Consider the following 72,089-nt stretch of genomic DNA (forward strand, 5'->3'; position numbering starts at 1 on the left):
AGGGATCACCTGTGACAAGCGCTACATCACACGCGCCGTAGCAACGCTACCGTTATGCGCCCAGTCGCTGCATCGGTAAGGGATCTGCAAGGGAAGAGATGTGACACGCGCTACATCACAAGCGCCATACCGTCGCTTCCATTATGAGACGCGCCTCTGCTTAATTAAGGTATAAACTCTGCATCAGTAAGGGATCGGCAGGGAAGAGATGAGACAGGCCTAACATTTCAGGGAATCCTTGGCTTATGACCTTCACACAGTCCTTTCACATGTAGGTAATGGCACACAAGTTAATTGCACACAGGGGCACCTGCTGCTGCACTCACGCAGTGCTATTTACTCTGGCTCAGTACAATATGAATAACACATTCCTAGGGTTTGGTTAGACATGCATCGTCGTTATGGGGCGCATTAAACAGAATACAATATACTTGGATCAATATACTTGGGTCATTGGATGTGCCTGTCACTGGTAAGAAATAATATGCTAGAAAGCCACAGTATTCGCCCACTTGTGAGTTTTTCTGTGGACCTGTATTCATAGTGCACCATGTAAAGGGAGAAGGAGGAATGAGCAAGAGTGGATCTTCTTGCAGGGAACTGATTAGTGAGGTTTTTATACACAACATATCAAGCAAATTTTAAAGGAATACTGTCATGATTTTTATGGTATACTTTTAGTTCTAAATTACACTGTTTACATAGCAAATAATTTAAAATTGTGTTCTTGAACCAACAAATGTATTTTTTTGGTTGTAATATAGGTGTGTAGGCAGCCATCTCAGTGCATTGCTACACATTAGAACTGCTTTGAGGTAACCTATTGTTACCTCAAAGCAGGACTTGGATTTCTTACTATTGTGTGCTATTCTGATATATACTGGGAGCTGCTATCTTGATGCTTTCACATTGTTCTGCTAATTGGCTGCTGGGGGGGGCGATATCACTTCAACTTTCAGTAGTGGCTGCACCCTAGGCTTATACTCGAGTCAATAAGTTTTCCAGTTTTCTTAGGTAAAATTAGGTACCTCGGCTTATATTCGGATCGGCTTATACTCGATTATATACGGTACATCATTTGTATAATGTGTGCATAATCTTATGCTCCCCATCACAGCAGTGTCCTTGAGTCAGTCCTTGCTAAGTTAGGACTTTTTTTTTTTTTTATTTTATTTTAGACTGAGCCACATTTGTGTATATGTATGTTTTAATCATCTATATATTGATTTAGATATACTGGAGATATGAATATATTGCTTTTAATCTTTAGTAAATATTTTCTCTTTATATTAGGGGCCATTTACAAAGAGCAGAGGGCAAAAAGTAATGCAAAAATGAACAATAGAACAAACTAATGTTTTTTGCATGTTTGTACTCTGAATCTCATTTCAAATCATGGGTAGAGGTCTTTCACTCTAGAATGAATAAGGAATTACCAATAAGGGGTTCAATCTTGACCCCTACAGTGCTCTAGCACTTGAGAGCAGACCTTTTTAAATGAGCCTTGACGACTTGGCTTTATCTATAATTTCTGTTTTGGAGCAATACCTGCATAATTTGCAACCACAATAAATACTAAATCTCATTCACATAAACGCCTTTTTTAGAAGCTAAGGGGCAAACTTGCTAAACAATTTTAAGATAAAGTCGGATTTTTTCTTTTTTTCTATTCAAAGCTTTTTATTGAATAATGACATCATAGAAAGGTACATTGAACATATTATTCAGTCACCGTAAATATATACTTTCTATTGATTGAATTGAACTTCGTTTTAACCAACACTTTGACGTTTTATACATAACAACAATAACCTATAGATTCGGTAGGTGTGCATGAATATTTTGGTTTTTCATATTGCGCTGTATACTTTGTTTTCTTAGGTAGTTGCATCCTTTGCAGATTTATTGCCACTTTTCTTTATTTTGCCTTTTCCTTTGGTGGTGTTTGTTTGCCTATATATTCTCTCCATGGATACCAGACTGCTAGGTAGTCATGGTATTTGTCTCTTATTGATGCTGTTAATTCCTCCTCGTTGATTACTTTAAACCATTGTTCTCTTGTAGGAGTTTTAGTGGAGCGCTAGTGTACAGGTATGGTAGATTTGGCTGCCATGATTAATTGCAATATTAACTCTTTTTTAGTCCAGTCTGCAGGTTTGTATCGGTGAAACAGGAGTATCGCTGGGACATTTATGTCTATCTGGGTTCCTGTAATTTCCTTGCAGATATCCTTCACTTGCTTCCAGAAAAAGGTAAGTTTCGGGTATGTTAACCATAGGTGTTCTAGAGTCCCTGAGTATTGGTTGCATCTCCAGCATGTGTCAATTTGGCATTAATCCAATTTTGTGGAGCACTACTGGGGTTCTATACCACCATGATATTAGTTTATAGTAGGATTCCTGGAATCTACTGCTCACTGAGCATTTAGCAATGATCTTAAAGATTCTTTCCCATTCTCCTTCCATTAGGGTTATAGTTAGGTCTCTTTCCCACGCCTTGGTATATGTGGAGAGAGCTTTGTATTTTCCCTCTAATAGAATTATATGTCGGATTTTTTCTTAATTCTAGATAGTTTATCGAAAACAACTCCCATCATTTGTGATTTATTAATGTTTAGTTAACTTTTTTTTGTAAACAAAAATTTGACAGGTTTGATCTGTCACGTACCATTGAGTCCTATGGAGGCTTAGAATAGTAGAGGAATTGAATAGTCAGTGACAGTCTGTCCTTGACACACTTTGAATGACAAGTTAATCTCCTCATTGTTTTCAGTTTCAGCCAGCTTCAAGGGGAACTTAATACCCTCATTGTTTTCTATTTCACATGTTTTCAAGTGAAAGTTAATTCCATCATTGTTTTCAGTTTCACCCAGTTTCAAGTGAAATTTAAACACATTATTGTTTTCTAAGAGTGCCAATGCTCCTAAAATATCTGCTGTAGCAATTACTGTTTGGGAAAAATAAAGAGGATTGATGGAAACGACGCGGAAACACTTTCAACTTGAAAAATTCGGGATTTTCAAATATAAACTCAAAATTTTGTACAAATGATTCAAGTCATCCCATTATAATTATGTCATTATCGTGACATTTGATGAATACAGCAATGATCGAGTATAATACAAATTTATACATTTTTGTAAAAGTGCCCCTTAATATTTATTCTTTAACAGTTTATCCAAAACATATTGTAATAGCAATTATCTAAAATAATCCTAACACTGGGATTTAGATTTAATCTCCTGACAATTTATGGCAGATCAGCTGGTAACTTATTTGGAAGGACCAGAACATAAATGTTTTTTTTTTTTTTCATTTCCATTTTTATTCCACAACCCATTTACTGCACGTTTTCTTTAGTGAAGATTAAGAAGGGAATCGAAGAACAGTTATTATTATTTCTTAGTGGTTTTTAAAAGGAAACATTATAGCCACAGTAGTGTTTTAGTGATAAGTTTTTTTATAGTTTTGTATAGAATATCACAGATAACTTTTCCCACTACAATAGGTAAATGCTCCCTGCATAATTAAATCCTGTAGGTAAATGGGACTTAATGCTGCCCATTATTCTTTGGTAAATTCATGGAGAGTTAATTATTCTAAATTATCGCCTGTTCTTGTAGTATTTAACAGAGTCATTTCATCTGTATAGTCCAAATCGCTTCTCGAGAACATCGTGCTTGTTCAGCTATTAAAATAAAATAAAAAGCATATTTAATTTTAAGCTCTGTTGGTGTGTTCATCTTTTGAGGGCTTTCTTATACCTTTCATTTCTTGCTAAAAAAAAAAAAGTACTTTATTTAATTAGAGAGGAAAATTTAAAAAAAAACGCAAATTGCTGTCAGAAAGTTTGACTAATCTAATACATTTTCTACCTGAAAGAGAAACTAAAAACATTAAAAAAATGATTGTGAATAGTGATGAGCGAATCTGTCCCGTGAAAAATTTGCAAATCTTTTAAAAGTAATGGCACAACAATTCTTTTGATAAGAAAGGCAATTCTTTTTGATGCGAGAGACAATTCTTTTGATAAAAGAGGCAATTCTTTTTGGCCCAAGCCAATTCTTTTGATGAGAAAGGCTATTCTTTTTGGCCCAGGACAATTCTTTTGATAAGAGAGGCAATTTTTTTTGTCCCAAGACAATTCTTTTGACATGCACGACAATTCTTTTGATAAGAGAGGCAATTGTTTTTGGCCCAAGACAATCCTTTTGATAAGAGAGGCAATTATTTTTGGCCCAAGACAATTCTTTTGACATGCATGACAATTCTTTTGATAAGAGAGGCAATTCTTTTTGGTCCAAGACAATTCTTTTGATAAGAGAGGCAATTCTATTTGGCCCAAGACAATTCTTTTGACATGCATGACAATTCTTTTGACATGCATGACAATTCTTTTGACATGCATGACAATTCTTTTGACATGCATGACAATTCTTTTGACATGCATGACAATTCTTTTGATAAGAGAGGCAATTCTTTTTGGCCCAAGACAATTCTTTTGACACAAGAGACAATTCTTTTGATGAGAGAGGCAATTCTTTTTGGCAGAGACAATTCTTTTGACGCGAGAGACAATTCTTTTTGGCAGAGACAATTCTTTTGACACGAGAGGCAATTCTTTTGATAAGAGAGGCAATTCTTTTTGGCCCGAGACAATTCTTTTGACTCGAGAAACAATTCTTTTTTGATGCGCGACAATTCTTTTGATGCCCACAACAATTTTTGGATACGTGGCAAATTTTTCCACAGCAAATTTTGTCACACGTTTCATGAAAAAATCTGCCAATGGCGAAACGCAGAAATTCAAAAATTATACTTGCTGATTGGTTAATAGGGGCTACTGTTCCTTGGCAAACAAAGTGCCTTGTATTACATAAAACCCTTATAACCAGTCAGTAGTGCTGAGCAAATCCCATTTCGCCTTAGCAGAAAATTTGCGAATCCTTTAAAAGATTCGTGAAATGGCGAAGAATTCTCGAAACTGCCACACAGCAAAAGAAATTGTCAAGCACGTAAAAAAATGACGTGCGCAACAATTTTTTGACACGTGCAACCATTTTTTTTTACGTACAACATTTTTGCTGTTTTTTGAAATGTGGCACAATTTATTTTTTGATGTGTGACATTTTCGCTGTTTCGCAAATTTTTTGCTGTTTTGCAAATCTTGGGGGAAAAAAGACACGCGCCACAATTTATTTGTTTTGTGGATTTTTGCCCATTTTAACGAATCTTTTCCAAGCTTTGCTAATTTTTCGCCCAAGCGAAACAGGACAGATTCACTCATCACTATTAATTTCAACTTTGCATGGTTTTGTATCTCCAGATTAGAAGGGAGAGTAGGTGATGATAGAGAAAAGTGGATAAAGTAGAGTTAATGATATTTACAAAATATTTTGATTTCTGTTTGTGTATATTTAAATGAACTAGCCTGATGAATATTTGAATAATTATTATTTGCATGTTTTCATCATTTAAATGTTTCCTTCACATAGAAGTGGTTTTTGCCAATTATAATCGCTTATAGTTGAAGTGTGATTTATTCACACTGATTATCATCCCTTATTATCACCTATACATTAACGGTCTTTTTAACATAAGCTGAGATTGCTTTTAGTTACTGTAAATTTGTATTTAACACATTGGGTGTATTAAAATGTAAAAATGTGTATTATCTCTCTGTGTATGAGGATATTTCTGATTCAGAGTAATAACATTATCAGTGGAGACCATGTTACAGGAAAAAAATGATGGGCTTATTCTCAGAAATCATATAACCTGAAACAAGACAGCATTTTGGAAAGCGTGAAAGCTTAAAAATCATTACCTTGTAGAGAGTCTTGTGCAGAGAAAATATAAGCTGTTGGAATGGCAATGACTTTATCTTTCACAAAGTTAAGTGGTCATTCCAGTGACTGATTAGTATCAAAGCTACTGCAAAATGGAAGGATACAACAGTAATATAAAAATGCAGTTGCTTTATGGAGTATAACTGGTCATTTCAAACTGCTTCAACATGGTGTGACCATTGTCTAAACATAAAATGCCATGATATTTCATTATATAATATACAAGAATGAACACTTTAGGCAGGAAGCCAGGGATAAAAATACCCTTTCTTATAAAGAGCGGGGAAAATCTCGCCAAATAATGAATGCAATGTTTATGCTAAAAAAAGATTTAATACTGATCAAAGATTTACAGGTGTGATAATTTAATGCCACTTGTTTACATTAAATTACCCAATGGGTTTTTTTTTGTATTCCAACAAGTCTTTATTGAATTACTCACAATTTAGTTACAGCATTGTTATCTCATAAGATTTAAGTAAGTATTTGTAACCAGATACTCTTAGATATAGATACTGAACTAGAAAAGAAAAGGGTGAGGGGGAAACCGGAGAAGAGGGGAAGAAAGAAGAACAATCAACCATAATGGAAGCGATGCTCAGAAGGATCCAAAGGGAGGAGAGAGGGAGGGAAGAAGGAGAGAGGCAGAACCAAAACTACTTCAAGGTAAGTAACAGTATGATAATATTGCATTAACTCGGTATGGCATGGCAATAAGTACTTTAATGGTCATAGGCTATTATGAGGGTTTAGATAAGAGAGCCAAGGCTGCCAACACAAAACAAACTCCTGTTGTTTCTCATGTATGGAGGAGGTAATTTCTTCCATTGTGCATATCTCGTTCATGACTTCAATCCATTCCTCTACGGTAGGAGGGTTTTCATCTCTCCAGTGCCTGGATTACCCAATGGTTTAACCTTAGTACATACTATATAGCTATTGGTACATTAGGGCCAGATTTAATATTGCTTCTGGCTTGAGCATTTAGATACTAAAACTACCTAAGAGTTCCCAAACACTTGCATGGTTTTTTCATACAAATCAGGGTTTTTATTTTCCCCAACAAAAAAATTAAAGCTCGGCACCTAAAACTTGACAAGCATTCTTAAATCTGCCCCTAATTATTGGCTGTCACACAACATAATGATTACATTTCAACACTGAAGATTTGCAGAGCGTCACTTTGCAGTAGCAGTTGCGCATGTTTTTACACATCAGTCGCAATTGCCTCAGGTGGATCACCACCTTGTGCTGCAATTACACTGAAATTGGGCTTTACACTAAGTGGTTGTAAATGACCCCTTTTGTGTACTGGTTTTCCTTTTTTCATCCTTACAACTCCATGTGCATGTTCTTTGTTGGAATCACCTTGGGTAAATGTTCTAGATCTAGGGATTGTAGTATCCTCTTGCAATGCAATGCAATACAAATATTGCTTTGGGATGTACCTGATATAATAATATAGTATAAAGATGGGGCAGTCTTTAATTGTTCAAAAAAGTATAACAAGTCACACTAGACATATCATTCAGTACAAATGAGGACAGACCAGGAATGCCTATGGTTATTATGTTTTATAGTTTTTGGATAGGCTGCTATTGTGAAAGAATGATTGCCTTATAATAGCTCAGGGTATAATTTTCCTTCCATATTTCAATCATTTGGCTTTAACAGCCTGGAACTTCAAACCCTAAAATGGCACATTAAGGACATTCATGTAGTGGTTATTCCTACCATCATTAGAATGAAGACATTTATGACCTGGGTTCCAAACTTTGGTGTCTTGGCCTTACAAGAACAAGTTTTTAAAATAACTTTCTATTAGATTTATATAATTTTACATAGGGACAGGGTAATCTTTTAGTTACTTTCAATATACTTACCAAAGGGGTGTCAGAGTCAAGAATTTAGTAGTTCCCACATTTTATACAGACTCTCAACACCCTTTGGCATGGCTCTCCACAAACATGTAATTAGCTCCCAAGTCTTGTGTTGAGACTACAAAAGGGGTTTATATAGTATATTTTTGTCACCTGCATTGTCCAAAGAAGCAGTTCTGGCCAAGTGGATATTTTTGTCCATCCTTACAGCCAATTGGCAGTCTCTCCCATTCAGGGTTCAAGCTCACTCCATTCATCCCTTGGCATTTCCTATAATGGGATCATGGCATCAGCCAAAACAGTGATCCCTAACCAGTGGCTCGTGAGCACCATGTTGCTCCCATTGGGCTCAAAGCAGGTGCTTATTTTTGAATTTCTGGTTAGGAGGCAAGTTTTGGTTGCATAAAACCAGTGTAATTGCCAAATTGAGTTTTCTGTAGGCTGTCAGTCAATATAGGGGCTATCAAATAGCCAATTAGAGATGTGGTAATGGCAGATTCTGTTAATGCCTTTAAGAGGGGCCTGGATGAGTTCTTGAACAAGCATAGTATCCAAGGCTATTGTGATACTAATATCTACAGTTAGTATTACTGGTTGTATATATAGTTTATGTATGTGAGTGTATAGATTAGTATGTATAGGTTGTGTGTGCTGGGTTTACTTGGATGGGTTGAACTCTGGTCTTTTTTTAACCCTATGTAACTATGTAACTATGTAATTATAGCTCTCATTGGCACCTACAGGAACATTTTTCATGCTTAGTTGCTCTTCAAAACCTTTTCCATTTAAATGTGGCTTACAGGTATAAAAGGTTGGGGACCCCTGAGCTGAAGCTAACTTCAGAAAGAAATGTGCTTCAAATGACCTTCGTTTAGCTGTTAAGTGGATTATTAACACTCCACTTAAAACATATTTTAAGACTTTCCATTAATTCCTTTCCTCCTATGTTGGCTGACACACATCTCTGCTTTGGCATTTAGGGTGTTTTCTTTCTTTGGTTCCTGATACTGACGCCAAATGTGATTGGGGTAGATGTTGAGAGCTGATGCTGTGTATGTTCATAGCAGTGAATATGACAAAAAGTAAGAATTACAAAATGTCCTTGTGTCTCGTATACATTTATATGAGATACCCTTGTGTTTTAGTATGGAAACTCCCCAATCATATTTTGATAATGGGCAACTGTACTGTAGCTATGGGCAACCCAAATTTTCTGAAGAGGAACACATTTCTGACCCATTGCTGTGAGTTTAATGATGATTGAAAAACTGAGAGTGCGGTCATTTTAAGATAGTCATACATAGCTGCTATTTGGAAATCATTTCCTTGAGATTTTATGACAACAGTTCCTCCCTTCTAGAGATGTAGCGAACTGTTCGCCGGCGGTGTTCGCAAGTCCGCAAATTCGCGAACTTTTCGTGATGTTCGCAATTTGGGTTCGCCGGCACCGAAAAAAATCGCAAAACTTACGATAACGTTACGAATGCTCCGAAAAAGTCGCAAAACTTACGATAACGTTACGAATGCTCCGAAAAAGGCGCAAAACTTACGATAACGTTACGAATGCTCTGAAAAAGTCGCAAAACTTACGCTAACGTTACGAATGCTCCGAAAAAGTCGCAAAACTTACGATAACGTTACGAATGCTCCGAAAAAGTCGCAAAACTTACGATAACGGTACGACTGCTCCGAAAAAGTCGCAAAACTTACGATAACGTTACGAATGCTCCGAAAAAGTCGCAAAACTTACGATAACGTTACGAATGCTCCGAAAAAGTCGCAAAACTTACGATAACTTTACGAAAGCGCCGGAAATTACGAAAAAAGTCGCAAAATTACCGATCATTTCGAAAAACGGCGTGTGTCAATTTTTCAGAGAAGTTTTTGCCCTTGATCCCCCTCCTGCATGTCACTGTCCAGGTCGTGGCACCCTTTAAACAACTTTAAAATCAGTTTTCTGGCCAGAAATGGCTTTTCTAGGTTTTAAAGTTCGCCTTCCCATTGAAGTCTATGGGGTTCGCAAAGTTCGCGAATATTCGCAATTTTCGGCGGAAGTTCGCGAACAGGTTCGCGAACTTTTTTTTTGAGGTTCGCTACATCCCTACTCCCTTCTGGTTAACATTCAAGCATGTATTGAAATATGTACCTCATGTAGTGTAAGGCATAGCATTCCCAAGCAAGCAAGCTGGGCTTAGGTGCACAGAAGAAGGAAACAGAAAAAAAACCTATTCCCCCCCCCCCCCCTGCCCTAAATGTGCCCTATGAACATGTTTGGCAAGAAGCTCTATTTGGGGCAAGTAAACAACTTATAACAGATAATATGATTTTTCATTTTCATTTACCACATATTATATATATATTAAATGTGTTTTTAATAAATATACTGCCAGTGTAGGAAAGCAATTACAAGATCAGCCAGTTTCCAAATAGTATCATTTCAGTAGGTTTCAATACCCAGATAGCCATTAAAGCGAAAACTGCAACAATCTCTCTATGTACATCAATTAGCCTGAAACACTACACAACTTGCACACTGAATTCTGGAATTACCTTGGCCGTGTGTAGGATCCCTGTCAACTGCGCTACAGAAAGTCCGGAGCCCCAAAAGGGCTTCTGTGAATACTGGGGTTGGCAGGGCTCTCCTGCTACACTTAAATAGGTTACTCCTGGCAGTTTATGGGCTCCTCTACATTACGGTCTGTAGCTTTTTTTTTTCAATATTATTTATTTTCAAACACTTAAAATGGGGGCTACAGAAGGCAAGAAGGGGAGGCGGAATCATTAAATTGACATTTACAGTAGGCATTTACAATTAGGTCAAGTCCTGACAACAAGTGTATATCTGGCACAAACATTGATCTTGTCTTGGGTTCTTAGTTTTCCTATTCTTTCTGCTAAGTTTGGTACCTTTCCCATTCAACTCTGGGAGGGTGGTTTTAGTTTACCAAAGGTAAGCCAGGGGTCCCAAATTTTCCAATACAGCTCTCTAGTTTTATGTAGGATATGTGTGATTTCTTCTATTTACAGTCTGTAGCTTTTAATATCGACATGTAGATGTGGTTTAAACATAACAACAACATTCCCTGGCTGCCAATATGTTTATTTACAGCTATGGGGCAGAGCTCTTTTTTTAATTCAGTGACAGGTCCAAAATCAAGGGTCCATTTTAAAGTGCATTAAAATGGTGTTATTTTTGGATAAACACTGGCAAACACTAGAAAGTATTCTTCTGAATCAGAAATACTGTATATTAAAAAGCCTTGTGGATTTTGGGTGATAACTGCAGTTTTTTCACAAAGTAAATATAAACAACTCTTTAAATGTTAATGGAAAAAATTGCAGGTTAGCACAAAATGGTAGATGTTTATTTAGCTGTTCAGTGGGGTGTTATAAAATGTTATGCATGAAAGAGTGTCATTCCGGATGAAGCTTTTTAGGAAACGATTTGGCATTTAAATAGGATAAAGCTTTTTTGGGGGGTTTTTTCTGCAGCTCGAAGTGAATTTTCTTTTCTAATGAAAGTGTTTTGTAGAAATAAAAATGACTCAGACCTGTGTGTGGAGCTGAACGTTTGGCATATGGCTAAATGATGTACACTTATGCGCACTTATATACAATTATTGACAGTAAGTAGTAAGGGCTTTTTACAGTAAGAGCTGCAAAGATGTAGAATTCTCAAGTAAGGGTATTAACAGACACTTTTTCAAAAGGGTTGGTGAGATGATTATTTTTTGCAAGGGAGAGATTAGTATTTTATCAATAAATATACAGTAGAACCCCGAATTTACATCCCCGGATTATACGTTTTCCCGCCATTTCCACCATTTTTTTGTGGTCCCACCAATTTCTATTCATTCTTATGGGCTCTCTTCCCGGGTTTTACGTTTTTATTTCCCGCATTTTGCGCTGTTTTTTAGATTCCTCTGCCTAGCAAACCGCTTATTTGATTGCTAAAAAGTGCACTTACTTTATAAACTAAAGATTCCCCCATCACTAGCGATCGCGGGCGCCATCTTGTGAAGGTCAGCGTCATGACTTGAGGCTGGAAATGCATACTGCGCATGCGCGCCTATTGGGAGCTTACAAAATCTTGCGCGAGTTGCACAGGGGGAATTTCTGTGACTGCGCCACAAGAACGCCAGGCTCCTTCTGAGAGGTTACAAGTAAGGTGGGCATTTAAGAATTCTCTTAAAAATGCTAAAGGTTTTTGTTTTAAAAGCAAGTCAAAGCCTTTGTGTCAGTGGTGAACGCTCTTGGGGTGGAGGGAGGGGGAAGGGGTCCTCTGTGTCCTGTGGCAATGGGGTGTCAGTAGTGAACGCTCTTGGGGTGGAGGGGGGGGAAGGGGTCCTCTGTGTCCTGTGGCAATGGGGTGGCAATGGGGTGTCAGTGGTGAATGTTCTTGGGGTGGGGGGGGGAAGGATTCCTCTGTGTCAGTGTCCTGTGGCAATGGGGTGTCAGTGGTGAAGTACTTTGCAATACTGTACTACTATACAATGTACTGTATGTTTAAACTTGAAATAAATCAGTAAAGTAACTATGTTGCAAATAAAAAATGGTTCCTGTACTTATTTCATTACATTACATTACATTAACATTTATTTATAAAGCGCCAACATATTCCGCAGCGCTGTACAATAAGTGGGTTTCATACATTGGACATACAGAGTAACATATAAAGCAATCAATAACCGATACAAGAGGTGAAGAGGGCCCTGCCCAAAAGAGCTTACAATCTACAAGAGAGCTTATTTCCTTTAAATAGCTTACATTTATGTGTCTTTACCACATTTCCCTGATTTTACATTTTCCCTGATTTTACATCTTTTTTCCATGGTCCCTTGAAAAACGTAAAATGGGGGTTCTACTGTAAATTATATTTTATACAGGTATAAAATAGTTATTAATAATGATTTTAGAGACATTAAACTAAGGACTAGTCAAATTGCTGTTTTGTAGCTATGAGTGAATCTGTCCCGTTTCGCTTCACCAAAAAATTTGTGAATCTTTGAAAAGATTCAAGAAACGGTGTAAAAACTGTGAAACAATGAAAATGTTCTGTGTTCAACAAAATGCCTAGCGAATTATTTCGCCCATCACTAGTTTTGGAGTTAAGGAAATATTTTTCACCCATTTCTGAAACACAATGGGGACTGCTTCATCAGTTAGCACAATAATAATAGTGATGAACGAAACAGAGAAACGAATGTAATCACAACATTTTTGCAAATGAACGTTTTTTCTCAATGAAAATGTTTTTTTCAAATGAAAGTATTTTCTGACTTCAAATGCATTGGAATGAATAGGCATTGTTTCTACTGGCATTTTCCAACATGAAGAAACATAATTTTTTTCCATTGTTAAATAAAATGCATGGTAAAAAAGTCCAAAACAAAATTTATCCACTCAAGAAACCATAAGTTTCTCCAAAAATATGTAAAAAATATGTAAAAAAAAGTTCACCCCTACACATAATAAAATATTGAAAATGACAAAAATTGAATGGCAAATACCAGCTGTTCCTACCATGTCACCAGTTACCTTCAACAAAACAGCAATAGGGCAAGAACCAATGCATGATAACCTGCTTTCAGACAGATGTAGGTAGAAAAATGAAATAAAACATTTGATTGGCTGCCATGGGTTACTGCCCAGATGTAAATGTGGCTAGTGCTGACAAATGATAATCTTGCTAGAAAAGGGTAGTGTTTATTTATAATCCAAATTCCCCTACCTCTCCCCATGGAGCACTCACCCAGCACCTGATCTGGGAACTGGCACTTATATTGTAGTGTCACCCACTGTGACCTACAGCACTTATATTTGCCTATTTGTGTCTGTTAGTTACCCCTCCCATATAGATTGTAAGCTCTACGGGGCAGGGACCTCCTTCCTCTTGTGTCCTCGACTCTTAACTTATTGCTGCTGTATTTATCTGTATTTATTGCTATACTTTGTATTTATCTATTATCTTATTAACCCCCTGTTTGTATTAATGTATTCTACTGTACAGCGCTGCGTACATAAGTAGCGCTTTATAAATAAAGATATACACACATACATACATTAACCAGTAAATTAAGATCTGAAAACTGGGTTTGTGAAGGTGAATGTTACATTTTTAGAGTAAACCATTAACTCCCTTTCCCATATTAAATATTCTTTAATGTTCATTTACCAAATGATGGCCATTTGCAGTTCATACCTTTCCTTCCACTATTGTTCATTTCATTAGGTCAATTCATTGGCATTACCAACACAAGACATTTGAGTGGGGAATTAGGGATTCAGGAATGCATATCTAAGGGGAAGTTAGTATGGCTAGAGACATTTACTGCAGTCTCAAAATCAGCCTTTCACATTGCTGATCTTTCATTCCCATTTTTCTTGCACTTTTATTTGCTTGTGTCACCATTAAATATGTGCTTGTGTGTCCGCATTTGTTTTCCCTAGTTATTCCATTATTGTACAAAATAATGGAATATGCAGTTTCTATATTTACTTTATTGCTTAACTTCTTTTTCTTTAGTTAAGGGGTAAGTAACATGCATTCTATCCTATTATACATGTAACTGGCACTGTATTTATCATACCATACATTCTAAGGTATTATACATGGAATTGATACTCTATTGATCATGTTTTAGGACAGAGGTGGGCAAACTTTTTGGCTCAGGGGCCAACAGACGGGCCGGGCCAGCGTTACGCCGTCTCTGCTCATCAGTCCAAGTCTCGCAGAAGGGTCAACAGACCGGCCAACAGACGGGCCGGGCCAGCGTTACGCCGTCTCCACTCATTAGTCCAAGTCTCGCAGAAGGGTCAACAGACCGGCCAACAGACGGGCCGGGCCATCGTTACGCCGTCTCCACTCATTAGTCCAAGTCTCGCAGAAGGGTCAACAGACGGGCCAACAGACAGACCGGGCCAGCGTTACGCCATCTCCACTCGTCAGTCCAAGTCTCGCAGAAGGGTCAACAGACGGGCCAACAGACGGACCGGGCCAGCGTTACGCCATCTCCACTCGTCAGTCCAAGTCTCGCAGAAGGGTCAACAGACGGGCCAACAGACGGGCCGGGCCAGCGTTACGCCGTCTCCACTCGTCAGTCCAAGTCTTGCAGAAGGGTCAACAGACGGGCCAACAGACGGACCGGGCCAGCGTTACGCCATCTCCACTCGTCAGTCCAAGTCTCACAGAAGGGTCAACAGACGGGCCAACAGACAGGCCGGGCCAGCGTTACGCCGACTCCACTCATCAGTCCAAGTCTCGCAGAAGGGTCAACAGACGGGCCAACAGACGGACCGGGCCAGCGTTACGCCATCTCCACTCGTCAGTCCAAGTCTCGCAGAAGGGTCAACAGACGGGCCAACAGACGGGCCGGGCCAGCGTTACGCCGTCTCCGCTCATCAGTCCAAGTCTTGCAGAAGGGTCAACAGACGGGCCAACAGACGGGCCGTGCCAGCGTTACGCCGTCTCCGCTCTTCAGTCCAAGTCTTGCGTGATGAGACTTGCGGAGTCGGTGGGCAAGATTAAAAAGCCGAACAGGCCGGACGTGGCCCACGGGCCGTAGTTTGCCCGCCCCCTAAGCAGCTTAGACTGGGGTAGTTATAAATCTTAGTGCTTATATTACTTGCTTGTCTCCCCATTTAATATATGATTGTGTGGTCACATTTGTTAGCTGTTCCATTCTACAATTTTCAAGGGGCCTTAGGAAAGATCTTTAACTAATTAACATGACACTGTTTTCTCCTTTATTGCAGTAAAAGTTATTCCCGCTTGTTATATAATTGTAAGGAAATGAATTCCTCTATGCAAGTATAACATAGTAGCTTTGGTTGAAAAAGACACACACCCATTGAGTTCAACCTTTTGCAGTCTGCTAAGCCCCTCCAATATGCCTCCAATGGGTTCAAATCCTTCCTGACTCCAGTCACTTAAGTACCCACAGTGCCAGTATATCAAGATCCTGCTGCAAGGATGCCACATCCTAGTTATAAATAATTGGCCTACATAGTTTTGTACCATCTTAAACCACAAATACAGTGCTTACAATGTGAATGTGATTATTCTTCTTTCTTTCAGACAACAGACACCAGAGTCCTAAGACTGAAATGTACTGTACTGGTGTACTGGTGCTTGAAAAAATCTCTGGTCAGTCTAGAGATAAATGATTTAAATTAAATTTGGGGGTTAAATAATACAAGATAGAAAGTTTACTAAAGGTCTAGTCATCTATTCCCAGGTAACAGTTACTGCTGAAATAAAATAGCAAACAATATTGTTGTGTAAAATTAACTGTAATAAAGTAGGAAAGCAGGTTCATTTTGTATTTGTGCCTGGGAGCAATGTGTAATGTTTATTAAAGTAGCTTTATTAAAAACAGATTCACTTAGGGGACCCGGCCTGGATGGTAACGGATACACATGCATAAACATTTAGTGCAGGTGACATTAAATATAACAACCGTCTCATAGGACTAAATGAAGTTTAGAAAAGAAATTGCATCGGGAAATTTAGTTACAATGGAAGAACAAAGAAAAACTCCAAAAGTGCTCCATGAAGCGCTAAGGATGGAGCCTGTAGGGGATACAGTTTCCTACATAAAGTGACCCCCTAACTGCTTTGACGTCTCACCGTTCAAAATGACAGCAAATTTTATATATAAGAAAAACGCCATTAACAACCCTCCATGAAATGACATTATTGGTAATTGTCAACAATAGGGCATGGCATATAGCTAATTAACACCACAGCTGGGATATTTCTCAAACCATTCACTGACATAAAGTTATGATTCACACAGTATGCAGCTATTTTTATTTCATCACATAACGCCAATATTAAAAGTATGTTAAAAGTGACACTTTAGTTTGCTAATAAGTTTACATGGTTAGTGTTCTTTATGGGATCTATACACTGAAACCAGGACACTAAAATTCTCACCTTTGCCCCCATATGTAATAAAAAGGCACTATGTTTTCCCAGTAGCAGTAACCCATAGCAACCAATAAGATGTTTGCTTTTAAACAGGGACCAATAAATACTACCAGCTGATTGGTCGTTATGGGTTACTGCTCCTGGGTAGAGATGTAGCGAACTGTTCGCCGGCGAACAAATTCACGCGAACATCGGGTGTTCGCGAACGCGTATGTTCGCGAACTTTCCGCGTATGTTCGCAGTTTGGGTTCGTGCGGCGTTTTCCGCGGTTTTTTTATCGGCGCAAAAAATATCGCACAAATCACACATGGCGTTTTTCCGCAAATCCCGTTTTCATGGTGTTTAGCGCGAAAGAAAATAAGCCGCGTATTTTCGCTAGAATATCTTGCGTTTTTTTTTGCGCAACGCTGTGCCAACAAAGTATTTTTTAGAGAAGTTTTTGCCCTTGATCCCCCTCCTGCATGCCCCTGTCCAGGTCATGGCACCCTTAAAACAAATTTAAAAACAGTTTTCTGGCCAGAAATGGCTTTTCTAGTTTTTAAAGTTCGCCTTCCCATTGAAGTCTATAGGGTTCGCAAAGTCCGCGAATATTCGCGAGTTTTGGCGTAAGTTCGCGAACGGGTCCGCAAATTTTTTTTCCAGGTTCGCTACATCCCTACTCCTGGGCAAATTTAGTGCCTTTTATTACATAACCCCAAGTTTTTAGTGCACAATTGTCCCTGCTGCATCCAAACATGGGCAATTTGTTGTGATTGTTGTGAGTTGTGATTGAGTAGTTTCTGCTGCTTGGTGAACCCTTTTATTAATTATAAGCTGACTTGGGTAGCTATAAGTGGATTAATACAGGCCTAACAAAATAAATCTTGTACAAAAAAGCCAATTTTACTGTTCTTTCAGCAATTAGGGAAGCCAATTGTGTTTATACAAGGCCCATTTCAATATCTCCAGATAAGGTATATCATACAATCAATCAAGTAAAACCCACTATTCAGAAATGTACAAATTGCTACATTTACCCCCCATAGCTTTTCTGTTTTGTTGGAAGAAATGTGGACAAGTAGATAACATATGGTTATGAGAGCCCTTATCTGGAAACACGTTATCCAGAAAGATCTAAATTATGGGAAGTCCATCTCCCATAGAGTAATTTAGAAACGAATAATTCTAATCTTTAAAAATAATTTCCTTTTTCTGTGTAATAATAAAACAGTACCTTGTACTTGATCCCAACTAAGATATAATTACCCCTTATTGGGGGCAGAACAGCCCTATTGGGTTTATTTAATGGTTAAATGATTCTCTTTTCTCTGTAATAATAAAACAGTACCTGTACTTGATCCCAACTAAGATATAATTACCCCTTATTGGGGGCAGAACAGTCCTATTGGGTTTATTTAATGGTTAAATGATTCCCTTTTCTCTGTAATAATAAAACAGTACCTGTACTTGATCCCAACTAAGATATAATTACCCCTTATTGGGGGCAGAACAGCCCTATTGGGTTTATTTAATGGTTAAATGCTTTACAATAGACTTAAGTTATGGAGATCCAAATTACAGAAAACCCCAGGTCCCAAGCATTCTGGATAATAAATCTCATACCAGTATAGCATATGTGGTGGCAATGCTAAGTTATCAAGCAATATTTGATTGTATATACATCACATTGAATATTATCCATATGAGGTTACCGGTTAGGAGATTTTTAGCGCGTCTAATTTTTCGTGACTTAATGCACAATTCACTAAAAGCATACTTGCATTAATTTATGCGTGATACTGCATGCGTTATTTTAGTTGCAAAGACTATTTTCGTGCGGTATTTGACGGTACATGCTCTAATCAATGCCCGCGTATAAATAGTCACTGCATATAAATGGTCGCCGCATATAAATAGTAGCCGCATATAAATAGTCGTGCGAGTAAACGCACGCCATGTTAGCCATACATGCCAATACTTGCAGAAAACTACTGTACTGAAAATGACCATTTCCCTGCAAACTGGCGGCTACATCACTCTAGGGCCAACACAGACTTGAATAAATCCCACTGCAAAGTCCATATTGTGTTGCCAAAAGCTCATTAACTGTATTTTTCTATAATTACTGCCTTCCCCAAGTAGGGGTTAATTTTCGCATAGACTAATGCGATATTTAGCGCGTCTAAGTGTTTGTGAATCATGCGCTAGTGTTATTTCGGCGTGCATATTAATGCATGCAATGTGCGCCTTAACGCACGCGGTAATACTGTAGTGAATCGCGCGTTAGTTTTCGCATCTATTTTAACGCAAAAAAGCTTGCGATAGGATACCATGTTTTAAAAAAGGCTAAATGAAACAGTAGGGTGGAATGGGCCTTGGTGTATTGCAGCGTTGGGTCTTGCCCTTGCCAGTGACCTTGTGGAGTTAGCCATTGTGAGCAAATGATTCTGAAATGATTCTGAGCATCAGAGATGGTAAGCTTACCAGGCTGTCCAGATCTTTAAATATTGTGCAGTTTTATTTTGGAGGAGGGAAATATTGTATTCAAATGATTTATTACTTTCTATTTTGTGGCTTATTTGAACCCTAGTGGGAATAGCGTTAAACTTCCATTTTGATGCAATGAAGATTCGACCTAAGGTCAAAATCTGGATTTATTTTTTGTGTTTGCCTGGATACCCCTTCAAAAGGTTAGAGGGCAACACCAAAACAGGTGTAAGGCATGCTGCTCGCTCACTAGCATATCTGAAGGGTGGTAGGGAAAAGTTTATGTAGTCTGGAGGGGAAAAAATACCAGAATATTAATATATTATATACATTCTATTTTTGTTTTGTACAGGTGGTCCCGTGCTTAGGGTTGTCCCATATGCAAACCCAATCCTTTAATGGTAGGTCCTGTTCTAGGACAGTCTCCCATTTTAGCATGCATGAATGTTTATAACCTGATGCAAAGAGGAGATTGTTAAGAATTTTATAAGCTTTTTAGATCAGACCATTTTAGGGTAAGCCCTGGAGTGCTAATGCTTTAAACGATGCGAGTGGCTGTTCCCGAAGACATTTGATAAATGAGTCTAAGGAGTGCCGCATCGGGAAATACTGAATATACCAGGGAAGCTGAAAGGTTGGGGCCTTGAAGTCAGGTCTATCATACCATGAACCTTGAATAAAGAAGTTTGTTCACCTGGTTGGCATAGTGGGGTTGTTATGGGAGGCTGAAGGAGGGGGTTGCCTATTATTGCTGTTATTGGAGATTGAGGCACAGTAAGGCCAGTTTGTATTTGACAGTCATCTTCCTCCAGATATCAGTAGTGAGTGTAGTAGTTTGAAGTATGCCAATTTTATATGTGGGTGAGTCCAAAACCAAGAATTTGGATGATATTAAGTAAACTGTATGTTTTTGTGTTTCTGTGCCCATGCCTTGTTAGGAGACCAATGTGATCAAGCCAGAATCTGGCAAACCTGAGCTGCTCTGAAATATTTTTGGAGTGGCAGGATCCCTTAACTTTCTTGGGAGGAAGAGGCAATTATTTATTTTATTTTTATTAATTCTATGTTTCTTTTTTCCCCAAAAAAAGGCAAATATTGCTGACTGTATATCTCTAAAAAAAAAAAATTATGGGGATTGCCATGGGCAGTGTCTCAAAGAGATACAAGAACTTTGGTAGAACATTTATTTTAACAGCCGCAATCCTCTCAAGAGGAGCGAGCTCCCCACTTGGTGAACTTGGCTTTTACTTTTCAAGGCAATTGGGGCAAAGTTTTAGGCATAAAGATTTTCAAAGTGGGGGGTAATTTCAATAGGTAATGTAATCTGATTTTCAATGATATTTTTAACTATATTGCAAAACAGCTGTTGTTTGGTATAGAGATTGTTTATATTGTACCCCGACAGAGTGCTATACAGGTCATGTAGGTGGGTTAGGGAGGTTTGAAGTGTTAATGGATGTTGGGTTGTTCCCACCTTGATCCCATTTATATTAGGATTATTTCTTTTTTTTTTTTTGTATTCAAATCTTTATTGGTGAACAAAAAAAAAGAATCGCTTTATACAGATTGTCCTTAATGATTTGGCACATTTGAGTTATACATTCCTTCATTTAGATCTATTCTGCAAGATTTGTATACATTGGAACATTCAAGTATCAAAGGGTAAGTAACTTTCATGCTATGAAGTAATTCTATGTAAGTACTATCTTCCATTAATTTTAATCTGTCTTGTTCGGTAAATGCATATTTTACAGTTTGTTATGCAAGTTTAGGTATGAGATCCATGGTTGCCAGGTAGCGATGAATTTTTGTGGTGTGGGCGATAGGGAGGATGTAATTTCCTCCATGAGGTAAATTTCGTTTACGTTTGTTAACCATTCCTCTATAGTAGGGGGGGTTTCGGTTAGGATTATTTCTTATGTTCACTGCCAGAGGTTCTATGCTAAGAACATAAAGCAGCAGGGATAGGGGACATCCCTGTCTCATCCCGTAATGGTTATTGGCTGTTGTGTTTGTCCACGGAGTTTCAGATAGCTGCTGGCTGTATAGACCTCGTATGGACTGTTGAGATTAAGGTGATGACACATATGGTGGTCCTGTTCTATCATCCAATCCTTCTGGATTTTCTGTGATAAAGAAATATATTTTACAAGATTTTGTTTTATCTCCAGAACTGGTGTTATTAAACATTTCTGACAAAATTCCTAACAAAGGAGGTCCCAAACATTTCCCAGATTATGAAGCTCACATCTTTTTTTGTCGCCCGTGCCAACTTTTTTGGTGGCAAATTTTCTTGGAAGCTTCGCGAAACAATTCGCCAATGAAGAAATGCAGAAATTCACTGAGAATCTATGCCTGGTAAAAAAAATTTGCTCTTTACTAACTATCAGCTGAAGTGTAGTATCCTGTGCTTAGTGCTTAGAAAATAATCTATGATAATTATAATTGAACTGGGAGGGCAGTATATTAAAAAAAAAGTAACAAGTTTTGGAAAAGTTATATTTCTGTTTTGTTTGCCTCCTGAAACAATAAGAGAGGACCAATTCCATGGCACTATATCTTACAGGTATGGGACCTGTTATCCAGAATGCTCAGGACCTGGGGATTTTTCTGTAATTTGGATCTCCATAACTTAAGTCTGCTAAAAATGATTTAAATATTGAATAAACCCAATAGGATTGTTTTGCCTTCAATAAGGGATAATTATATCTTAGTTGGGATCAAGTATTATTATTATAAAGAAAAAGGAAATCAATTTTAAAAATTAGAATTATTTGCTTATAATGGAAGTCTATGGGAGAAGACCTTCCGTAATTGGAAGTTTCTGAATAACGGATCCCATACCTGTACTAGTAATTTGTGTAATTTTGAAAGCTTATACAGGTATAGGACCCGTTATCCAGAATGCTTGGGACCAAGGGTGTTCCGGATAAGGGGTCTTTCCGTAATTTGGATCTCCATACCTTAAGTTTACTAAAAAATCAATAAAACATTAATTAAACCCAATAGGATTGTTTTGCAGCCAATAAGGATTATTTATATCTTAGTTGGGATCAAGTACAGGTACTGTTTTATTTCTACAGAGAAAAGGGAATCATTTAACCATTAAATAAACCCAATAGGGCTGTTCTGCCCCCAATAAGGGGTAATTATATCTTAGTTGGGATCAAGTACAGGTACTGTTTTATTATTACAGAGAAAAGGGAATCATTTAACCATTAAATAAACCCAATAGGGCTGTTCTGCCCCCAATAAGGGGTAATTATATCTTAGTTGGGATCAAGTACAGGTACGGTTTTATTTCTACAGAGAAAAGGGAATCATTTAACCATTAAATAAACCCAATAGGGCTGTTCTGCCCCAATAAGGGGTAATTATATCTTAGTTGGGATCAAGTACAGGTACTGTTTTATTATTACAGAGAAAAGGAAATCATTTAATCATTAAATAAACCCAATAGGGCTGTTCTGCCCCCAATAAGGGGTAATTACATCTTAGTTGGGATCAAGTACAGGTACTGTTTTATTATTACAGAGAAAAGGGAATCATTTAACCATTAAATAAACCCAATAGGGCTGTTCTGCCCCCAATAAGGGGTAATTATATCTTAGTTGGGATCAAGTACAGGTACGGTTTTATTTCTACAGAGAAAAGGGAATCATTTAACCATTAAATAAACCCAATAGGGCTGTTCTGCCCCAATAAGGGGTAATTATATCTTAGTTGGGATCAAGTACAGGTACTGTTTTATTATTACAGAGAAAAGGAAATCATTTAATCATTAAATAAACCCAATAGGGCTGTTCTGCCCCCAATAAGGGGCAATTACATCTTAGTTGGGATCAAGTACAGGTACTGTTTCATTATTACAGAGAAAAGGGAATCATTTAACCATTAAATAAACCCAATAGGGCTGTTCTGCCCCCAATAAGGGGTAATTATATCTTAGTTGGGATCAAGTACAGGTACGGTTTTATTTCTACAGAGAAAAGGGAAATTAGTTTTAAAATTCTGAATTATTTGATTAAAATGGAGTCTATGGGAGACAGGCTTTCCTTAATTCCGTTTTTTTGGATAACGGGTTTCCAGATAAGGGATCCTATACCTGTACATATTCACAAATAGGGGGTTTATTTACAACTTTATGATCATAAAGCTGCTAATCCACTACACAATGTCTAGGTAAACCCGTGCTTTGTCTTTATAATAAATGTTTATCTTTATAACTAGTGATCTAGAGAATCTGTCTTAAGCGAATCTATTTCATTATAATTTGCTGTGCATAGTGAAAATACATAAATACACAGGGATGCAAGGGCTCGCCACGGCAGGAATATTTCACCGTTACAAGCTTAACAAGTGAGTTATATTGACAGTTCACTTGTAAATAGTATTGAATCAATCAGTGATTTTCCATTTTAAGTGTACTCTGCGTACACATTATAGCTCTGTGCTCCTTGCCAAAGTGAATCTTTTAAAATAAATAAAGCAAGTCTTCAAGCATGAAATAAAATACACCTTCCTAGTGCTCAGTAGAAGAATATAAAGTGTGAGATTTATTACTCAGAATGCTTGGGAACTGGGCTCTTTGGCAAAAGGATCTTCGTATAATGTGACTCACCATGACTTAAGGCTACTTCAAACATTAAAGAAAAACATTTGGATTGTTTTACCATGTATAAGGATTAATGCTTGCCTAGTTATCATCACATTCAAGATACTGTGTTATTGTTACAGGATAAAAGCAAATAAAAAATGATTTTTTTATTTGTTGTTGATATAGGACACTAGGGAAATGGCATTATATTCTGCAGCTTTAGGTTAACAGGTTCTTTGATAAAAGATTCCACAAATAGATAATGTCCTTCATTTACTGATCGGCTAAATAATACAGTGATTGAACTTTTACATCTCACTAATTATTTTTAAGAGCAGGATCATGAGTTGCCAGGCAAACTAAGCAGTAAATACAAGAAACATAAAACGGTACAATGCTGGCACCCTGAAGTCTACTGAAAAATCATTTAAACATGAATTAAACCTAATAGGATTCATTATATCCTAGTTAGGACCAAGGACAAGCTACTATTTTATTATTACAGGTATGGGACCTGTTATCCAGAATGCTTGGGATCTGGGATTTTTCCAGATAAGGTATCATTCCGTAATTTGGATCTCCATAACTTAATCCCCAATAAGGATTAATTGTATCTTAGTTGGGATCAAGTACAAGGTACTGTTTTATTATTACAGAGAAAAGGGAATCATTTAACCATTAAATAAACCCAATAGGGCTGTTCTGCCCCCAATAAGGGGTAATTATATCTTAGCTGGGATCAAGTACAGGTACTGTTTTATTATTACAGAGAAAAGGGAATCATTTAACCATTAAATAAACCCAATAGGGCTGTTCTGCCCCCAATAAGGGGTAATTATATCTTAGTTGGGATCAAGTACAGGTACTGTTTTATTATTACAGAGAAAAGGGAATCATTTAACCATTAAATAAACCCAATAGGGCTGTTCTGCCCCAATAAGGGGTAATTATATCTTAGTTGGGATCAAGTACAGGTACTGTTTTATTATTACAGAGAAAAGGGAATCATTTAAACATGAATTAAACCCAATAGGGCTGTTCTGCCCCCAATAAGGGGTAATTATATATTAGTTGGGATCAAGTACAAGGTTCTATTTTATTATTAAAGAGAAAAAGGAAATCATTTTTAAAAATTACAATTATTTGCTTATAATGGAGTCTATGGGAGATGGCCTTTCCGTAATTCGGAACTTTCTGGATAATGGGTTTCTAGATAATGGATCTCATACATATATAATATGTGGTTGAAGAGATAAGCAATGTTAATTATTTGCTTTTAACGTGCCGTGTATGCAATCATGACTGCTCTGTGCACTTTTAGTCTTGTATTTGTTATAGTTACAGATTAAAATATGAGGACAAATCCTGTTAAAAGATGCAGTATGGCAATTTACGGTAATTTTTTATAGTGGTTCTGTTTTCCTTCGCGAGAGTGCATTTGTGCATGTTTGTATTCATTACCTTGGAACGGAATAGCTGTAAAACAGTTAAAAATCAATCTATCTCAATCACTCAGCAACACAGCTAATTAAATCTTATCTGGGTACAGAAGTGAGCATTAATTGAGTAACACTTTATTTGGAGCGCTTCAAGTATCCACAACAAAACCGTTATCGCTGTATGCATAATTCATCAAGAATAAAGGGATAGTGATGGGTTTAATGACTCCGTCGCTGTAGACAAGGTCAGTAAAACACAGGCTTTCATTAAACATATTTGTAAAACTGTGTTTATTTCTGTTTTGACAGCTCTGGGGAGATGGTGTAAAAATAACAATATTGGGCATATAAAGTGTGTAATTTTTTTTTTGCATAATGAAATATTTGTTTGTGGAAAGGGTTCTGATAATGCTGGAAGCTGCTGGCTTAGGGGGTGGGGCAGGGAGGTACTATGGCCCGGAAGCAGTTTGCTCAAAGAGGTCAAGAGGAAGTGGAAGTGCCTGCTGCGGGGGGGGGGGGGGGGGAGGAAACTCCTGAAAATTAAGCTTTTTAGAAAGGTTGGATTTTTTTGAGTTTCTCTGCTTCCATTTCTTTGGCGGAAATAAATGTTTTCAAATGTGTATTTTCAGTTTCTAAATAAAATAATTGTCGTAAATGTCAGGAGTACCCCAGTTAGGAGTGCTGTGCTTCGAGTGGTGACGCGTGGTGCTGGCGTGCTTCCTGGTGACGTGCCACCATGTGACATCTGAATACACTTAGGGGTGTATTTATTATGCTGTGTAAAACTAATTCGCTGAAAAAAACGGAGTAAAAAGCTGTGTAAAATAAATGGAAAAGATTGCAATCTGAAAGCCGGATATTACGCCGTTATTTTCCATAGGTTCCGGTGGAAGAAAAAATGCATTAAAAAATTACTGCGATTTTACGCAGTTTTTACACGGCGAAGCCTGGAGATGTGTGGCAAATTTTCTCGCCGTTATTTACGCAGCATAATAAATATGCCCCTAAGACCTAGGTTTAAAGCCTGATTGTAGGCCTTTTTTCAGGAAGTTCCTGTTCTGTTTGCTCTTCCAGTTGATTGATCTTCCGGTTTCTTGACTTTTCTTACTTGTTTTTGATTTGCTGCCTGCCTCGATCTCTTGTGTGAATATGACTTTGAGCTTTCTTAAACCCTTGGCACATTGGACTTTCTGAACTCAGCTTCCTCCTCGGCCCTGACTTCAACCCCAGTGAAGGCCGCTGAGCTTTGACAGTAACAAGCTTCTTACAACACTGTCACTAATAAGCCGTAGAGACCTCCAAAATGACAATAAAATATTTTATTTTGAGTTAATATATTAAATATTAAAGGAAAGCAAATGCTAAGATCACCTAAATGCATGTTTCACAACTGTGTATATACCCTTCACAAATAAACTTCTCTTTTTTGTTTGAACAGCTACTTTACTTGCCAAATTGCTTCAGCAGGGGTTGAAAACCAGAACTGTTCTCTGCTTCCTTGCTTGCTGCTTTCAAGGGCACGTACCCAGAATCTTTTACTTCTGCACAACAAAAACAAGTTAACTGGTCTCAGTTATTTTAGTGGGTCTTTAGCCATAGAAAGGTAGTCCAGTGCCACACATAAAATTAATATTTGACCCATTCCTTTTTCTTCTTAATATTTAATTTACTTTGTAACATAGAGGCATTGCCAATGTATTAATATATTTTAATGTCAATGTATATACAGGTATCGGACCCCTTATCCGGAAACCCATTATCCAGAAAGTTCCGAATTACGTAAAGCCCATCTCCCATAGACTCCATTTTAAGCAAATAATTCAGATTTTAAAAATGATTACCTGTACTTGATACCAACTAAGATATAATTACCCCTTATTGGGGCAGAACAGCCCGATTGGGTTTATTTAATGGTTAAATGATTCCCTTTTCTCTGTAATAATAAAACAGTACCTGTACTTGATCCCAACTAAGATATAATTACCCCTTATTGGGGGCAGAACAGCCCTATTGGGTTTATTTAATGGTTAAATGATTCCCTTTTCTCTGTAATAATAAAACAGTACCTGTACTTGATCCCAACTAAGATATAATTACCCCTTATTGGGGGCAGAACAGCCCTATTGGGTTTATTTAATGGTTAAATGATTCCCTTTTCTCTGTAATAATAAAACAGTACCTGTACTTGATCCCAACTAAGATATAATTACCCCTTATTGGGGGCAGAACAGCCCTATTGGGTTTATTTAATGGTTAAATGATTCCCTTTTCTCTGTAATAATAAAACAGTACCTTGTACTTGATCCCAACTAATATATAATTCATCCTTTCTGGAGGCAAAACAATCCTATTGGGTTTAATTACTTTTCAAATAATGTTATTAGCAGAATTAAGGTAGGAGATCCGAATTACGGAAAGACCCCTTATCTGGAAAACCCCAGGTCCCGAGCATTCTGGATAATGGGTCCCATACCTGTATATATATTGAGAAAGGCTGAGGTTCAGCCGAAACGTCAGTTTACCAGTTGAATAAATAAGAATTTTTGCTGTACATAAGTCCTGTGAGAGGGGCTTCTTTTTTATCGATGTCTGTTCCTGTTTGGATGGCTGCACCCAGTCATTCTATGAGCTTTACACGTGAGTGCCAGTGATCTTTCAATTCTGATATAAGTAAAGAATGTCGGCACTCACAGGATTTCCATGATAATACTCACTGACAATGAGTCATGTTAAGATGCAATCAGGTGAGGTTTATTGGTCCAACGTTTCAGTTCCCTACTGGAACCTTCGTCAGGGAAAAGATTGTATTTTGTATATATATATATATATATATATATATATATATATATATATATATATATATATATATATATATATATATATACATATACACAGTATATATATATATATATATATATATATATATATATATATATACATATACACAGTATATATATATCTTTTCATAGATACAATTATTCAATAAAATGAATGAATTTACTACATCAACTGACTGACTGAAAATACAGAAGGAGTATTTTTCTATTCCCCAGGAGCAAGAACATTAAGGGGAGATGGTTTCCCCTCAAAACCTGTTTTTTCAGAGATGTAATTATTCAATAAAATAAATGAATTAGCAACACAGCATTTGAGCAACTCAAAACATACAGTAGAAGGAGTCATTTTCTATAACCCAGGAGCAAGTGCTAGAGCACTAAGGGGCACAAGAACATGTACGTAATGCACACTTAATAAGCACTTTTATACTGGGGAAATTTGGTGCAAGAAGCAGAGGGCAGCATTAGGAAGTGCAGGCAAATAAAATCCCTACCACCTACCATATGTTAGTCAGTAAGGACAGGGACTTGTTGTAGTCTGCATTTCCTATCTCCTGACAAGTTAGATAGCGGAGGGGGACACCTATGTACCTCCCCTTACCCACCCTCTTGGTAGAGCACTGTCCAACACAGGTATCACTCTACTCAAGGGGCTGTCCAGCTAGCCACAGGTCTCTATGCTCCAAAGTGTAGTCCAGAAGCCTGTGGCAATTTGGCAAAGGCAGTACGCACTGTGCAAAAAAGATTGTGGCCCCTATAGAGAAGCATATGTATAATTTCTAAATCCATGATTAGCTATCTGAAAGTTTTGAATAATCAAATAGCCACTGAACATAACAATCCAATGTTCGTAAATCAGGCATTAGCATCATAGCACATTGCAGGTATTATCTTTATTAACAAATTGCTGTTATTTGCTATTTTGATTAGTGATTAGGGATGTAATGATTACAGCTAAACATATTAAGTACATTATAAACAAATTAGAGTAATAGTTTAAGGCTAATGAATCAATTGTTCATGTTTAATTATATAATCCATACATTAGTTAATTAAAGTGTATTAGCCAGTTTTTCATGTTATTGTTAAATTAATTAAATGAAAGTACTACATTAGAATAAAAATGCTTTTTTGATAAGGAAATCACGCATAATCACCTTTCAGTAGAAATAGTACAAACATGGGTCGTTTAGCGACAAAGCTTTCCAGATAATTCTATGCCAAAACTAACTGTGGATTTCTTCCTGGTAATCTTCTGTAATGCCTTATTAGATTATTGTCAATGCTCTCCATCCATGCACGGCCCCTTCAAACACTAAATCCCTGAGCTGAGCAAGTCAGATGAGTCTTAACTGTGATAGAGAAATCAAAGAGCAAAAACAGAAGAAAAAACAAAACACATTGTCTGTGTTACTCGAACTTGTATCGATATCCAGATGGGGAACTGAGGAAAATCATGGCATCTGTAACTCTCCTTGGTTGACTGAGCAAAGCGACTCTTTTTTGTTTTGTCTTGGAAACTTTCAGTTGCAGTGGTATCATGGCATCTTTTATTATGTGGATATACATATTCCTATGGTGAGTACAACTGTAGATACTTAGGAAATGTTGTCTGTTATGAAAAGACTAATATTATATGTTTCTATAGTACAGGAAAAGCACTAGGAAACAATATCACTGCTGCAAATCTGCATTCTGAAAATATAACCCGGATACTTGATAGGCTGCTGGACGGTTATGACAACAGACTCCGACCTAGCTTTGGAGGTAACATTATGCAATGATATCATTGACGTTAGTATTAATCGATTTCATATGATCAAAACACTTGACTTATATACATACTGAAACACTGTACAATGAAACATATATTTGTTCTGATTTTGTATTTTCATTTAGTTTTCCTTGTTGTTATATCTTAATATATATATGTAAACATATCTATATCTATATATATATATATATGTATAAAAACACATGTAACAGGTTTCATTTCATAGTACTGTTCAATTCTGAATTATTATTAGAGCCTGCTATATTTTTGATGCTTCTTACAAAGATGTTAACAGTAAATATAGTAGCCCTATTGAAATGGTTTGCATTGTAATTGTGCTAAAATATTGCTAGATTAGGATTATAATTCCTAAAACTAGATATATTGTTCACTATCTGATCTTTAAATACATTGTGCTTAAATCTTCTAGAATCGAGGGGCAGTTTATTATCTTTATAATCAGATTCTTCCCTTACATTTTTCACAGGTCCCGTGACTGAAGTCAAAACAGACATATATGTGACCAGTTTTGGCCCTGTATCAGATGTCGATATGGTAAGAATTATTTATAGTCATATATCTAAATCAATAAGGTTGCTAAAAAAGAATAAAGCAAACTTACTCGTAGCCCGTTCCTTTATTAAGATGCATTTATCTTGCACAGTATTTAAGCAAACTGATTAGTACAGATTACTTAGCTTAATCTTCTTGTCATTGTCAACCTACAGAAAGGAGTGCCCTATTTAGTACATTTTTTGGCATATTCTTTGTTTCATTTTATAAAAAAAAGAGTCAATTTTATTACATTTCAACACAAATTTTATCTTGTTTGATAGTAATTTATGACCCCAAAGTATGTAAGGAACTATAGTCTGAATTCCCGAGCTGTTTAAAGCTGTATTGCTGTTTACCAAAGCTGATTAACAATGATGTCACGCAACACGCTGTGTAGTCAACAACATGATTTGTAATGTAGAATTAGCACGTTGCTTTATAAGTGACTATTTGCCCACAGCATTGAAGCAATTTAGTAAATGGCTTTGAAAGCCTTGTTATGTAGTAGCATAAAATATGAATTATTGCTTTTAAAGCCTTTTGCGCTGCCTGTGTTACTATAGAAGGGTTGTATTCGTTTTCCATTTTATAAATATAATGAAAGATTAAAATAACATGGTTAAGGGAGACACTTTAATTATAAATATCAAAATAGAAATCACACTTTGAAACAGCAACGTCCACGGGATCTATAAGAAAACATTAAAATATAAATGATGCTATAAATTAATATGGTCATTTAAAGTTATTTCTATGTAGAAGAATGTCACAGATGAAGATCCTTTACAGGCTAAATGGCAAGGTTCGGGGTTGTTTTATTTTTTTATTTTTATCACGGACTATAATAAGGTAATTTAAGACATTAGTTAGGGGAGCATATTATAAGTGACAGGTCACCCAAGTACTGCAGCTGCCACCATTTGAGATGACCCAGGGGATAACAGGAAGTGATGAAAAAGTTGCGGTTGCATCAAAAAAAGTTTTGGTTGTGTCAAAAAAAGTTCTGGTTGCATCAAAAAAGTTCCAATTGCTTTAAATACTTTGCAGTTGTGTAAAAAAAAGTTGCAGCCGAGCACATCAAAAACGTCTACAGTAGCCGCGTTTTGTAAATTTTTAGCTATTTTGCAAATTTTGGGGTGAACCGAAACAGGACAGATTCGCTTATTACTATGCCACACACAACTGATATATTATCAAGTAAGCAGATGCAAACTTAACCTAAATTTCACCTTTTTGCAAAATAAAAGTAGCAATTCAGTACAACAGGGGGTACTCTAGTATATACTATAAAGGAAGGGTTTGCTTGTCATTTAAACTGGCTGATATCCCCGACAGCCAAAAAACTTTTAGTGGGTGTTAGTAATTGCTATTTAATGGCACTCTAGTGCTACTGTTGTAGCAATACTATTCTTTATAGAAAGCATCCCATGTCCAACATCCAGTTGTTAAATGACAACTCTACTGGGAGTTTTGATTCAGAAATATATAAAAGCTACAGATTATCTGACCATATTAAAGCAACTATTGCAAAAAGTACTGGGGAAAAGTCCTAGGGGTGCAAGAACCTCTGCCATCTTCTTTCTTTTCTCTGCACCTTTGCTCCGGCCCCCTGTTGTGAACATATGTAGTACAGTAAAAGACTGACTATTTTTCTGTTAAGTTCCAATTTCTCTCTACTGTGCATGTGTATACTCCAGTATCCAGTGGAAGTGATCCATAGCACCATAGCGAGGAAGCTGTGGCACCAGTGAGCAGGTGTGGGTGGAGATTGGATGCAACCGACGGGTCCAGTGGAAGTAATCGATTGACTGACCCTGGATGAGAGGGATTGTGAATGGTGGGGGGAGGTGAATGCGATCAACAGATCTAGGGAGGCAAAACCTTGATTTTTGGCCCTGGATGCTGCACAAATTAGAATAGTACTTTGAGCCAGTATTTTATTTAATGAAGAGTAGTGATTGTCCAGGATTTAAAATAAGTTATTATATTTAGGGGCGGGGGCTAATAAATTGACATCCCCAGTGATTCAGTGTTTCCTTCTTCTTTAATACATGATTTGACCTGGTGTTGGGTATAATTCTTTGAGTTGCACACATAGGTGCGTGAAGTTGCTCCAGTTACATTACAAGCAATTGAAGAACTTGTAATTACATTTCCAATTCCCACCCATATGCTGCCCATTATGTCACAGGAGCAAGCCTAAAGCAGATAGATTTTTAAAAGATCTTTTCATTATCGTAGGACCAAGCTTATCTTGAAAGGATTGTTAAAAAGTACGATTTGCACATCAATAGTGATGTTGCATGTGTAATTTTTTTCCGTGGCCGATTTCACGAAAAATGCCGAAATGCAGAAAATTGCCGCAAATCTATGTCTGGCAAAAAATTTTGACCATCACTACACATCAACGAAAAATGAAAATTTCAAGTCATATCGTCTAGTTGAAGATAAGAAAACTACCTACTTGGTCCTGCCAACAGTTGAACAATGGCTAAATTTAATTGCTTACTATGAAAAGTTATAAACTCTCCAAATGATTTTCTGACTGATGTTGGATGAAATGTGCAAATGTTTGGTGCCCACTAATCTTACAATAATTTGACAAACTTGTCAGATTGCATTGCAATTGGTCATTAGGGAGAGAAAAATCTTCACCTTTGCCGATTCTGTGCATTTAGTAAAATCTTTGCATATCTTGCATATGGTGCAAAGTTTTGCTCCAGTTTACATTAAGTAGAATTATTCTGGTGTAGACATTGGTGTTTAAGATGTATGCTAAAAACACCTATATTAATTCTTATAAACGAATAAAGATTATTGAATGGGGGCATTTGTAGGAACATTTTAGAACCGAAAGTCTTGAAAATCTTTGCACAGAACAAGGAATACATCTGGTGTCCCCTTGTCATTATTTTTACTAGTGAAAGGCTAAGAAAATTAAAAATAGTCTCAGAAACACAGATACCATTCTGAACCCTGTCCAGTCAGATTTTGACATGATAAGTTTTTACCAGACATACTTTTTTAGGCTATTGTTAGTCACAAGGATAATGGTTGTACGCCATGGGATTAGACCCATGGGGGGAAAATTGCCATAATATCATATTGTGTTAGAAAACATCCCCTAGCATGTGCTTTCACAATGCATTAAGTATTTAATACTCTGCAGTGTAATACTCTGTATTCATTTCTACCTCAAATAAAGTAGTGATGAGCGAATTTTTTCACCAATTATGGATTCACAGCAAATTTCCGAATTTTGCCATTGGCAAATTATTTTGCAAAACTTCAGCGAAAATCCACCACAAACAAATTTGCCTCAAAATGTCAAAATAGGTGCACGTCAAAAATAGGTGCAATTGCACCAAAATGGGTGCAGTTGTGTCATTTCACAAATTTTCTTAGCGGTTTGCAAATTTTTCGCTCATCACTGATGCTAAGTGAATCTGATCCTAGTTAGGCCCAGGCTCAGTTTGAGTAAGCTATGTATTCAAATGCAAAAGTTGCTCATTGTGAGCACAGTGGGAATCATAACCCTAGTAGGAGAAAAATATATGAACCCAACTCTGAAAAAGAATTAAGCATTGTGCCAACTTTGCACTTGTTTAGTAAATGAGTATATGTCATGAAACATTATTTTATGAGTGGGAGAAGGGAAGGTGAGTCCTTCAGGCAGGGGCTGTTACAGGATGGAGGAGGCGTGGACAGGACGTAGGGGGTGTAGAGAAGATGGGACAGGACAGGATAGAACAGGACGGAGGGGCGTAGACCAAGCACGACTAGACAGAACAGGACGGAGCGGGCATAGACCAGACAGGTCAGGACGGAGCGGGCGTAGACCAGATGGGACCAGACAGGACAGGACGGAGTGGGCGTAGACCAGACAGGACAGGACGGAGCAGGCGTAGACCAGATGGGACCAGACAGGACGGAGCGGGCGAAGACCAGGTGGGACAGAGCAGACAAAGGCAAGATCAGGCAGGACCAAGACTGAGGACTGAGGAGAGAGGAGTGAGGAGCAAGGAGCGAAAACAGGAACAAGACAAAGGGGCAAGGAAGCAAGGCTAAGGAGCAGAGAAGAGAATAAACAAGACAAGAAGCCAGAACAGGAAACAAAAGCTAGGGGCAGGCCACAGTGCTTAATGAAACCAAATGTTCAGGCACTGAGTGTGAGGAGGGCTGGGCTTATATAGGGTGACTCCACCTAGCCAATAAGGGTGCTGGGGTGATGTCACCAAACCCAGGACACAGGTGAAAGGCAACATACAGAAATCACCGCTTGACGGCTGCTCTCCTAGCTCAATGGTTAGGGCGAGCAACAACAACCAGGAGGTCCCGGGTTCAAACCCCAGCAGACCCTTACAGCATAATCTTCATAATTTTCTAAAGTGTATTACTACAGTTATATGCCACTGTATGACTTTTATCATTTTGACTTTTTCAATAATGAGTGGAGTATTTCAACTTATTAAAACTCGCCAAATTGCAGTCTATCACAAAGTTCAGAAAGAAAAGTCTAATTCAATTTATTTTGCATTTTTAATCCCAAATTATGCATTTGCATCTAATTAATGCACACATTTCTTTGCCTAATTTGCTTTTGAATAGTCAAACCATTTTGTACTGCTTGATTAACTTTTTGTTTAGTGAATCGTTATGCAAACCACTCCATTCCCTTCCCCCTCAGATAGGGTTTTTTTTAGTCAACTTCTTAATGTAATAGGATTAGAATCATTAAGTGCTGACAGAAGTCTGGATAACATCCTACAGTAGTTAAGTTGATGATTACATTTTTGTTGTTTTGAGCTGAAAACTGAACACATTTCAATTTCCTGTAGGAATATACAATGGACATATTTTTTCGCCAGACATGGGTTGATGAACGACTCAAATTTGATGGACCAACAGAAATACTTAGGTTGAACAACTTAATGGTCAGTAAAATCTGGACTCCAGACACTTTTTTCAGGAATGGCAAAAAGTCTATTGCTCACAATATGACAACCCCCAATAAACTCTTTCGGATCATGCAGAATGGAACAGTGCTCTACACAATGAGGTGAGAAGGAAAAATCATGAGAGAATGTTTACTTGACAAAGACTTTTATCAGGTTTTCGTACAACCAATATGTTTAATAAGTTCCCAAAAATGTGTCAATTAAAAAATAAATAAATGATACAATGAATAAGTGAATGGATAGGGGTCTATAGGGATCTTTTTGAAATAGTTTCTCAATCTTTATTAATTCTGAAAGATTTTAACATGTTGTATACAGTAAATGCAGTATATATAGTACTTTCCTTCTTTTGCATTTCATTGTGTGCTTTTGCAATTTTTACTGCATAAATTCTTCAGGGTAGATGACTTTGTCCTTTTCAACCCATGATACAACAAGGAGAAAGTTTTATTAACTTGTGAACTTGAGTTTTCTTGACACTCTATTTTTGGGGGAAAAAAAATTAATTCAACTTGATCAATACATAGTTGCATATCCCACTGACATCTAGAGAATTGTTTTCATTCTAATGTACACGATTGATACATGTTTAAAAACCTCAAGCTAATAAACTCAAAAACATTCAAGGTAGCACAAAAGGGGCAGATTTATCAAAATGTGAGATCAGAGCGCACCACAGAAAAATTCAGTCACTTAAAGTTCCTTACTTTATTAGGATTTCTATAATTTTATTTATCAAATAGTGAACTTTTACTTTCACCTATTGATAAATACGATTCTAAAAATTCCATAGGAATGAATAGAAAATCAGTGAATTTTTCTGTGGTGCTCTCTAATCTCCCATTTTAATCATTCTGTCCCAATCTGAATCATGTGAAAAGCATGTTCTCACATTTTATTAAATTTACTCTATATTGAATTTGTAACATTTCTGGAAGGAATATATATGAAGAGACCAATGGCTTTTTTTGCATAGTTATAGAGGAGGAGTTGAGAAAAAACTGAGGAAATTTTATATAAATAAATAAAAATTTGCCAAATTGTTTGTAAAAATTCCTATTCTAAAATGCAATATTTTACATAGAAAATATTTGTTGTCCTAGATTTTGTATATCTTTAAACTTGTTATACATAAGGGGACCCTGAAAAAAATCAGGGACCTCAATGGGGGCTGTATCGTGTTCTGTAATCATACCACTAGCAGTACTCATAATTAGCCAATAATAGTGATGAGCGAATTTTTTCACCAGGCATGGATTCGCAGCGAATTTACGGATTTCGCCATTGGCGAATTGTTTTGTGAAGCTTCTACGAAACTTCTACAAAAATTAGACGTCGAAAAATTTGCCAAACATCAAAAAAAAGTTGCAACAGTGTCAAAATGGGTAAAAAAAAAAGTTGCACAAAATGGTCACGCAACACCCATGTTTTGCAAATTTTTCAGTAGTTTTGTAAATTTGTCATTAAAGTGAAATGGGACAGATTCACTCATCACTAACCAATAATAGGGGAACTACCCTAGGGTACTGTTTAGCTAAAGACCCCACCACAATTTCTAACAATAGTTAATGTGCAAATGCATCGTTCAACTGCCAGATTGATTTGCACGTGTACAACTGGCTCTGCAGGTTAGGCTCTATATAAATAATATAGCTTATATTATATTCTGATAAATACAAAGTACTTTATATAGTTACATTTACTGAATATACTTTAAGGAAGCTCAGGTTAGGTCTTACAGTATATCAGCATTCATGTGCATCAGTTGCATCAACAGGAAACCAAAGTCTATACAAGAGAAGACAAAAACATAACAATACTGAAGGCCCTATTGTGCAAGTATATGTTAGTTCTCAATAATAAGCAAGTATTTTCATTATACAGAAATTTCATACATTTCTCATTATTAATTTGTTTTTATGTCAGATAAAACACAAAATGTTATATCTTTTGAATTCATTTTTTTATTCTTGTTCCTTCTGTGACCCATATTGAAAAACACTTTTGAAAATGGATTTAGAATATATTACATTATTCCTGTTTTTATTTTAGGTTGACAATAAAAGCTGAGTGCCCAATGAGACTAATGAATTTCCCAATGGATGGACATGCCTGCCCTCTAAAGTTTGGGAGCTGTATGTTTGTAATACAGTGATTTTATTGTACTTCTCTTTAATATATCCCTCTGTAGAACCCATACTAAGAAGACTTGACTGTTTTGACAATACAACAACAATCATTTTGGGGCAGATTTATCAAAATGTGAGATTAGAGGTTAATACATAATGCTCACCCATGTTATATTCATTACTGTGGGATTTTTAGAAGGGCATTTATCAATAGGTGAAAGTTAGAACTCCCCATTTGATAAATATGCTTCAAAAAATCCCATAGGAATGAATAGAATGTGGGTGAGTTTTTATGTATTAAGCTTCAATCTCACATTTTGATAAATCTGCCCCTAACAGTTTTAAAACACAGAATTCAAGTTTGTCCACTTGAATCCCAACAATGTATACTTTATCGAATGTCTATAACATTATTTATAACCTAAGCATATTCAAGAGACCCACTCTTGCTATTAAAAGCTCCACCTGTGTTTTTGCAAATATCTAGAAAAATGTTTTAAAATATTGCCATCGGCAGAGTCTAGAAAAATTTAAACTTCATGACACACAGACAGTTTAACAATGTTGGGGCCCATTCATTAAACCACAATTTTTGTGTGTTTAAAATCACAATTGGAAGAAATTCAGAGTAACCACGATAATTTCTGATGTTTGAAAATGTCAAGAAAATTCTTTTCTCAGTCGTACCAAAATATCATGGTTGCAATCCAAAAATCATTAAATTTTTGGATCTGAACGATTGTAAACGGCATGAAAACCTTTCTGGCTTTGAAACCTTCAATGTATGATTTTGGAAGCCTTCCATAGGACTCAATGGCACTCTACAAATAGAATCGGTTAACATGTGCTTACACAGTGAAAATAGCTTCTTGCAGCCCCAGGTGCACGCTGTACCCACTGCCCGGGCAGATAAATTCAAGAATGAAGAAAACAGCAGCACTCCGGTTGTTTTGAAAAATGTGAATCTTTGGCACTTAGTAAAGATTCACATTTTTCAAAACAACCGGAGTGCTGCTGTTTTCTTCATTCAATGGCACTCTACAGATACAACCTGGCCAAAAGATAGTCATGATGCCAAAGCTTGGATGAATTTCCGAAATGTTTGTAGTCGTTGCAAAAATTACAACTTTTTCGTGGAAGTTAACGAAAACCATGAAAAAGTAATGGAATTTTAACAAAAATATTGGACATAACAAAAAGTTCTATAAATTAGAAAATATATGATTTTTTTCTCAAAAAAAAATGTGTGGTTTAATGAATGGACCATGATGTGTCTCTCAGGGATAATCAGAGAAATCAAAACACCAACCCCCAGGAAAAGACTCTTTGACTTTTGTCCTATTGCTTCTTTATGTAAAGAGAGAGAGAGACACCTTAAAACCAGTGGTTTCCTGGGCATATTTATTATAGATCAAATTTGGGAATTAAGAAAAATTCCTATTTCCAGTCCGATATATTTATCAATGTAACACTACATTCTTGACTGTCAGGAAAAATAAGGGCCTAATTTATCATTGCTCAAGCCTTCGGGCCCAGTCTCTTGGGTACAGTGCTTATTCTATTAACAAAATTAGGTCATCTAAAAAATGAAAGCTCACTTAAAGGAGAAGGAAAGGTAAAAACTAAGTAAGCTTTATCAGAAAGGTCTATGTAAATACAGCCATAAGCACTCACAGAAACAATGCAATGAGTCCTCCACATAAAGAAACAGGATTTCTTGTCTCCTTTTTTGTTAACATGTTCTTCAGGTATCTGACTTCCTCTCTCAGAAAAATCCTTCTTCCTGGGGCAGTTCTCTCCTCTCTCTCCCCTTTCCTGCTCGCCCTCCCATAAGAATTCATAAAACTCACTCCCCCCACCCTTAGGAATGTATGATCTGAGCTATAACGGCTAGAGCTACAGCAGGAAGCTATGAAGACCAAGCTAAAATGGCAGCTGCAATCTTAAACAAACAGAGAAAGCTAGAGCTGTAACTCTGTTATGATAAAGTTTTCTGCAGAATAAATATAGCGGTCTAGGTGGCTCTAATTGGAAGTAAAATGCCAAAATGACTTTCCTTCTCCTTTAAACTGGGTCATTGTCTGAAATAATGTTTGTTTAGATTTTGTCTGTATGAGGCAATCTCCTCAAACCTATTTATTTGTTTTTAGATCAGTTAGTAATGAACTTGAACTAGCCCTAGACTAATATGATAAAAAAAAAAGTTCAATAGACTACAAAATCAGCCAGGCTAAATAGACATTTACATCTGCATGCCATTATGCCATTGTCACATGTGCTGTTTTGAGATAGTAGCTGATATCGGTGAAAAGCACCATAGGCTTTCAGACCCTTGATTATTAACGGAAATCCCAAAACAATTTGTGCGGTTTCTAGCAATAATTAGTTAGCGGATAATGATATATAGACCTAATTATTATACAGAATAGCAGCAATGCTTTGCAATCTTCACAAATTTTTTTTTTTTTTTCAAAAACTGTTTTCCTGTTTGGTATATCCCTTATCCTGTCTTTTTTTTTTACCTTTTACAAAGATGCCTATCCAAAAAGCGAAATAGTCTACACTTGGAAAAAAGGACCATTGTATTCTGTTGAGGTACCAGAGGAATCTTCAAGTCTCCTCCAGTATGATCTAGTTGGACAAAAAGTTTCAAGTGAGACACTGTTATCAAATACAGGTAAAACACTTCTATGTATTTAGATAAAAAAAATGTTAGCCCTTTGTGTCTTTGCAGTCCCCAATGTCCTTGTGGATCCAACAACAACAAAAAAATAGTTCTGACCAATTTGACATGTGGATTTTTAATTCCATTCAACAATATTTGGACATTGTCCTTGAATGAAATGATGTTTAAGTCTTTGTAAGATGTGAAAGGCTCAATCTGTAGTGCTTCTCTTAGAAATTCAATAATGATTTTCATTTGTGCTAAGAAGATAACGTTTTGTACTAAATTTCAGTCTGTCCTTGAGCCTACAAGGGTTTTTTTGGATTATTATACAGTATTATTACATTGTAAAACATATCTTGTTGTGTTGGCATTAGTGATTGAATTGATCATGTCTGCATTTTGTTTTTGGCATCTACCGTATATACTCGAGTATAAGCCGATCCAAATATAAGCCGAGGTACCTAATTTTACCTAAAAAAACTGGAAAAACTTATTGACTCGAGCCTAGGGGAAATGCAGCAGCTACTGCTAAGTTTTTTTTTTGTAACTGTCAGGCAAGTTTGGGAAGGCTAAGGAAGCTGCCATACTAAGTAATGATAGTAATGATAAGATGGAAATCCAAGCAACTGGCAAGCTTTGGTAAATATCATATATACCATATATACAGAGTAAGTGAAGCACGCTGTGTTCTGCATGTGAGCCACACTGAGTGGCAGCATTATGTGCTAGAAAATATTGGCCTCTGTTCTCATAACATAGCCATAACAGTTAACTTACTCCTTGTCCTTCAGGGTGCTGTAAAGATTTTCCATATGAGATCCTCAGAGGCAGCCACGTTGTGTGCGCTCCCATAATACACGCTGTGTGCTCGTCCTTTGCATGAGATCCTCAGGGGCACCCACGCTGTGTACGCTCCCATAATATTTGCGAGCTGTAAGCCCTTCCTGTGCATCAAGCCGGCGAGCACAAATCTGTGAGATCCTCAGGGGCACCCATGCTGTGTATGCTCCCATAGTTATTGGTGAGCTGTAAGTCCTTCCTGCACATTCGCGCTCGCCCTCAGGGACACCCACGCTGAGTATGTTCCCCTAGTTATTGGTGAGGTGTAAAGCCGTCATGCATTTGAAACCGGCGAGCGCGAATGTGCCTGAACATACCTGAACATAAAATGAGCTGGTGAGCTCTAAGCCCTTCCTGCACAATTCGCGCTCGCCCTCAGGGACACCCACGCTGTGTATGCTCCCTAGTTATCGGTGGGATGTAAAGCTGTCATACATTTGAAACCGGCGAGCGCGAATGTGTGCGTGTCCGTCAGTTATTCCACGGGGGTGCGAGCGCAGGGAATGACATCTTCAAATCTATATACTCGAGTATAAGCCAAGGTTGACTTTTTCAGCACATTTTTGGTGCTGAAAAACTCGGCTTATACTCGAGTATATACGGTAATTAACCAATGCCCCAAATTACAGGCCAAAAAAGTTGGTCTTATTTATTGATTGAATATTTTCTTTCACTCATAAGAGAAGGTTAATGTCTTTATACAGCCTGACTAACGCTGCATCTGTTTTACACCATGTATTATAAATCATGAACTCTTCTATGAAACGCAAACCTGACTTATACATATTTTAATCCCCATATGTATTAACCTGCATTTATCAATATCAGTATTGAACTCTGTCTTATATTAGCCCCAATATAGCTTTTTGTCAGTGCTAACAAATAACTGAAAGGTGACACACAAATTATCAGTAGGGAAAGGGAGCAATCCTCCAAACGGGCATGTAAAAAAGTTCAAGAAGCCTATGGCTAAGTGTTAATAGAACACAAAATGCATAAGGCTGCTCTTTATGTGTGCAAAATAACATTCTTGAACTTCTTTTACATGTTCAGAAAAGAGAGGATTCAGAGAAGGGCAACTAAGCAGGTAAAGGGTATGGAAAGTCTCATTTATGAAGAAAGACTGGCCAAGTTGGGGTTGTTTACACTGGAGATGAGATGCTTAAGGGGGGATGTATAAATATATCAGGGGGTCCTATAATAATCTCCCTGATGCTTTATTTACCAGTAGATCCTTCCACCGGACACAAGGGCAACCATTCTGATTACAAGAAAGGAGGTTTCTTCTGAATGATCAGAAAGGCGTTTTTACAGAGAGCTGTGAAGTTCAGGAATTCTCTCCCTGAATCAGTTGTACTGGCTGATACATTAGAAAGCTTCAAGAAGGGGTTGGATGGCTTTTTAGAAAGCGAGAGTTTTTTTGCCTTCCTCTGCATCAACTAGCAGTTAGGCAGCTTATATATAGCCATTAAGGTTGAACTTGATGGACGTGTCTTTTTTCAACCTAACTTACTATGTTAATATGTAAGAAACATCCAAACCACTTATAAGACCCTAAAGAAATCTGACCTCACAACATCATCAGGCAGGGCATTTTACAGCCTCACCCTCTCACCGCCATGATTGTGAAGTACCATTTGGTTGGTTTCAAAAGAAAAGTGTGACAGAGTAGCCTCCTGTTATTTTGTTCTTATCTGTGAGGAAAAAAATATATTTGAAACTTGTCTTGAATATGCTTTAAAGTATTTGTAATGACATTATGTCCCACACCTTTTCCCCTGATAAATCCAACTTAGTCTTTCCTCATTGTTTAATTCTTGCAGTTTAGTTGCACATCTTAGCAGCACTCTTTCCAACTTATTAATATCCTTCCGACAACCTGCAGGCCAAAAAGGCACTATATACTCAAGGTGAGAACTTCCCAGCGTTGTATAAAGAGGCTAAATTAGGCTTTCATACAGCAGGTCAGAGAAAGAGACTGATTTATTATTTTAGCAGACACTGACTGACTTTGCCTAGAGTTGCAAGGTCTGTTATCCACAAGAACCATTCTCAGGCCTCCAGTTTAGTGCCAAACAGAATGATTCAAATTCCCTGAACTGCACGTGTAATAATAATTGGGGTTACAGACTTGAATAACAATTATACAGAGATACAAGATACTTGTCTTAGACATATGGCATGCATATTTTGAGTGCCGGGGCCTTCCTGCAGAGAATAGTGGTCATCAAAAATGCGCTCAAGTGGCACTGACTTGTGGCAAAAATACCTTCTGCTTCCATTAAGACCTGCTTATCTACTAGAGATGTAGCGAACCTCACAAAAAAAGTTCGCGAACTTCCGCCAAAAAGTGCGAACTTTTGCGAACTTTGCGAACCCCATAGACTTCAATGGGAAGGCGAACTTTAAAACCTAGAAAAGCCATTTCTGGCCAGAAAACTGATTTTAAAGTTGTTTAAAGGGTGCCACGACCTGGACAGTGGCATGCAGGAGGGGGATCAAGGGCAAAAATTTCTCTGAAAAATACGTTGTTAACACGGCGTTGCGTTTTGTGCTGTAAAGGGCAGAAATCACACTACATTCCTAAACTTGTGTAATAAACTGCTTTAAAACGTCCGGCGTCTACATGCCAATCAAGTTGTGTAAAGGTTACAGCCGGTTCACACGCAAAGACAAAACGCCGCAGTAGTGGATACGGAATATATTATTGCTGGTGGAAAAACATCGCTCAGGTGATTTTATTGCAATGTCACTACTATGTGTAACGTGTTTGGGGCACTACTATGAATAACAGCAAACAGCACTGGACACGTTAAAGAACAGTAACTTAAATTAAAAAAAAAAAAATTAATAATAAAAAAAAAGTGATCTCTTGTTGGCGCTGGGGGTGAACTACTAGGAGCAGCACACCAGTCCCCAACACAGCTAGACTAATAGCACTCGGCTCTATAAATTACAGTAGCAAAGTAAAAAAACACAAATAAAAAAAAATGATGTGAATGTGTGGTTGGTGCTTAGTGCACTACTATGAGCAGCACACCTGTCTCCAACACACACAGACGGAGCTGCAGTACACAATGAAAAGAAGACTAGAGTAACAGTAATCAGAAAATAAAAGCAGTCCTTACAAGGACTATTGGGTTACAGCAGATGAGATCAGCAGGACAGCTGCCCACAGCAGCTACATACAGAGCAGTAGAAAGTAGATTACTAGTCAGCAAAGCTACCTAAACTGTCCCTCAACCCCCTGCACAGCTCTCTCCCTATGCTAACTCATTAAGCACACACAGGCAGAATGTAAAATGGCTGCTGGGCTTCGGTTTATATATAGAAGGGAGTGGTCCGGGGGTGGTCCAGGAGGGAGAGCTGCCTGATTGGCTGCCATGTATCTGCTGGCTCTGGGGTGAGAGGTCAAAATTTGGCTCCAGCTAAGGCGAACCCAAAATTGCGAACTTCGCTAAAAGTTCGCGAACTTGCGAACTTGCGAACACCCGATTTTCGTGCGAATTAGTTCTCCGGCGAACAGTTCGCTACATCTCTATTATCTACCCCATCAGCGAAATAAGTGAGTAGGATGATATGTCAAGTATCTAATCCACCTCTTTGTGTGGTCAAGTTTTGGGGCCAAAATTGCCCCACCTTCCAGTATTTCGTACTAAGATTGAGAAAAAGAATGATAAAGTGGCATTGCCTAAAATAAAACTAAGTTAGACAAGGTGCTGCATATGTTAATATATTTATGTTCTCACACTGTTCTCTGTATATTATAGTCAAAGCAGAGCAAGAGAACTGAATAATCTAACTTCTATATTTCTACAGGGGAATATATTATAATGACAGTGCATTTCTACTTGCAAAGGAAAATGGGCTATTTCGTGATACAGACTTATATTCCCTGCATAATGACAGTCGTTCTCTCTCAGGTTTCATTTTGGATCAACAAGGAGTCAGTTCCTGCCAGAACTGTTTTTGGTATGGCCTTCGCCAAATCTTTGCCATACTGTGTGTTCCACCAACCTCCAGGCACTGCTTCATGAATTCATTTCATCTTCCATTATTTAATGTATGCTTCTGTGTGCTTGTGTGTTTGTAGGTGAATATTCACTACAAGTAGTCATGTTTTTCCTTCAGAGGAAAATAGGATACTATATCATTCATACATACATCCCATGCAGCATGACTGTTGTTCTGTCTCAAGTTGTCTTTTGGATCAACAAAGAATCAGTTCCAGCCCGGACTGTTGCTGGTATGACATTTTATGTTTGCTGATTGCTGATAGCTATTTCACCCTATCATTATTCTCCTCTAGAGTACTTTCAATAATTTTTTAAGACTTTCCAATGAATGCTTCTATATCTTCTTATCTTAGTTTTCACTACATTCCTTTCCTGGTTACAATTTCCAGAATCTATGTTTTACTGTATTTGTAAATTATGGAGACCATTTACTAAATGTGGGATTTATTTTTTCCAATTCAGACTTTTAGTGCTAAAAGTTGCAGAAAAAAAAAAGTCCCAACTTTTCCAAGATTTACTATGCGACAAAATGGCAAAAAAACTGAATTTAACAATTCACCAGCTAATAATTGGCAAAACTATGTAGAAGTCAATGGCAGATGTCCCTTCCCTGGAGGATTGTTCTTTCGCTTTAAAACTTCAAAAGTTTCGCATTTTTTATTTTTTTTGCGTGACAATTCAAAAAAGTAGAGGTTCGGTGCAACTTTTTCCTGCACTGACTTTTTCAGTTCAGACTTCTAAGTAAATGTCAGACATTTATGGGAATGAGTTTATTCGATTTTTAAAAAAAAAAAAAAAGATGAGAAATGTTATAGTTTTAGTAAGTAGACAGTTTTGTAAGGTGTATTTAAAAATGACGGGGCACAAAAACACTATGATGTTACAAACATAATACATTTTTATGGAAGCCATGTAAGGCTACAAACCAAGGGCTAATTTATCAACATTAGTGATAGGCAAAATAATTCGGCAGGCATGGATTCAAAGTGAATTTCCATGTTTTGGCATTGGCGGATTTTTTTGCAAAATGGGGGTCAAAATTTGCAGTGCGAGAAATAATTGTTGCATCAAAAAATTGTGACTTAAAAAAAAGTTGCGTGCGTCGCAACAAACCCAATTTTTTTTAGCCTCACAACATTTTTGCCGTTTCATGAATTTTGCACCATTTCGCAAATCTTTTGAAAGATTTGCAAACTTTTTTCCGAAGCAAAAAGGGACAGATTCACTAATAAACATTCAATTTTGAATTCTTATCAAAACAAATTTTTTTTTGTTTTAAAATGCATGAATTTAAATTAAGGCTTCCAAAACTGAAATGTTCAAATTTCAATAGAAAACTTCGGCATCTAAAAGTTTGCAAGTTGATGTAAAAGTCAATGGAAATGATCCTAAACAAAATTTAGTTTTTTTTTCTCAGTTTCTCAATTTTTCAATTTTTTTTAAAAGTTTGTAGACATATTAAAAATAATGAATAGAATACAAATTCAATACATCTGGGATTTTTTTCACGATGTAATCTGTCAAGTTTTTTTTATATTTACATTTTTTCATTAAAAAGTTGGTAGAATTTAGAGCTTATTTGAATTGGAAAAAAAACTCTACAATTAACAAATTCAAAATTTGACAAATATGCCTTTTTTATATATAAAATTCAATACATCTGGGTTTTTTTCACGGTGTAATTTGAAATTTTTTTATATTTACATTTTTTGATTAAAAAGTTGGTAGAATTTAGAGCTTATTTGAATTGGAAAAAAAACTCTACAATTAACAAATTCAAAATTTGACAAATATGCCTTTTTTATATATAAAATTCAATACATCTGGGTTTTTTTCACGGTGTAATTTGAAGTTTTTTTATATTTACATTTTTTCATTAAAAAGTTGGTAGAATTTAGAGCTTATTTGAATTGGAAAAAAACTCTAAAATTTACAAATTCAAAATTTGACCAATATGCCTTTTTTATATATTGTATATTATATATTCTTCTCTTTGACAGGTATCACAACTGTTCTAACAATGACCACATTGAGTATAAGCGCCCGTCATTCCTTCCCGAAAGTCTCATATGCAACGGCAATGGACTGGTTCATAGCAGTGTGCTTTGCCTTTGTATTTTCCGCATTAATTGAGTTTGCTGCTGTGAACTATTTTACTAATCTCCAGATTCAGAAAACAATGATGAAGGCTGCCAAGAAAGCAGCTCTAGCAGCGGCAACTGCAAGGGCAGAAAATGAGTTTGTTACGGTAATAGATTTGTATTTCTTTCACAAGTCCAATAGTAAGAGAGTCAGGCAGAAATGGGAATGCAAAATAAAAGATAAATATTATAGTAATTATTAAGAGGATCCCAAAAAACCCAAAGCAGACTTGTTGATACATATAAGCTTATTACAGATATGTATTATTGTAATTTAATATGACAAAAAAAATCTGTTTTTTATAGCAAATACCAATATTAAATACCAATAGTATAGAATAGAATGTCACTTTCAAATAAATGAGCTCACAGCAATCTTCCCAGATAGTTGTAAGAATTTTTGCTTATTGTGTAGTATTGGATTGACAGGCACCTATAAATGTCTTGTTTATCCTATCTACAGTGTATACTATATCAGAATCACACAAGGGATGGTGTAAAAGGACAGGAGCAACAGCCCATGCCCCAGCAGCATTGCTGGTACACTCAAAAACCTGTACAGGTATCGGACCCCTTATCCGGAAACCCATTATCCAGAAAGTTCCACATTACGGAAAGGCCATCTCCCATAGACTCCATTTTAATCAAATAATTCACATTTTTATTAATGATTTCCTTTTTCTCTGTAATAATAAAACAGTACCTTGTACTTGATTCCAACCAAGATATAATCAATCTATATTGGAGCCAAAACAATCCTATTGGGCTTAATTACTGTTTATATAATTTTTTTAGCAGACTTAGGGGGGCATTTATTAATCCACGAACGTCCGAAAAGAGTCCGATTGCTTTTTTTTCATTATGATCTGTATTTTTGCGATTTTTTCGTCACCGACGCAAAAAAGTCGCAATCCGTTTTTTTCCCATTCAGGATTCGGATTTGTGGATTAGTAAATCTCCCCCTTAAGGTAGGAGATCCGAATTATGGAAAGACCCCTTATCCAAAAAACCCCAGGTCTCGAGCATTCTGGATAAGGGGTCCCATACCTGTACGCACTGAAGATTTACATCAACAAATAATGCTCTGCTATACATTTGTTTCTCTCATTTGTGTCTCTGGCATTTATAAAATGGCAAATCAGCTGCATTGTACATTTCAATGAACTTAAATAGGAACAGAGCCTTCATAACTGCCAGGCTCGGAACATTCCCCAATATATTTTGGAAGATTAAAATAACAATCACTTTTATATTGTTGAAATAAAGCATAGGTTGCAGGTTATTTTAAACAAGCATGCTATTTGTACCAGGTTTGTAAGTATGTAGTGCCAATTCCTTGTTTCTTAGTTGTCAAAACATAATACTTCATAATACAACATCATAATTCCGTACTTAGACGGAACGAATATGTAAATTACTGCTGAAAAACCATTACAGCTACATTAAAGGAGAACTAAATCTTTCTTAACTAAAGAAGTAGGGCAGAAATGTTGTACATTATGTTTTTGGCTTCAGTACCAGCCCAAGGCAACCCCAGCCCTTTAGCAGGGAAGATCTGTGCCCCCAAAGATGCCCCAGTAGCCCCCCATCTTCCTTTCTGCTGATTCACTGCCCATGCTCTGTGCTGCTGGCACTTACCTGAGCTTAGGGACTGACTCACAATATACTGTATATATAGAATATAATTCACAATACAATGCTAATTAGTAATTAATCCAGATTCTCATTGCTTGGCAGCATTTTATATATATATATATATATATATATATATATATATAGGTGCTTGAGAGAGGGTCAGCACTCACAGGACTTATACAAACAAATTATTTTATTAAAGAGGAGACTAACGTTTCGGCTAGCACTCTAGCCTTTTTCACTTTGAAAAAGGCTAGAGTGCTAGCCGAAACGTTAGTCTCCTCTAATAATTTGTTTGTATAAGTCCTGTGAGTGCTGACCCTCTCTCAAGCACCTTCAACATTATTTGGACCTGCACCCAGGCAACAGCAACTTATCTATACGTGAGTGCCGGCATTTACTTGGAAGTTTATATATATATATATATATATACATATATATATATATATATATACTGTATCTACTGAATCTACTTTTAGAAGTAAGTTCAGCATATATCATAAGGCATTTTTACCCATATTTGTTTTTAGGTTTCAGTTCTCTCTTAAGTCTTATTTTCACGGCCAATATGTTTATATAAATCTGAAAATGAATTATCAAAATGTAGTCCTACATTAAATAGTATGTCTTTATGGTTTCACAGCTTTCCGACTCAAACTGCAATTTAAAAAAAAGAATCAATTCAGTGGCCTCTCAAGGGAACCAGTCAACTGAAGGCGACTTGCCACTCTATGAAGATTCCCCATATAATGAACAAACCGATATCCCCACCAGAGATCATATGCTATCGGATACCACCTCCAGTCAGCACACAGGAACCAGTAAAATAGACAAGTATGCTAGAATTCTGTTTCCACTGTCGTTTGCTGGATTCAACTTGGTTTATTGGGTTGTTTATTTATCAAAAGACACAATGGACATTATACGCAGTGACTGAACCCAAAAGTTACAAAAGGTAAGTGTATTGCTGCAGTATCTGGAGTCAAATATACTGGATTTATTGAAAATAAAGATTTTATCTAATGCCTTTTGATTTAATTCATAGAGTTGGGAAACACTATAATTTAGAACATACTGTAAACTTAAGGCAGCACTTATCAGTTAAGAATAAAACAATGTTGCTGCTTAGGTTACAGATTTCCAGATTGCAGGGATGATCATTGGGGCAATGGCGCATGGAATAATATGCCAAATATGATTTTTACTATCAATAAACAAATGTTTACATTGACCCTCTAGCTCACTCCCACTAATAGAAAAAACGTGGTTTTTGTCTGGTGTCTTGGCAGACAAATTGTGATACCGACCCTTTGGGGGCTCCGATAGTTGAAAGCGGACTCAGTTACAGTTAGCAGTATACATACAGTACAGTACATATAGCAAAATTAAGTCTGCTTATCCTCCCCATCTATGACTGTAATCTTCTTAGAAGTGAACTGATTCTGGGAATGGGCCAGTCTGTTGGCAACATTTTGTTCAATGTTTGGATGGATTCCTTGGCTGGCCCACTTGATCCAGTCCTCAAAGCCTCTGTCAGCATAATGTACTGTATAGTATTGTCTAAAGAAATGTCTACATATCCACTATTGGATGCCAGAAAAAAATATATATTGCTCATTTTTTTTTTCTTGTTTTTTGTCTTTTTAGAATTGTAATGAGTATGAAGAGTATGGCATTAAAGAAAATCCAGCAAGATCCCTGCCTTAAAAGAGACAATGTCAATAACAGTCATGTAAATAAGGAATATTGTTTGTAGTTAAATGGACAACATAATATTATATTATTATACCATTATGAAAAATAAATGTTAATAAATGATTTTCTGAATAAAGTGTACAAATGATCCAGTTATTACAAATAAAAAATACTGCATTTTTGACGAAAATAAATCCATTATTCAGAATGCTTGGGACTTGATCCCAACTAAGATATAATTACCCCTTATTGGGGGCAGAACAGCCCTATTGGGTTTATTTAATGGTTAAATGATTCCCCTTTCTCTGTAATAATAAAACAGTACCTGTACTTGATCCCAACTAAGATATAATTAATCCTTATTGGGGGCAGAACAGCCCTATTGGGTTTATTTAATGGTTAAATGATTCCCTTTTCTCTGTAATAATAAAACAGTACCTGTACTTGATCCCAACTAAGATATAATTACCCCTTATTGGGGGCAGAACAGCCCTATTGGGTTTATTTAATGGTTAAATGATTCCCTTTTCTCTGTAATAATAAAACAGTACCTGTACTTGATCCCAACTAATATATAATTACCCCTTATTGGGGCAGAACAGCCCTATTGGGTTTATTTAATGGTTAAATGATTCCCTTTTCTCTGTAATAATAAAACAGTACCTGTACTTGATCCCAACTAATATATAATTACCCCTTATTGGGGCAGAACAGCCCTATTGGGTTTATTTAATGGTTAAATGATTCCCTTTTCTCTGTAATAATAAAACAGTACCTGTACTTGATCCCAACTAAGATATCATTAATCCTTATTGGAGGTAAAACAAGCATACAATATTTTAAATGATTTTTAGTAGACTTAAGGTATGGAGATCCAAATTACAGTAAGATCCCTTATCCGGAAAACTCCAGGTCCCAAGCATTCTGGATAACAGGTCCCATACCTGTAATTCCCTATACAAGTAAGGCAGTGTGCATACAGCCAAAAAGGGTGCATTGTCAGGCCCGGATTTGTGGAGAGGCCACAAAGGCCCGGGCCTAGGGCGGCAGAAGTTTAGGGGCGGCATGCCGCCCCGCCGCAAAAAAAAATTTAAATTTGGCTCCCATACGGAGCAGTCGGGACCTCTCCCCACTGCTCCGTATGGGCATTTTAAGGAACGCATGCGCACTGATGGGGTCACTTTCGCGCATGCGCACGGGGGGGCCCGCGCTTTCGCGCATGCGCACTGGGGGCGCTTTCGCGCATGCGCATGGGTGGGGAGGGGGCGACCGACAGGGGCGGCCTCGGGGCGCCCAAAACAGAAATCCGGCCCTGTGCATTGTGCCCATGTTTTGCATTTTGTACATTGTCTTCCTTATAGCGAATGACCCCTAATATTATTTAAAAACCAAACATGTTTTTTGACTATTATAAATGTACCAGTATCCCTGCATTTGACTGACTTCAAATTTAATTTGATTTCACCCCTACTGGTCTTCTTCTACCACTATGTGTAAATCACATGGGTCAATTTACATTCAGTAGTATTGGCAATAGTATTAGGAAGTGGCAAAACATCTCTTGTGCTATTGGCCTTAAAGCAGCAGCTTTGCCCTGCATGTATGGTTTCTGTACAGCTTGAATAACAAAGTGCTTCTTACATTGTTGGAATGAAATGTTATTGTTAAACCACTGTCTAATGTAGATCATTTATATCATGGCTTTGCAGCCGATATGAACATACTTGCTGGGCCTGAATGCTTTAACACATAGGGGCTGATCCATTAAATATTAAACTGGGCAGACCTAAAGGATTCCCAACAGGTCCATTTTTTAATGCATTGGGTTCAATAATCAAAGTCATGGATAGTGGGTATTATTTACATCATAATAGAGAGTATAGACATCAGTTATGACATTTTAGCTGATAAAGCATGTATTAGGTGTTTGAATTCTAAATAGATACGTTAGCACATCGTACTAGTCAAGACAAATATCAGTTCTCCTGCTATGCCTGGCTGGACCGCACATTATGGTACCATAAGAATGAGTGCAATAGTAGAAGACATGGCTAGATGATGTATAATATCATAAATGTTACATTTTTGTATGAGAATGCTTGGCAGTTGTGACATTATTAGTAGACCATAAACTGGGCATTGTGCCATGCATGTAATTAATTAGATGTAAGATGACATTTAAAAAAAAAAAAAAAAAAAAAAGGCACATTTTTAAAAAAGTGAAGCATGATAATAGGACAGTTGGGGGCTGCTTTACACCCCAACGCAATTATCTCAGCAGCATAGCAGAAAACAATTCACTTTAGAACTACATTTGATGGGGAGAAGTTTACGGCAACAGACTAAAGTCAAACAACAAGACACTAACCATAAAAACACAATGTTGAAATTCAATATCATATCAAATGCAGGTATTACTGGCCCTTTAAAGAAAATCTGTGATGATTATTTATTTTATTTCTGTATTTGAGCAAACATCTACTTAAAATGCCATGGGAAATAAATATTTTATTAATACTATGTATTTCTTTTTTACATAATTGATTTTTCATGATATACAATGCTTTATACTCTGGTTACGCAAGCTTGTGTGTTGCAACCACTGAATTCACAGCATGTTGCGCACTTTTGATGGGAACAACTAGGCTTGTACATTCAACCTGAACAATTTTCTAGGGACTCAGTTGCTTCTGTCCATTGCTTCTGTTTTTCTGGGGGGTTTTTATGCTGTTTGCAACAAATATGAACATTAGCATAACCCAAATATATATAAAAATGTTATTGGAATCCTCTATTCCTTGCTGATTCAATGTCAAGTGTAATAACTGCCTTACTGAACTGGCAGGCAGCACAAGGTAACTAAGACTGCTCAATAGAGATGTAGCGAACTGTTCGCCGGAGAACTAATTCGCACGAAAATCGGGTGTTTGCAAGTTCGCGAACTTTTAGCGATGTTCGCAATTTTGGGTTCGCCTTAGCTGGAGCCAAATTTTGACCTCTCACCCCAGAGCCAGCAGATACATGGCAGCCAATCAGGCAGCTCTCCCTCCTGGACCACCCCCGGACCAATCCCTTCCATATATAAACCGAAGCCCAGCAGCCATTTTACATTCTGCCTGTGTGTGCTTGATGAGTTAGCATAGGGAGAGAGCTGTGCAGGGGTTTGAGGGACAGTTTAGGTAGCTTTGCTGACTAGTAATCTACTTTCTACTGCTCTGTATGTAGCTGCTGTGGGCAGCTGTCCTGCTGATCTCATCTGCTGTAACCCAATAGTCCTTGTAAGGACTGCTTTTATTTTCTGATTACTGTTACTCTTCTTTTCATTGTGTACTGCAGCTCTGTCTGTGTGTGTTGGAGACAGGTGTGCTGGTCATAGTAGTGCACTAAGCACCAACCACACATTCACATCATTTTTTTTATTTGTGTTTTTTTACTTTGCTACTGTAATTTATAGAGCCGAGTCTTATTAGTCTAGCTGTGGGGGACTGGTGTGCTGCTCCTAGTAGTTCACCCCCAGCACCAACCAGAGATCACTTTTTTTTTATTATTAATTTTTTTTTTTTTTTTATTTAACTTACTGTTCTTTAACATGTCCAGCCTGTTTGCTGTTATTCATAGTAGTGCACCAAACACGTTACACATAGTAGTGACATTGCATTGCAATAAAATCACCTGAGCGATATTTTTCCACCAGCAATAATATATTCCGTATCCACTACTGCGGCGTTTTGTCTTTGCGTGTGAACCGGCTGTAACCTTTACACGACTTGATTGGCATGTAGACGCCGGACGTTTTAAAGCAGTTTATTACACAAGTTTAGAAATGTAATGTGATTTCTGCCCTTTACAGCACAAAACGCAACGCTGTGTCAACAATGTATTTTTCAGAGAAATTTTTGCCCTTGATCCCCCTCCAGCATGCCACTGTCCAGGTTGTGGCACCCTTTAAACAACTTTAAAATCAGTTTTCTGGCCAGAAATGGCTTTTCTAGTTTTTAAAGTTCGCCTTCTCATTGAAGTCTATGGGGTTCGCAAAGTTCGCAAAAGTTCGCACTTTTTGGCGGAAGTTCGCGACGGGTTCGCAAACTTTTTTTGTGAGGTTCGCTACATCTATACTGCTCAAGTCTGGTCATAAACTGGCCACTTAAACTGCTTATTTACTGGTTAACAACCACAGGGTTTCACAGAAACCTTCATTTTTATCACAGAAATGATTAAATTAATATACAGCAAGATCCAAAGTGCTGTAATCTCCATCTCCTTGTGTAGCCAACAATAAGAAGCTCCACCTTTGGTATTCCATCCCCTTGGTACTCCATCCCCTTGGTGTTCCATTCTATTGTATGTCCAGTGATTAACCCATTTGCAAACATCCTTTCTTACCAACCACTGGGTCATTTCCCCATAAATATAGCTAGCGAGTTGACTGGACCCTTAGATTTGAGGAATCTATACTACAGTGCCTTGTTAAAGTAATGAGACCCTCTGTATAAAAGCAATAATGGGGGGCTTTAACCCCTGGGGTATGTAAATGAACTGCCTGTCTTAGTGTCTTAGCTGCTGAGTAGTGATGAGCGAATATTTTTGCTAGGCATGAATTCGCGGCTAATTTCCGCATTTCGCCATTGGCAAAAATTTGCAGCGTAAAAAATTGTTGTGCATAAAAATAGGCGCAGCACGTCAAATTGTGCACAGTTGCGGAAAAAAAGATGTGTGTGACAAAAAAGACGCAGTGACAAAAAAGTCACATGACAAATGTGTTTCGCAGATTTTTTGCCGTTTCGAAACAGGACAGATTCGCTCATCACTACTGCTGACTTTGCTCTAAAACAGGCATCCTCAAACTACGACCCACTGGCTGGATACGGCCCTCCAATGGCCCTCCATTGGCGCCCACTATGGTCTGACGCGAGGACGCAGTGGGAAGCCTGAGGAAGTAGGGGAGAGCGGGTGGAAACACAGAGAAGATGCAGCGATGGAGCAGGGAACAGGAGGAAGCAATGGGGAGCAGGCCATAGTATGAGGACACGGGGGGAGGACTTTAGTCCGGCCCCCCAACAGTCTGAGGGACCATGAACTGGCCCCCTGCTTAAAAAGTTTGAGGACCCCTGCTCTAAATCATCTAATATTGGGTTTTTTCACAGGTTCTTGACTAACTGCCTGTTCCTGGCCATCTTGTTTCCTGCCAGCTCTGACCGTCACCTGAATACTGACTACAAGACTGATCAAACTTGTAGATAACACACTATTGGTCTGTTCTTGACTGTGCATCGTCAATTATGTCGGCTTTTTCTTTTAACCTGAAGGGGTTCCCAAACTACCTCTGCCAACCCCCCCCCCCCCCCCCCCACAGGCCACAGCTTTATTAACAAATTACTGTTAAGATTTTACAATAAGAATCAACGTTGTATCAACATTATATTAACATTATATCCCCACCCAGAATGCTTGCCCACCGGAAGACCACCCCCAACTGGGCTACCTGCCATGTCGGCCGCCTGTCACAGGAGCAACAGGTGGGCAAGTGGGAGCAGGTAACCATAAAACCACCATCCTGGGACCCTTGTCTGAGGAAACCATATCCATAAAACTGGGGCATAAGCCCCCACCCCTGGCAAGCATTCCTCTGCAGCTGTGACAATAAGGCATCCATATCCAATTACAATGCCCCCACCTGTAAACTTACCACAAAAAACCAGGGCGGGAGGGTGGGATGTTGCTTGTCCTCTGCTCCAACCGGAAAAGGTAGGAACTTCCTTTTCCTGCGTTCCCTATATCCCATTGTCTCCTCCTTCTGCCTGTTAACTTCCTATTCCGCCCATCCAGCAGTTAACCCTATACTGCCCTTCTCCTTCTCTATCCCTTGCACATGCCTGACCTTCCTCACCCAGTCAAGGCCCTTCCTTTTAATAAGTCTGAGCCCCAACCTGTGAAACACCTGCTTTATTTTTGCCTGACACATCCTTAACTGTAATGTCTACTATTTGGTGGCTATTAGGTGACTAAAATGAACATTTCAGTGCACTGCACTGATAAAAAGGGTCCAAATGGTAAATTACAAGAACATTTCTCAAAAGTACTCTCTGTACATCATTTATTATTATTTGTGTGCCCTATAAATACCATTCCTGGTGACATTACACATGCCCGCAAAGTAAACAACATATTCCCACATTTGTCACTGTAGCACTACACATGCATCTTGAGTAAAACAATAGGGTTTGTTTAATACTAACATGCATAATTCATAGAAGGAAATCTTCAGCCCACAAAGCATATATGAAACAGAAAAAAATGAAACAATTAAGAAATTAAAAAGCAATGAAATTAGGGACAAAATCATAATTGTCATTGATTGCGGAATAATTGTAGCATGATTACAAAAGGACTGTACGTTATAATCATTGTGCCAATGGGATTAGTACAGGAGATTAATCAATTTAGAATAAAAAAAAAAAATCACCTTATTAAGATCTAATGAAATAGATTGCTTAAATTTGGTATAAATAAATTATGCAGGAATGAGAAAACCAGTTTGGAGTATTCACTGATTTGATTGAAATTGATTTGGCAAATATCTAATCGTTAATCACATACTCATTAAAAATCTTATCAAATATGTTAATCAGACAGTAGACAGTGAGCGCACGCTTTGCTTGGAAGAGAAGGGAACGCACTGAAAAGCAAACGTGGGACATGAGAACTGGAATTGATTTATTATCAGATCAGAAATAAAGGAAAAGCTGCTCCTGCAAACATCTCTTTACTTCTCCTATTAAATCCTATCTATCTATCTATCATCAATCTATCTATCTATCTATTTTTTTATCTATCTATCTATCTATCTATCTATCTATCATCAATCTATCTATCTATCTATCTATCTATCTATCTACCTATCTCTCTATCATCTCTCTATATCCTCTCTCTCTCTGTCTCTCTCTCAACTATGTTCCATCTATCTATCTATCTATCTATCTATCTATCTAATTATCTATTATCTAGCATCCGTTATGTATCTATCTCTATTATCTCTCTATATCCTATCTCTCTCTCTCTCTCTCTCTCTGTCTCTCTGTCTCTCTCTCATCTATCTTCTATCTATCTAACTCTATTTATCTATATCTCTATATCCTATATCCCTAAAGCTCTCTCCTATCTAATTGTATCTATCTATCTATCTATCTATCTATCCATCTATCTATCTATCTATCTATCTATCTATCTATCTATCTATCAATCGTCTGTCTATGGATCTATGTATCATCAATCAATCAATCAATCTATCATCTATCTATGGATCTATCTATCTATCTATCTCTATTATCTCTCTATATCCATTAACCCCCCTCCCTCTCTCTCTATCTATCAATCAATCAATCAATCAATCTATCTATCTATCTATCTATCTATCTATCTATCTATCTATCTATCATCATCATCTATCTATCATCATCTATCTATCTCCATTATCTCTCTGTATCCTATAACCCTCTCTCTCATCTATCTATCTATCTATCTATCTATCTATCATCTATCTATCTATCTATCATTTATTATCTATCTTTCTTTTCTCTACTGTAAAAAATATCTGTGCAGAGTTAATCTACAAAAAAGCACATTTTTGTCAGATATATAATCTTCAATGAATCATACACTTTTCATGAAGAATAGTGAGAAACGGATTCATGATGACTTTGCAAATTCACATTGACTTGTATATTAAAGAAAAGACCCCTGGAACCTCTTGGTATTAATTACAGCCACACTGGGGAACATCTACAAGGTATTATGCGGTACTTAGAGCAGTATCAGCAGTTACAGAGCTCTTCCCACACATATAAGTACATGCAAGTAGATACAATTTAAAAAAACTCTGTGTCCGTATCAAAATCATAATATTTTGCCCCCAGACATCCCAGAGGCATGCTTTGTGTTATTGTAACTTCTGCTTAATAAACTGAATTTGTAACCATTTGTTAGGCTGCATGACATCAGTCTGTATGTGCACCTCACTCAGTAGAGAATACAACTGGGCAGTTTCACATTTCCACATATTATACCTATTACATATATATTTTACATATACTGTACTTATATGTTATATATATGTATAGATAACATATATCTTATATATGTTATATATACTTATAATATATGCTCTGAAAATAACATGTAAAAAAGCTGTGTGAAATAAACATTGAATTTCGCCATCCAAGTTCTGGTGGAAGAAAAAAGCATATTTTGTTGCCTTTTTTTTTTTACACAAAATGGGAATGCTATTTTATAGACACTGTGCCTTTAAATAGCTGAACCATTTGTGCAATAAATCTGGCTTTGCCTTTGTGTTGCAAGTTTAATTTCTTTCAGCTGCTTTTAATGATTTTTTTTTTTTTTGTAATAAAATAAAGTAAATTACCTTTTTATTAATTTAGCAGTTCAGAAATGACACCGAGTGGCGGCAAACTGAAATCCTGCGTTTTACTGTCATTTTCATTTATTGGTTTTGATTCGATATTTCTACAATAACTGTCAACAACAAAAAAGAACCCACTTGCATTTGATCTGAGATCATAAAAGGGAGCTGTAATTTCAATTCATTCTCCTTGAGAGATTCCCAGTTACTCGGGTTGGACTTGCTGTTATCTGGCTGCTCCTTTTGTTATTTTATGTAACTGTCCTATTCTCTAAATTTTTGGCTGCACTACTGAAAATGGCTAGTCAGGACTTTTATGCTAAAATCAATATCAAAGGACTTGGGTTTCTTTTATCCTATTTGTATTTCACAGTGATCTTTCCTTAGTCTTTAAAAGGCCTCAGATTCTGCTAGATATTTACACTCCAGCATAAATATGTGTGCGAAAGTGACCTACAGGCTCACAATAAGTGAATTAAAGGCAAAATAACACACAAAATACTAACTAGCATATATATTGCAGTGAGAATAAACCTCCTGCCTAATTATAATAGGGGAGTGGGGTTCCATCCTATGGTTTCTCTTCCAGCCTCACAGAAAGTTGGAACATGCGTTACCATTGCTAATAGCTAACTATGTTGTATTAAGACACATCAATCTGGTTCAGTTTATTATGCATTTTTCTCCAAATTGGCAGATTAGATTTCATAAAAATCAGCTTTTGTGGGTCATTGCTACAACCTTTGTTCAAATACTGCAGTATGCATTGTGGTTGAGCAGTGGGTAGCACCGCTGAAGTTAGAGCTTGGCACAGTGCGCTAGAGTGAAATTCAGCCACTCTCAGTTCATTTATATGGGATTTTTAAAGACATATTGATGAAAGGGTGAAGGAATTTCACTTTAGTGGACTGTGGCCAGCTCTAACTTCACTCTTTGATAAATATAACTCCATAGGGCTAATTCACTAAAGTGCGTTAAAACGTGCGCTATTTATAGCGTGCGATAAAAATTCACTATAAGCATACTTGCGCTAATTTACGTGCGATATTGCATGCGGTATTTACCACATGCACGCTAATAAACGCCTATTATTATGTGCGCTAATAGTCGCCGCGTATAAATAGTAGCATATAAATAGTAGCCACATATAAATAGTAGTATATAAATAGTAGCATATAAATAGTGCATATATATAGTAGCCACATATAAATAGTAGCCACATATAAATAGTGCATATATATATAGTAGCCACATATAAATAGTAGCCACATATAAATAGTAGCAAATAAATGGTAGCCACATATAAATAGTGCATATAAATAGTAGCATATAAATATTTATATGCTACTATTTATATGTGGTTACTATTTATATGCTACTATTTATATGCACTATTTATATGTGGCTACTATTTATATGCTACTATTTATATGTGGCTACTATATATATGCACTATTTATATGTGGCTACTATTTATATACTACTATTTATATGTGGCTACTATTTATATAGTAGCCACATATAAATAGTAGCATATAAATAGTAGCCACATATAAATAGTGCATATAAATAGTAGCATATAAATAGTAGCCACATATAAATAGTGCATATAAATAGTAGCATATAAATATTTATATGCTACTATTTATATGTGGTTACTATTTATATGCTACTATTTATATGCACTATTTATATGTGGCTACTATTTATATGCTACTATTTATATGTGGCTACTATTTATATGTGGCTACTATATATATGCACTATTTATATGTGGCTACTATTTATATACTACTATTTATATGTGGCTACTATTTATATGCACTATTTATATGTGGCTACTATTTATATGCTACTATTTATTTGCACTATTTATATGTGGCTACTATTTATATGCTACTATTTATATGCACTATTTATATGTGGCTACTATTTATATGCTACTATTTATTTGCACTATTTATATGTGGCTACTATTTATATGCTACTATTTATATGCACTATTTATATGTGGCTACTATTTATATGCTACTATTTATTTGCACTATTTATATGTGGCTACTATTTATATGCTACTATTTATATGTTACTATTTATATGTGGCAAACTGAAGGCTACATCACTCTAGGGCCAACACAGACTTGAATAAATAACACTGCAAAGTCCATATTTTATTGCCAAAAGCTCATTAAAGGAACAGTAACACTAAAAAATGAAAGAGCTTTAAACTAATAAATATATAATGCACTGTTGCCCTGCACTGGTAAAACTGGTGTGTTTGCTACAGTAACACTGCTATAATATATATAATAAGCTGCTGTGTAGCCACGGGGGCAGCCATTCAAGCTGGAAAAAAGGAGAAAAGGCACAGGTTACATAGCAGATAACAGATAAGTTCTGTAGAATACAATAGTGTTTTATCTGTTATCTGCCATGTGCCTGTGCCTTTTCTCCTTTGAATGGCTGCCTCTATGGCTACATAGCAGCTTATTTATATAAATTATAGTAGACTTTCTGAAGAACTTTTACCAGTGCAGGGCAGCAGCACATTATATTTTAGTTACTTTTATACACTTTCATTTTTTGGTGTTACTGTTCCTTTAACTGTACTTTTCTATAATTACCGCCTGCCTCAAGTAGGTGTTAATTTTCGCATAGCCTAATGCAATATTTAGCGCGTCTAAGTGTTTGTGAATCATGCGTTAGTATTCTTTTCAGCGCGTTAATTAACGCATGCGATAATACTGTAGTGAATTGCGCGCTAATTGTTGCGTCTTTTTTACCGCAAAAATTAATGCACTTTAGTAAATCAACCCTCATATCTGCATGGGTCTTCTTTGGGTTCACAATCTTTTTTTCAGAGGCGTATAGGTCAAGTATATTAACCTTCAAAACTCATATTAAAGGAAAACTTGTGTGTGTTGCAACCACTTTTCTAGTGGTTCTTATTATATTTCAGGAGATTTAAACCATGCTTTGACTTTTTTTACTTACTGCATTTTACTTATAACCTTTACTTTTTTATGTGCCGTTAACATTGTAGACACAATATTATATAAATCTTGTATATTCAGTACAGATATATGCTAACACAGACATATTCAGTGCCCCAGGGTCAGACTCGGGGGTGCAGGGCCAACTGGTGGTACCCGCACCCCCCCAAGGGACCCTCACTGGGGGTGGCTCTGCAGGGCCCCCCCCCCAAGGGACCCCCACTGTGGTCCCCACACCCCCCTGCCTGGGTGTACCCGCCTATTGTAAAACAGAAGGATATTATAAGTCACTGAGGGGTTCCATGTACTTTTATACAGGTCATGGAACTCCAAGGTGACTTATAATATACTCATATTTTACATCAGGGGGTACATTAGTAATTATAATACACAAATTTCAGTGAGTCACGGGACAGAAAGTAAATCACAAAGCACCGACTATATCTGATGACATCAAAGAGCACCATTTAAGATATTATTCATAGGATAATCATGGCTTTTGTGTATATAAGAAAATACCCACATACTTCTTCACACAGAAGATCTACACACTGACTAAAACGTTTTTTAAAATCCTACTTTCCACAGCTCTTTTTCACTTTACTCCCATGGCACAGAAATAAAGGGCCCGATTCACTAAAGTCCGAAATAAGGAGTGCTATTTATAGCATGCGTTAAAAATCTTATCACTTCTTATTTTTCGCTCGATTCACTAAAAGGACACTTGTCATAATTAAGAAGCGATGTTCTTGGCGTTATTTATCTTACGATGACATATTTTCAAGCAATATATTACGCAGCGCACAAGATATTACGCAGCGCGCGATATTTTATGCAGAGCGCTATATATTACGCACGTAACCATTACTTTCTGAAAACCACCATTTCCCTGAAAACTGGAGGATGCATCACTCTAGGGCCAACATATACTTGAAAAAAATCCCACTGCAAACTCCATGTTGTGTTGCCAAAAGCTCACGAACCGCAATTTTCTTTAAGTACCGCCTGCCCCAAGTAGGGTTAATATTCACACAGATTAACACGATATTTTGCACGTTTAACGCTTCATATGTGTTTGTGAATCATGCGTTAGTACTATTTCTATTCGCTAATTAACGCAATGCGTTTTTTTTGTGCATGCGATATGCGGATTAACACATGCGAAATGACTTTGATGAATCGGTACTTAATTATCGCATGCTTTTTAATGAAAAAAACTATGCGATAAGCGTTATTGAACTTTAGTGAATCGGCCCCTATAACGCTTATCGCATAGTTTTTTTCATTAAAATATGTCATTGTAAGATAAATAACGCCAAGAACATCGCTTCTTAATTATGACAAGTGTCCTTTTAGTGAATCGAGCGAAAAATAAGAAGTGATAAGATTTTTAACGCATGCTATAAATAGCACTCCTTATTTCGGGCTTTAGTGAATCGGGCCCATAGTGTTTAAAATATCCTTCATAAACATGTACTGTGTCTATACTATGCCCACAGTAACAGTGATAGATTAATATGTGTTTGGAGCATTAATACACAGCAGATTGTGTGCTTTCTTATACATAAACCAGACTGCAGTAGCTACAGAACCATATGGGGTCATTAATAAATGTTTTTTTTGCTGTTATTGCCTGGGAAGTTCTATACACTCATTTTTTTTTGTGCATTACAAAAACAAACAAGATATATGTAATGTGGTGTCCAATAGCGATGAGCGAATTTTTTCGGCAGGCGTGGATTCACAGCAAATTTTTTCAATTCAGCATTGGCAAATTGCGAAAATTCGGTGCGGAAAAATTTGGTGCGTGTCAAAAATAGTCGCGGTCGCATCAAAATAGGCACGATCGCATCAAAATGGGTGTCTGCATCAAAGTGGTCATGTCAAAATGGAAGCGGGCAACAAAAAAAGTTGAGCAACAAATGTGTTTTGCGGATTTTTCCCCATATTGCGAATTTTCTTGTCGTTTTGTGAATTTTATGGCGAAGGGAAACGGATTTGCTCATCACTAGTGTCCAGTCACAGTAACAATCACTGGCAGAATTAACCCTTTAAAGTACACACCACTGTTACAGGTCAGAAGGGACCTGTAGATGCTCAATGGAGGTCCACACAGTCTTGCAGATGAAAACATGGAGATGAAATTCTCACAGTTACCAGTAAAGCTTCTTCAGTAATTACTGTTACACAAATTCCCAAGCTAATATCAACGAAACAGAACAAAGGATCCTATCTGTTGCCTGCCCTTCTGTTCCTTCTTTGCAGGCCAACGACTCAGTGGTCAGCATGTCTTCAGGGTCCTAAGGCCTATCTAATCCTTAGTTTTCTTTTTCACTGTGTCCCTGTCTGACAAGGTACCACAAGGCACTGGCCCCTTCCTTACTACCCATTGGTGCCTACCACTATATTTTACCACGTACAGTGAGCTCTATGGGTCTAACCTACCACTAGCTAACCAAATTATTAACTTGTTTAGGTACCTCACTGAGACAATAAGCCTCGGGCTTCCTGGTGTCACTGACCCTTCCTCTTATATGTGCCAAACAGGAAGTGGCACACTGATCTTATATACTGTAGTCTCTCTAGGGCAGGGATCCCCAAACTTGTTTACTTGTGAGCCACATTCAGATGTAAAAAATGTTGGTGAGACACACGAGCATGAAAAAAGTCCCTTGGGGATGCCATATAAGGACTGTGATTGGCTATTTGATCGTTCCATGTGAACTGCTGACCTGCAGGAGGCTCTGTTTGGAGGAAAGCTGTGTCTCTGTCCTTTGAAAACTTGCCTCCAGTCCAGAAATTGAAAAAGAGCACCAAATTTGAGGCCACTGGTTGCAATTTCAAAGGGGATGGTGAGCAACATGTTGGGAATCACTGATCTAGGGAAATCCTCTCTAGGTGCCACAAAGCAGAACCTGTTCTAGAACCTCCCTAAGAGGATCTCCTACCTAGAAAGGCCATCTAGTCACTGGAACCATAACAACATTAACTAGAACTAGAACCTGCCTAACTAGAAGTTAGACAGGTTATATATAGTCATTATGGTTGAATGTGATGGACGTATGCCTTTTTTCAACCCAACTTACTATGTTTCTATGTTACTATGCTACATATAATAAATTTACTTAATGTCTACCCCTTATATACACATTGCAAAACAGGGGACATTTCTTTGTATGCTTGAATGGAACCAAACAAGAAGTTTAACCAACCTATATGCATAAAGTATAAGAGGTTGCAGTAAAAATATACACCACTAAAATAAAATATATATTTACATATTAGAAAAACCCATTGTAAGAATAGTTTGTGTTGTTTTTAATAATAGATTATGTTTTAATACACACACACACACACATATATATATATATATATATATATATATATATATATATATATATATATATATATATACAGTATGCCATATGTATGAACAACAGTATAAATTGGCAGTGATCTGTTTCTAATTTATCCAATATAAAGGCTGTTATAATCCAAAATATCCTTTATAAACTGTGGCAGTATCTTCTAATTGTATAAATTACTGTTCGTTGCAGACATTATTGGAATGTTTAGGAAGTTGTATTCATATGAAGGACATGGCAGGGAAATGCAGAAAAGCCTTTAGCCTAGCTGCCATCAATAACAGAAATTAAAGCAAATGCACTCTTACTTAAAAGCGCCATTTAGAAATGCTAGACACAGTACATTACATTTTATCCTCTGTTAAAAACTGCTTGCGCATTTAGGTTGACGGCTAAAAGAAGCATCTCTTATAGTTATTGCAAGACAGAACCCAAGGGAATGGAAAAGAAGGGAGAAAATGACCTTCGTGGACATTTCGACATAGGACTCAACTATCACTGTTTTCATATTTTTGAAATATGATTTTTTTTTTTTAGCCAGTGTATTTTTCTACTACATCACTGTAAAGAACAATTGCTATGACAATATTGTCTTTAATAGCATTTTAAAACAGTGGGGAAGTAACTATTAGTGTATGTTCACAGGAAATTAGATTTTATTTTAATCATTACGCTGTGTAATGATCTTGCTGCCCAGCTTCTTTTGGCCTTCTGCCATTATTAACAAAGGGAACAATATATCTGCAGGATTGAACTGGGGAGTTTATTTAGGTGACTTACCATCTTCTCCATGTTTGTACATTTTATTTAATACTATCATTTGTAATATGTTTTTATTAACAGAGGGATCCTAGAAAATATCAGTTAGGGCCCAGAATTATATAGGGCCCAGACTATAATTGCCCCTACAGCCATAAACCTTTGCCAAATATAAAAAGGTATATGTTTATAGGGTCAGACTTTCCATCTGTTACCAAAAATTCCAAAATACCCTTATAAATAAATAAATAAATAAAGGGAAATACTTTTTTTTTGCAAAACTTCAGTGAAAATTCTAAATTGGCGTGTTTGCGTCAAAAGGGGGCCGCGGTCACGGCAATAAAGGGGGCGGTGGCGTCAAAAACACACCGACAATAAAAAAAGATGTGGGTGACAAAAAAATTGCACAACAAATGAGTTTCGAGAATTTTTTGCCGTTTTGCAAATTTTCTTGGCGTTTCACGAATTTCATGGCGAAGCGAAACAGGACAGATTAGCTCATCACTAACCGCGTGCGGAAATTTTGGCGCGACTGCAAATCCATGCCAGCCGAAAAAAATCGCTCATCCATAATACCAACCTACTTTTCATTTTGAAAAACATTTGTGGACAAAGTTAGATGAGTGCACTTAGATTATTCTCATCACAATACCTAAAAAAAACTAAAATACATAAATACAACCAACAGGTGATAAAGCAAAAGTCATGGTTATGAGCCAAATCCAGACAAAGCCTCTCAATCCCTACACACTTAAAAGTCATATTTAAATCAAAATCTACTGCCACAAGGCATATTTCTAATATACAAAAATAATGAACTTTCTCTTCTCAATAGGATATCATAATTAATGGATCACTGCTTTCTTTTTTGCCAGTGTCAGCAGAATCATCGCTGAATAGACATTTCAGGCACTGTCCTGCCTAAGATGTGAGGTGGAATTTTGTCTACAGTTTTGTATCACATTCCAACCACAAGCCACAGTCTCCCTAATAAAGTGGAAATATCATAAGACCAATATTATCTAAACTAAACTTTTGTCACAAAAATCTAGAAAAGCTGGACTAACTAAAGACTATATAATTTGTTATACGGGAAAGTTCAACTATATAGCAATCCAACTGGGAATGCTGCTTCATTAATACAATAAGTGGTGTTTCAGAGTTGGACACTGAAAGATCCCTTTAGGCAGACAGAAAGGGAAGGACTTCTGTACAGCACTCCAGAAACCTTTATAAATGCCAATGGATTATTATATAAGTATATTTTCTCTCTGTAGGTTACAGACAACTGGAGCTGACAGGCAGTCACTTCATGACTGGAGCATCATTGGGACTTGCCCTGCCCCTTGCCAACTAAACCACCACCCCTCCTATACTTCAAATACCAAAAATACACAGACACCAGTTTTTGGATGAAAAGGGCTGCAGAACATTTATTATCAGCTGAAGTTTTAATAAAGAACAAATTGCATATCATAAACATATCATGAACATGTCATAAACATATCACAAACATATTATAAACATAGCCCAACGTAACTTGAATGTTTGTATAACAAACAATTAACTCTTGAACAGCCATGTACCGTAACAATGCAATAAATGTGCAACACCAATAGCGCCACAGCTGCCAGCCTAGCCCAGAACCACCTACTCCTCAACAAGATTCACTTCCTGATACACCTCCTTACCCCTGAGGTGCCATGCGTACCAGCCACTCCCTTCCTAACATAACAATTGCAACTCCCTTCCTAATATAACCATTGCTTCCCAGACTCAACCATAATCACCTTTTATACCCCCACTGCCTACAATTTGTAAAACCACCAATCCCCTGCTAACTGGGAGTGGCTTTACAACCCCTACGGCTCTGTTATGCCCCTGCTTCCCTACACCTTGCTACAGGTCATCGGTCACTGGAGTAATATTTCATAACAAGCCTTACGTACATCATGGAGAGGGATAAGTTTTATGTGTAAACAGAGTCAATCTGGACCAGAGGGATACCAGAGAAAACCCCAAGGGCCCCAACCCCTGGTTACTGTGTTCTGACTGTAGCTGGGAAGAGTGGGAGCTATATTATCGAGCAGGCCACTGCTCCTGTATAAACTATAGCAAAAGTTGTTCTCACCACTAACTTTTAAACCATTAGGTGGGGGGCAAAAGGTGTTCAGAGGCCTCTTTTGCTCTTTGTCGCTTATACATTGTAGGTTACTCTGCTCCTACACTTTTACCTCCAGCTCTGTAGTCGTAGTTATCCAAAATGCTGGAGACCTGGGGTTTTCTGTCCTAAAAAAACAGACTAGAGGTAAAATTTAATTTACCACTAAATCTTGCTCTACTGAAATAGCCTAGGAAAAAAATGGTGCTACAGTGTGGTCAAAGTTTGAGGTTTCCATTAAACTAGTTTTAGGTTTCCATTAAACTAGTTTTATGGTGATTATTGCATTTCATCCCTGTTACAGCTCACTTGTTTGTTTGCCCCTCTAAAACATGAATTTATAAATACATAAATGCTTTGCAAAATGACTCACCATGATATGGTACATAACCCTCATTTATACCATTACACATACTTGCTTCATTTTTATAAGTAAATGAAGCTTTGAATATGCCTTGATCTCCTTACTTTGCTGATCATGTTAATTCCTGACATTTGGATTCTATAAGCAGGGTGACACAAAGCAAATATTTAGGTTTAAAAATGTGCCAACCCAAGGTCCAATGAAACCGAAAGAAAGATAATTGCAGCTGAGTTCTGTGTTCCATTGCCAAGTTACATACCCTACATTTGTTCTATTGTTTAGCAACAGAATGGATTGGTTCCGTGTTCTACAACATCAGCTGAGAGGTTTGATATGTTGGCCCTATCTGTTAACATGGAAATATCTTGTTACTGTGCTCAGCAATACCTTGCTTCAGTGATAATGACTCTTCCAGTAAGATACAAATATCTAACTTGATGACAAGTTCCTAATAGTTTCCCTTGGGGCAAACTGTCACCCAGTAACAAATAGCTCCACTCTTGTTTTTTCCTTATAAGATCATTGCAAGCAACCAAGATAAAGTCTAGAATGTCTTTAATTCACATCACTGGTTTACCATAAAAAAAGGAAAAAAAATATACTGTATGTAGGCTAAACCAAGAGCAGTGTGCCGCTTGCAATTTTGGGCACAAGGCAGCGCCGTTTTATCCACAGTGCAGTTTTTCCCCACAATTCCAGTTTAATAGCAGGCCAGTGGTGGCAATATGACTAACATAATTGGGGTCAATACATTACAACATGCTTAATTGCACTTTTGCACTTTGGATACAATTGCACTGGAAATATTTGGTGTTGGTCATTTCCAAATTTCCAGATGCAGATTGCACCTTGGAGACAGTAGCAAAATTAGATGTCTATGGGCCTAGTGACAACATTTGCCTTCTGGGACCCTACTGCCAACCAGAATTACCCGCTGTTCCTTACAGATTGCTGCCTGCATGCCACCCCAATGAAGTTGCACCCCCTCACCCAGGTAGTTACACCACTGTCTAAAGCTACTACAACTTTCTAGGTGGTGGTAGCTCTAGGGTTCCCCCTGTTTAAGTACACACTACGATCAATTCATTCAAAGAGATTGATGGGTACATTGCTGCATTGTGCAACATGCAGCTTAAGACACAAGTACCTTTAATAGATGGTGGCACTTTGCACAAAAAAAACCCATCAGCCTTTCCTACTAGTTATTAAAATGTACAGGTTAGGATGGCACGCTAAAGCTAATCTCAGAGATCCCAGTGCTCTCTGTAGGAGAGCCTCCATATTAGTATAAATAAATACAAAGAACAGGGCACTTCTAAAAAATTTTTTTATGATTTATTAATGCCAGAAATACAAAAGACACCAAAAAGCCAAAGGCTTTTTTGTATACGTGCCATTAATAAATCATAAGAATTTTTTTTTTTTTAGAAGTCCTGTTCCTTGTATTTATTCCCACCAGTTATCATCTGCTGACTATAAAAAAGAAAGGTATCACTGCGCTTTCTTGTCTTAAACCTTTCTATGTTTCTGCTCCTTACCTCTGGAACTCTATCCCTGAATCCCTCCGTAGGGAATACTCACCCACTCTCTTTAAGATAAAACTCAGCTGTTACCTTCTGGAGCACTAAAACATTGTTTTGCCTAGTCCTGCGCTTAAGGGCAAATGCCCATACCTGGTGCACTCTTACCTTCCAGTTTGTGCCTGTATGTTACCCAACCACTTAGATTGTAAGCTCTACGGGGCAGGGACCTCCTTCCTACTGTGTCTCATATCACATGGCACTTATTCCTTGTGTATTTATACTTATTTATTGTATTTATTATAACACCTGTCCTCCCTGTGTGTAAATTTGTATATTGTAAGACTGTACAGCACTGCGTACCCTTGTGGCACTTCATAAATAAAGTTATACATACATACACTTGTTTGAGCCAACCTTTGTTATATATGCGTGTACTGTATATATTGGGGTTAAGCATAATAGCATATACATTGCTCTTCATTGTTAGAAAGCATATTTAACTATGCTACAACTGTTTCATCCAAACACAGCGCCAACTTCTCCATCAAATATATTGTCTAGATATCCTTTCTCCCAGATTTCTTTCCACTAATTGTAAACCCTCAGAACAATGGCTGCAAGCCAGACCCTTATATAGACTGGAGGAGGACTGGGAAAGGTTCTGATCGATGTAGAAAGTTTGAGGTGGATAATAATGACGTCTTCATTATTGTTTCCTGCGAATAGACAGATTTTTTTTCCAATGAAACATGCCACATTGGGAAATTCTAGCACTGATTTTCAAAAACGTTTGCCACTGGCAAAACCGCGCACTTCATTGCAAAACTGTACCAGGCTCATTCCTAGTTGTTACTGATAAAGGGAAAAGCACTAGATGCTCACTGGCAAGCACTGCTGTATTGTAATGCCGGGGTCTTGATTTAAATTCAAACCTGGGTGCTCTCATTTCTACTCCAAAAACATGCAAGCAAGTAATAGGCTTGTAAAGAAATTGACTCCAGGTTATGTTATGTGATATGTGACTTAGTTTGCAAGCTTCCTCGGGGGGAAATGGTAGGGATGATAAACAAACTTTGGATGCTCTAGCGCCGGCACTTATATAAATTAATAAAAAAATATTTAATTGTCATGGAGCAAGACCACTGAAATAGACTGAGCTTAACAGTTACGTTCACATGCTAATGGAATGCGCACTGTTTTGCATGGATTTTAGTTGCCTAGCAACCAAAGTGCCTCTGTAATTATCCTCCCTTCACAGAAGAAGAGACTGACATTAACCGGATGGTAATTCTCTGATATTCAGGTCCTTTCCTAGTCACGTATTCGTAAGCAAACCCATTTAGCAAAGTACCTTCTACAATTTCAAGTTTAGGACAAAGTGATGTTCTATTGAAAAATGAAAGGAAAATATATTGCAAATTAAATATTTTACAGAGCTCATTTATGATTGCAGACACAAATGCGGCCATGCAAAAACAGAAGCAATTATTGTGCTTATTGATGCCATTCATTAAAGGTACTTGAGCCTGCCCACCCTGTGTGTCTGATGAACCCCATGCACGTACCTATTGACATAGGGAAACCCCAGAGCTAGCTCCATGCTAACCATGCCAGTAAATCCAGGATTCCCACTATAGGCTGCATCAATAGGTACAGCAGACTTCCGAAGTTGTACTTTGCCCACTGCGGCTGTGTTCATAAATAAGTCCTCACTTTATCTTTCATAGCCACAGGCAAAATAAATGCTTTGTGATATCATGCAAATAGTTGTGTTAATTATGCACTGATACTGAAGTGTTGTTATTGCTGGAATTCTTTATGGGGAGTCCCAATGTATGGAATGTTATGCAAACTGCTCACAAATCCATGAAAATGTTCTTAAAAGCTGGGATATTATCAAGTTTGAGGGTCGGGGTTACTGTCTCTCTGTATTTTCTCTTTTCATCTAATCCATCTAGGAGAAAGCAGGGGAGTCCTGTATAAGGAGTATCTAATCTAATGAAGAGATGCAATTTTTTACCAATTCTGTTCTAAAGCATGTCTCATATACCATTTGTTCCACCACCATTTGCTCTATGTCTTTCCTCTTTTCATTCAA

At 37.2% G+C, this 72,089-nt stretch overlaps 1 protein-coding gene across 1 annotated transcript; it reads left to right on the forward strand.

Moving 5' to 3' along the window:
• Positions 1–29,332: 29,332 nt before the first annotated feature.
• Positions 29,333–50,596, forward strand: gabra6 (gamma-aminobutyric acid (GABA) A receptor, alpha 6). The gene is made up of 10 exons (XM_031898733.1): positions 29,333–29,577; positions 29,648–29,766; positions 30,261–30,328; positions 35,167–35,387; positions 37,339–37,421; positions 39,949–40,092; positions 45,017–45,169; positions 46,940–47,187; positions 49,359–49,670; positions 50,363–50,596. The coding sequence occupies exons 1-9, from the start codon at positions 29,540–29,542 to the stop codon at positions 49,650–49,652; spliced, it is 1,368 nt and encodes a 455-aa protein (XP_031754593.1). The 5' UTR covers positions 29,333–29,539; the 3' UTR covers positions 49,653–49,670; positions 50,363–50,596.
• The last annotated feature ends 21,493 nt before the right edge of the window (positions 50,597–72,089 follow it).

Source organism: Xenopus tropicalis, chromosome 3 (genome assembly GCF_000004195.4).
Source record: "Xenopus tropicalis strain Nigerian chromosome 3, UCB_Xtro_10.0, whole genome shotgun sequence".
In the NCBI taxonomy this organism is placed as follows: Eukaryota; Metazoa; Chordata; class Amphibia; order Anura; family Pipidae; genus Xenopus; species Xenopus tropicalis.

Coding starts and splice junctions, on each gene's coding strand:
- gabra6 (XM_031898733.1), top strand. CDS start 29,540: ATGGCATCTTTTATTATGTGGATATACATATTCCTATG. Junction 29,578..29,647: donor TGGATATACATATTCCTATG/GTGAGTACAACT, acceptor ATGTTTCTATAG/TACAGGAAAAGCACTAGGAA. Junction 47,188..49,358: donor CAGAAAATGAGTTTGTTACG/GTAATAGATTTG, acceptor ATGGTTTCACAG/CTTTCCGACTCAAACTGCAA.